At 57.1% G+C, this 50,797-nt stretch overlaps 6 protein-coding genes across 13 annotated transcripts; 5 read left to right on the top strand and 1 right to left on the bottom strand.

Moving 5' to 3' along the window:
- The first annotated feature begins 11,656 nt into the window (after positions 1-11,656).
- On the top strand, positions 11,657-14,148 carry CUTA (cutA divalent cation tolerance homolog). Of its 3 annotated transcripts, none has more exons than XM_087888191.1 (6): positions 11,657-11,739; positions 12,904-13,094; positions 13,190-13,249; positions 13,343-13,388; positions 13,856-13,905; positions 13,997-14,148. In XM_087888191.1, exons 2-6 carry the CDS (start codon positions 12,931-12,933, stop codon positions 14,097-14,099), a joined length of 423 nt encoding a protein of 140 aa, XP_087744317.1. In that variant the 5' UTR covers positions 11,657-11,739; positions 12,904-12,930; the 3' UTR covers positions 14,100-14,148. The 3 variants fall into 3 exon arrangements, with proteins under 3 accessions (XP_087744317.1, XP_060546115.1, XP_060546112.1); XM_060690132.2 differs by lacking the exon at positions 11,657-11,739 and adding an exon at positions 12,467-12,657; XM_060690129.2 differs by lacking the exon at positions 11,657-11,739 and adding an exon at positions 12,666-12,803.
- Positions 14,149-14,294: 146 nt separating this feature from the next.
- PHF1 (PHD finger protein 1) lies at positions 14,295-21,506 on the bottom strand. Of its 4 annotated transcripts, none has more exons than XM_060690098.2 (15): positions 20,935-21,495; positions 20,752-20,833; positions 20,543-20,638; positions 20,373-20,458; positions 19,994-20,142; positions 19,658-19,753; positions 19,504-19,572; positions 18,685-18,808; positions 17,902-17,969; positions 16,677-16,796; positions 16,401-16,545; positions 16,193-16,296; positions 16,033-16,092; positions 15,149-15,223; positions 14,508-14,959 (listed from the first exon to the last, which is right to left on the bottom strand). In XM_060690098.2, exons 1-15 carry the CDS (start codon positions 21,157-21,159, stop codon positions 14,659-14,661), a joined length of 1,800 nt encoding a protein of 599 aa, XP_060546081.2. In that variant the 5' UTR covers positions 21,160-21,495; the 3' UTR covers positions 14,508-14,658. The 4 variants fall into 4 exon arrangements, with proteins under 4 accessions (XP_060546082.2, XP_060546081.2, XP_060546078.2 ...); XM_060690095.2 differs by having other exon boundaries at positions 14,508-14,962; positions 20,935-21,494; XM_060690099.2 differs by lacking the exon at positions 15,149-15,223 and having other exon boundaries at positions 14,295-14,962; positions 20,935-21,506.
- A 183-nt stretch (positions 21,507-21,689) lies between these two features.
- On the top strand, positions 21,690-27,223 carry KIFC1 (kinesin family member C1). 2 transcript variants are annotated; one of them, XM_087888190.1, is made up of 16 exons: positions 21,690-21,971; positions 22,059-22,173; positions 22,286-22,345; positions 22,430-22,471; positions 22,587-22,803; positions 22,894-23,092; positions 24,668-24,814; positions 24,899-25,027; positions 25,243-25,359; positions 25,458-25,631; positions 25,828-25,995; positions 26,153-26,291; positions 26,409-26,548; positions 26,695-26,768; positions 26,867-26,942; positions 27,042-27,223. In XM_087888190.1, the coding sequence occupies exons 1-16, from the start codon at positions 21,843-21,845 to the stop codon at positions 27,084-27,086; spliced, it is 1,971 nt and encodes a 656-aa protein (XP_087744316.1). In that variant the 5' UTR covers positions 21,690-21,842; the 3' UTR covers positions 27,087-27,223. The 2 variants fall into 2 exon arrangements, with proteins under 2 accessions (XP_087744316.1, XP_060546070.1); XM_060690087.2 differs by lacking the exon at positions 22,430-22,471.
- A 572-nt stretch (positions 27,224-27,795) lies between these two features.
- On the top strand, positions 27,796-34,713 carry DAXX (death domain associated protein). 2 transcript variants are annotated; one of them, XM_034430895.3, is made up of 7 exons: positions 27,796-28,277; positions 30,180-30,972; positions 32,043-32,284; positions 33,271-33,460; positions 33,793-34,135; positions 34,224-34,422; positions 34,559-34,713. In XM_034430895.3, the coding sequence occupies exons 1-7, from the start codon at positions 28,035-28,037 to the stop codon at positions 34,616-34,618; spliced, it is 2,070 nt and encodes a 689-aa protein (XP_034286786.3). In that variant the 5' UTR covers positions 27,796-28,034; the 3' UTR covers positions 34,619-34,713. The 2 variants fall into 2 exon arrangements, with proteins under 2 accessions (XP_034286786.3, XP_034286785.3); XM_034430894.3 differs by having other exon boundaries at positions 34,221-34,422.
- A 131-nt stretch (positions 34,714-34,844) lies between these two features.
- ZBTB22 (zinc finger and BTB domain containing 22) lies at positions 34,845-37,136 on the top strand. The gene has a single exon (XM_034430899.3). It carries the CDS (start codon positions 34,882-34,884, stop codon positions 36,412-36,414), a length of 1,533 nt encoding a protein of 510 aa, XP_034286790.2. The 5' UTR covers positions 34,845-34,881; the 3' UTR covers positions 36,415-37,136.
- Positions 37,107-44,110, top strand: TAPBP (TAP binding protein). Its single transcript, XM_087884996.1, has 6 exons — positions 37,107-39,578; positions 39,707-40,012; positions 41,235-41,567; positions 42,220-42,546; positions 43,241-43,330; positions 43,418-44,110. The coding sequence occupies exons 1-6, from the start codon at positions 38,636-38,638 to the stop codon at positions 43,585-43,587; spliced, it is 2,169 nt and encodes a 722-aa protein (XP_087741122.1). The 5' UTR covers positions 37,107-38,635; the 3' UTR covers positions 43,588-44,110.
- The last annotated feature ends 6,687 nt before the right edge of the window (positions 44,111-50,797 follow it).

Genomic DNA, 50,797 nt, shown 5'->3' with positions numbered 1-50,797 from the left:
GGGCACATAACTAAGGCAGAATATCAACAAATAGCCCGAGCCTGTAAAGATGAAGTGAGAAAAGCTAAGGCTTACAAAGGCTTGCGACAAAAAATAACAAAAAAAAGCTTCTTCCAACATGTTAAAAACAAGAAGGAAACAATTGGCCCATTGCTGGGAGAAAGTGGCAAGAAGGTGACAAGCAACAGGGAGAAAGCAGAACTATTTAACTCATTTTTTGCATCTGTCTTTATACAAAGGGAAAAAACAGTTCAACCTATCAAAAACAGCACCACAAAAAACAGTTTACCGTATTTTTCAGAGTATAAAACGCACCTTTTTACCCCCCAAAAGGGAGTGAAAATTTAGGTGCGTCTTATACACTGAATGTAGCCCTGCCCACCCACTGGCCCCCACCCTTTGGTCTGTCCCTCACAGCAGTTACCTCCTTGCAAGCAAACAGCAAGAAAAAACAGCTCCTTTCAGCTTCAGCATAGGTTAATTAGGACAAGTTGATTATATCAGCCTCCCAACTCTCAGCTGATTTGCTCTCAGCTGTTTTGCGCAGGGCTCTGCTGCTTGCTGTAAAGAGTGCTGGAGTAGATTTTTTTTCCCCTAGCTATGCTGAAAAACAAAACTGAAAGTAAAGCAGGCTCTTTGCTGCATCGTGGCAAAATGAGGCAGAGAAAGATTTCTTTTTCCTCACCAAAAAAGGTAGGTGCAAACAATGGGAAATTTAGAGCAAAAGAGGAGAGTTCAAGATTTTAAAACACAAAAGAAAAAAGGCAAAAAGAAAAATGGGAAGGGAGAAAAAGAAAAAGAAATGAAAGAGAAAGATGTTATACATATTTAGAATTGAAATATGAATAGTAGTAAGAAATAAATGGGAAATCATGATTGTAAAAATGAAATTAATAATAATAGAAATATTTTTCTATATGGGCAAAACTTTGGGTTATTGGGAATGTTTAAGATGTGAAAATGAGTAACATAAGGGGAAAGCTCTATTTAACTAGGGAATTGTAATAATTGAGATACTACTGTATATTGTGTTGAAAGCAGAAATGGTTAAGTTGTGGTTTGTAGGAATATATGGGGAAAATTATTTGGTTTATTATTATCGATAAATATAATTAATTGATTTGTAAGGAACTGGATTGCATGGAAATAATTGGAATATTCATGTTCATATTGATTAATATACAAAAAATATAGTTATATAACTAATTGATTTATATAAAAATGTTGAATTTGTATTAAACAACTGTAATATTACATAATTAACCAATGTGAGGATGGATATAAAAATAGATGACAATGGGAAGGGATATAATATAGAAGGGAAAAATTGAATTTGATTAAGATTAGAGGATGAAGGGTAATATTGTTTTTTTTAAAAAAATAGATGAGGAATAAATATGGCAAAAAGGAAATATAGAAATTGTAAATTTAATTGAAATGACTAAACATTGTTTAAATTTGTGAACCAGCCAAATACTCTGTTCAAAGAAAATACATTGTATGTTTGTATGTGTGTTTGTCTAAAAAATAAAAAAAACTTTAAAAAAAAACAACCAAAAAAGTTAGGTGCGTCTTATACTCCGGTGCGTCTTATACTCCGAAAAATACGGTATTATACAAGTTAAAATATGGAGGAAAATGGTAAGTGAACACTTGTCTACCCTAGACAAGTTCAAATCACCAGGACCGGATGGATTACACCCCAAGGTTCTGAAGGAACTGGAAGACGAGATCTCAGAACCACTAAACTATATCTTTCAAAGATCCTGGAGCACCGGGGAAGTGCCAGAGGACTGGAAAAGAGCTGATGCAGTTCCCATCTTCAAAAAAGGAAAAAAGATAGATCCAGGAAACTACAGACCTATCAGCCTGACCTCAATACCAGGGAAGATTCCGGAAAAGATAATCAAGCAATGAATCAGCGAACACCTAGAAGCAAACCAAGTAATAACCAAAAGCCAGCATGGGTTTGTCAAGATTATGCCAGACTAATCTTATTGCATTCTTTGACAAAGTGACAAAATTAGTGGACCAGAGGAATGCTGTTGATATAATTTACTTGGACTTCAGTAAGGCTTTTGATAACCATAACCTACTACTAGATAAAATAGAAAAATGTGGGTTAGACAGCATCACCACCAGATGGATTCGTAACTGGCTGACCAACGTGTAGTCTTCAGTGGGACTGCCTCTACACGGAGGGAAGTATGCAGTGGAGTATCCCAGGGCTCTGTTTTAGGCCCAGGGCTCTTCAACATCTTCATCAATGACTTGGAGAAGGGATAGATGGGGAACTCATCAAATTTGTAGACAATACCTAGTTAGCAGGCAGGCATAGCCAACACTCTGGAAGATAGGTTTAAAGTACAGAAGGATCTTGACAGACTTGAACATTGGGTGCTATCTAATAAAATGAAATTCAACAGTGAAAAAAGTCAGGTTCTACATTTAGGCAAGAAAAACAAAATGCACAGGTACAGTATATGTAGTACCTCACTCAATAGTAGTAACTCAATAGTAGTAATAGTAGTAGTACCACTCAATAGTAGTACTCACTTAATAGTAGTAGTAGTAGATCTTGGAGTCTAGTGGACAACCATTCAAATATGAGCCAGCCGTGTGCAACAGCTGCCAAAAAAGCCAACACAGTTCTAGGCTGCATCAACAGAGGGATAGAATCAAGCTCACGTGAAGTGTTAGTACCACTTTATAATGCCTTGGTAAGGCCACACTTGGAATATGGCATCCAATTTTGGTTGCCACGATGTAAAAAAGATGCGGAGACTCTAGAAAGAGTGCAGAGAAGAGGGGACTCAAGAGTAAAACATATGAAGAATGATTGCAGAAACTGGATATGTCTAGTGTAACTCCAACTCTGTTATTCTGTTCTGTTCGTTGAGTACGATTTGTCAGAAGAAGAGGGGATCAATCTATTTTTCAAAGCACCTGAAGAAAAATCTAGAAGCAATGGATGGGAGAATCAAGAAGAGAACTGACCTAGAGCTAATGAGAAATTTCCTGACAGTGAGAACAATTAATCAGTGGAACAACTTGCCTCCGGGAGTTGTAGGTGCCCCACCCCTGGAGGTTTTCAAAAAAATATTGAATACTCATTTATCTGAAATGAGTTAGGGTCTCCTGCTTAATTAAGCAAGGGGTTGGACTACAAAGACCTCCAAGGTCTCTTTCAAGGTCTCTGTGTTTCTGTTATTTAATTCAAGCTTGGCCCCACCAAGACGGGGTGGCTGTGGGCACAGAAAATCTGCCTCCAGGGACCAGCCACTCTTGGATCTGACTGGGGTGGTGCAGACTTCCTTGTGCAGACTGATTAAAGATTGGTGCCTCCTTTGTGACCCACAATTTTTCCCCCAAAGAGTAGCTGGCTTTTGCAAGGTTCCTCTGGACGAAGAGAGCCTCTTCATTCTCCCTCAGGCCCTTCGTCACTTCCCATTTGGATTGTTGCAGAGGGCCGTGTCAGGGGCTGCCCCTGAAGACTACTTGGGAGTTTCAGTTTCTATAGGTCACATAGCCAGCCAGATGTTTAGACTGGATTTAGCATTTTTGTCTGCCTAGTCACTCCTCCCCAAGGACCTGGGATAGGCAGATGTGAGTGTTTGATGCTGTCACAGATATCATTGCAGGATGGAAGCTGTTCCGAGTTAAACCACCGTTTGCAATTGACTGATGGCGAATTTGTCAATGCCTATAGTGCTGCTCCAGCTGTTTTGGGATTGCACCCAAGGCGCCTATCACTATTGGTCCTGTCTTTGCTTTCTTTTACCAGTCGTTCTATTTCTATTTGCAGGTCTTTGCATGTTGCGATCTTCTCCAGTTCTTTCTCTTCTCTTCTGCTGTCTCCAGGTACTGCCATGACCGCATCCACTATCCAGACTTTTTTGTCCTTCTTATCGGCAACTGTTAAGTCTGGGCTGTTATGTGGCAGGTGCCTGTCTGTTTGACTTCTAAACTCCCAGAGCAATTTAACTTCTTCGTTTTCTATGACTTTCTCTATTTTGTGGCCCCATCAGTTCTTGCTTGTAGGCAAATGATATTTCTTGCAGATCTTCCAATGCACCATTGTTGCTATCACGCTGTTGCTTGCAGTCGATCTGGGTGATCTTATTGCAGCAGTTTACCAGGTGACCCACTGTTTCTTTAGCTTCCTTGCAGAGAAGCTTTACCTTTGCACTTGCTATCTGTTGCTGGCAAAGTTCTGGCTTTGTATGCATTTGTTCTCAAAGTTTGGTCTTGTGCAGCCATAATTAGCCACTCCGTCTCCTTCTTCAACTTTGCTGCACTTAGCCATTGGCAGGTCTCGCTATTATCTGTTTTGCCTCCTATTTTTTGAATATGCTGGCATGCAATGCTCCCCTCCATGGATTACTGCCTTGTCATGGGGAAGGGCTTTGTGTAGCTCAATGAAACTACGAGCTATGCCGTGCATAGCAGAGAGCTCTGACAAAACGTGATCCACTGGAGGAGGAAATGGCAACCCACTCCAGTATCTTTGCCATGAAAATCCCATGGACAGTACCAAAAGGCAAAAAGATATGACGCCGGAATATGAGCCCCTCAGGTCGGAAGGTGTCCAATATGCTACTGGGGAAGAAAGAGCAGAGGGCTAGTACTAGTAGCACCAGAAAGAGTGAAGCGACTGGGCCAAAGCCGAAAGGATGCTCAGCTGTGGATGCATCTGGTGGTGAAAGGAAAGTCCGAAGCTGTAAAGATTTTTTCTCCATAGGAACCTGAAATGTCAGATCCATGAATCAAGGCAAGCTGGACGTGGTCAAAGAAGAGATGACAAGACTGAACATCGACATCTTAAGAATCAGCAAACTAAAATGGACAGGAATGGGTGAATTTAATTCAGATGACCATCAGGTATACTACTCTGTTTTCCCGAAAATAGGACATCCCCTGATAATAAGCCCAATCGGGCTTTTGAGTGCATGCGCTAAAATAAGCCTCCCCCTGAAAATAAGCCCTCCCTGAAAATATTTAAATGCAGAGCTGGAAATCAGGTAAGACGGCAAGAGGAGCCCCATCTTACGTGCCCCAAAATAATAAGACCTCCCCAAAAATAAGGCCAAGCGCTCATTTTGGAGTTCAAAAAAATATTAAGACAGTGTCTTATTTTCGGGGAAACACGGTACTAAGGGCAAAAATCCCTCAGAAGAAATGGAGTAGCCTTTATAATCAATAAAAGAGCAGGAAAAGCAATACTGGGATACAATCCTCAAATTGACAGAATTATCTCAGTTCGAATCCAAGTCTATGCCCCAACCACTGGTGCTGAAGAGGATGAAATTGACCGGTTCTGTGAAGCCCTACAGCACCTTATAGAATTAACACCAAAAAATGACGTCCTTATCATCATGGGGGATTGGAATGCTAAAGTAGGAAGCCAAACAATAACCGGAATAACAGGCAAGTTCGGCCTTGGAGTACAAAATGAAGCAGGGCACAGGCTGATAGAATTTTGTCAAGAGAATACGATGGTCATAGCAAACACTCTTTTCCAACAACCCAAGAGGCGACTCTACACATGGACATCACCAGACGGTCAACACAGAAATCAGACTGACTATGTGCTCTGTAGCCAAAGATGGAGAAGCTCTATACCAGTGATGGCTAACCTTTCTGCCATCACGTGCCAGGAGGGGTGGGTGGGGAGGGATCATGCATGCACATGCACACACCCATAATTCTATGCGCCCCACCCCCATGCATGTGCACGCGACCCCCCCCCCATGCTCCCCACGCTCCTGGCACGCAATGGCCCAGTAGGCCTGCTTTTCTCTCTCATCTGGCTCCAGAGCCTTTCTAGGAGTCTAGGGAGGTCGAAAATGGCCTTCCCCACCCCTCCTGGAGGCCAGAAACACCCCGTTTGCCAACTTCCAGTGGGACCAGAAGGCCTGTTTTTTGCTGTCCGCAGCCTCCAAAAAATCTCTAGGAGTCTGGGGAGGGCGAAAATGACCCATTTGCTATTTGGTGGGACTGGAAGTTGGCAAACGGGCTGTTTTCGGCCTCCGGAGGACCTCCGGGGGTGGTGGGGAAGGCCGTTTTCACCCTCGCCAGACTCCTAGAGAGGCTCCGGAGGCTGGGGACAGCAAAAAACAGCCCTTCCGGTCCCACAGGAAGTTGGCAAATGGGCCATTTCTGGCCTCCGGGGGACCTCTGGGGGACCTCCGGGGGGGTGGAGAAGGGCGTTTTTGCCCTCCCCAGACTCCTAGAGAGGCTCTGGAGGTTGGCGACAGCAAAAAATGGGCCTTCCCCACCACCACCACCCCGAGGCCCTCCGGAGGCAGGAAACAGCCTGTTTCTCTACTTCTGGTGAGTCCAGAAGCCCCAAAAATCAGCTGGCTGGCGCACACATGCACACCAGAGCTGAGCTCGCATACCGACTGATATGGCTACGCATGCCATCTGTGGCACGCATGCCATAGTTCGCCATCACAGCTCTATCCAGTCAGTAAAAACAAGACCAGGATCTGACTGTGGTTCAGATCATGAGTTTCTCCATGCAAAATTTAGGCTTAAATTGAAGAAAGTAGGGAAAAGCACTAGGCCACTCAGGTATGAACTAAATCATATCCCTGATGAATATACAGTAGAGGTGACAAATAGATTTAAGGAATTAGATTTTATAGACAGAGTGCCTGAAGAACTATGGATGGAGGTTCTCAACATTGTACAAAAGGTAGCAGCTAAAACCATCCCAAAGAAAAAGAAAGCTTTGCAAATAGCTGAGGAAAGGAGGGAAGCGAAAGGCAAGGGAGAAAGAGAAAGATACACCCAACTGAATGCAGAATTCCAGAGAATAGCTAGAAGAGATAAGAATGCCTTCTTAAATGAACAGTGCAAAGAAATAGAAGAAAACAATAGAATAGGGAGGACCAGAAATCTCTTCAAGAAAATTGGAGATATGAAGGGAACGTCTCATGCAAAGATGGGCATGATGAAGGACCAAAATGGCAGGGATCTAACAGAGGCAGAAGAGATTAAGAAGAGAGGGCAAAATTATACAGGAAAACTATACAAGCTTAACATCCCTGATAACCACGATGGGGTGGTCACTGACCTCAAGCCAGACATCCTGAAATGTGAACTCAAATGGGCCTTAGGAAATCTGAGCAACAACAAAGCTAGTGGAGGAGACAGTATTCCAGCTGAGCTATTCAAAATCTTAAAAGACGATGCAGTAAAAGTGCTACACTCAATTTGCCAGCAAATTTGGAAAACTCAAGAGTGGCCACAGGATTGGAAAAGCTCAATTTACATTCCAATTCCAAAGAAAGGCAATGCCAAAGAATGTTCAATCTATCGCACCATTGCACTCATTTCACATGCTAGTAAAGTTATGCTTAAAATCCTACAAGCTAGGCTCCAGTAGTATGCAGATCGAGAACTACCAGAAGTATAAGCAGGATTTCCAAGAGGCAGAGGAACTAAAGATCAAATTGCTAACATACACTGGATCATGGAGAAAACTAGGGAGTTCCAGAAAAACATCTACTTCTGCTTCATTGACTATGCTAAAACCTTTGTTTGTGTGGATCACAACAAATTGTGGCAAGTTCTTAAAGAGATGGGAGTACCAGACCATCTTATTTGTCTCTTGAGAAACCTATATGCGGGTCAAGAAGCAACAGTGAGAATTGGACACAGAACCACTGATTGGTTCAAAATTGGAAAAAGAGTCCAGCAAGGCTGTATATTGTCGCCCTGCCTATTTAACTTATATGCAGAGCACATCATGAGAAAGGCGGAGTTAGATGAATCAAAAGTCGGAGTTAAGATTGCCAGGAGAAATATCAACAACCTCAGATATGTAGCTGACACCACTTTAATGGCAGAAAGTGAAGAGGAACCAAAGAGCCTCTTGATGCTGGTGAAGAAGGAGAGTGCAAAAGTTGGCTTGAAACTCAACATTAAGAAAACTAAGATCATGGCATCCAGCCCTCTCAATTCCTGCCAAATAGATGGGGAAAAATGGAGGTAGTAACAGATTTTATTTTCCTGGGCTCCAAGATCACAGTAGATGGGGACTGCAGCCAAGAAATTAAAAGACGCTTGCTCCTGGGGAGGAAAGCTATGGTAAATCTAGATAGCTTACTTAAAAAGCAGTCATCTCCCTGCCCACAAAAGTGCGTATAGTCAAGGCTATGGTTTTCTCAGTTGCCATGTACGGCTGTGAAAGTTGGACCATAAGAAAGGCTGAGCACCAAAGAATTGAGGCCTTTGAACTCTGGTGCTGGAGAAGACTCCTGCAAGTCCCTTGGACTGCAAGGCGATCAAACCAGTCAGTCCTAGAGGAGATCAACCCTGACTGCTCTTTAGAAGGCCAGATCTGATGGTGAAACTCAAATACTTTGACCACCTAATGAGAAGGAAGGACTCCCTGGAGAAGAGCCTAATGCTGGGAACGATTGAGGGCAAAAGACGAAAGGGACGACAGAGAATAAGGTGGCTGGATGGAATCACTGGAGCAGTAGGCATGAGCTTAAATGGACTCCAGAGGATGGTAGAGGACAGGAAGGCCTAGAGGAACGTTGTCCATGGGGTCGCGATGGATCGGACATGACTTTGCAACTAACAACAACAGCAGCAACATGCAATGCTTTCTCTTCCCGTGCCTTTTTTCTGTTCATTTTCTTGTAGGACAGTTTGGTCACTCCAATAGACCTTCCTACCATACTAATTTGATTGCATCTTCTTCACTGTCCTTCAGATATTCTTCCAAAGAATTTTTTTCTTCTTCAACCATCTGATATACTTGCAACATAGATAGAGTCTGTTAGTATCTCTGCAAGGATGAAGGACATGATTTCTTGTCATTATTTTTCGGGTCTTCCTATCCATGGCTTTTAGTTCTGTTTAAGTCCAGTCCACTATTCCAGCTGTGTATCTGATGACCGGAATTGCCCAGGTGTTGTTTGCCTTGATGGTATTTCCTCCGTTGAGTTTGGACTCAATAGGTATCCTTCAAGCTCACAACATCAAGCACACTGAAGTCAGGAAAAAGATGAGAGGTGAATACATCAAAAGACTTCAATCTTTTGAATCTTTTTCTCTAATCTTCTTCCTGACTTCAATGTGCTTGATGTTGTGAGCTTGAAGTATTTGTAGTAATCATCTTCATCCACGAAAATGTTATTTTCATGGGACATCTTGGATTCCTTCCATTTTCAGTATTTTTCCCTGTTTGATGGAGAGTGTGGCACGTTCGCCCCATCCAAACTCCATTGCAATATCTTGGCTGTATATGTGGAGAGTGTTGAGCAGTGATTATATTTCAGGTGGCGTTTTTCCATACATCTTCCCATGTAAAGGAGGCTGGATAGCCTGGTGGATTCTTTTGATGTTGGATAGCCTGAGTTATTCAGTATTGTTGACAGAGGAAACAGTGCAATGACAAACAGTGGCAAAGGGGAGGTGGAGCACAATATAAGGGGTGGGTAGCACAAACGTTCATTCCTTTTGGATGGTCGCTTTTGTTTTGTTTTGTTTTGTTTTTATTAAATTTATATACCGCCCTACTCCCGAAGGACTCAGGGCGGTGAACAGGCACAAAATAAAATACATAGATACAAAAGTTAGAAACATAATTAAAACCAGATTAAATAATTTAGCCTGAGACAATTAAAAATCCCAATAATTTAAAACAGATTAAAATTTCGATTTAAAAGAATTTTAAAACAGGGGAGAAAATTAGGCCAGGCCGGCTTGCTGGAGAATAGGAGGGTCTTAAGAACACGGCGGAAAGTGCGCAGACCCGTTTCCAGATATACAATTCTAACATCAACCTGCATTGCTGGCTTTTCTTACGCAGGACGCCGGAACGTGACAGTAGAGATGATAGAGAATCTCCTTGAAATATTCCTCTCTTGATATTAAACCTCTCCCAGTCTCTCACCATTGACAACAAACCGTGTCTTCCATTGTAACGCTGGTTTTTGCACAAAGCTTCTGATTCTGTTTCTACTGACTCCTGTTATTTCTAGTCACTTGATTATCCAGTCATGTGGCAGGGAGTCGAATGCCTCCTTGTAATCCATCCAAATTGGCCTTCCTTCTCTTGCAGTTTTCCAGAATCATTTTAACAGGATAACAGAACAACAGACTTGGAAGGGAACTTGGAGGTTGTTAAGACATTCAATTTAGTAGCCGGAAGACTAAAGTGTGCAATGAAGCAGAACACGCAGCTGTAGTCGAATGGTTGGAGGGGGCTGTTGGCTCTTGCGTGAGGCAATCTGCGCTCTGGTAAATTGATGTGTTGTAAAAGGGAAGTTTCCCTTTTTCCCCACCTTTTTTCTTCTCCATGCTGTCTGATGTATGTATGTATGTATGTATGTATGTATGTATGTATGTATGTATAAAACAATATATATATGTAACATTCAACATCATCCAGAAAGGAAAAACACAAGAGAATCAGGAGCACAGGAATATCATGAGGTAAATCAGACAGCATACGGAACACCCAGAAGAAAAAAAGGCGGGGAAAAAGGGAAACTCCCCTTTTACACCACAGCAACCAATCATTGTGTGTGTGTGTGTGTGTGTGTGTGTGTGTGTGTGTGTGTGTGTGTGATGAAGCACCTGCAACTTCTGGAAGGAAGCCGTTCCACTGCTTACTTGGCTTCACTGTCAGGAAGTTTCGCCTTGGTTCTAAGTTGCTTCTCTCCTTGATTGGTTTCCATCCATTTGCTTCTCATCTTGCCTTCTGGTGCCTTGGAGAATCGGTTGACACACACACACACAGCCCTTTCTTCTTTGGGGCTGCCCCTCAAATACCCCGGAATACCGCTATCATGTCCCCTCTATTCCTTCTTTTCTCTAGACCAGCCATACCCAGTTCCTGCAATCGTTCTATGTTTTTCTCTCCGGGCCTTTGATCCTCTTAGTTGCTCTTCTCGGCAGTTTTTCCAAACTCTTAGCATCTTTTAGCATCTTAGCACCTGCCACATAACACCCCAGATTTAAAAGTTGTCGATAACAAAGACAAAAAAGTCTGGATAGTGGTTGTGGCAGTGCCTGGAGACAGCAGAAGAGAAGAGAAGAGAAAGAATTGGAGAAGATAACGAAATACAAAGTCCTACAAATAGAAATAGAACAACTGTGGCAAAGGCAAGCAAGGGCAGTACCAATAGTCACAGGCGCCTTGGGTGCAGTCCCAAAACAACTGGAGCACCACTTGGACACCACTGGCATTGACAAATTCTCCATTAGTCAATTGCAGAAGGCGGCTTCCATCCTGCAATGATATCTGTAACACCATCAAACATCATCATCATCATCATCATCATCATCATAATAATAATAATAATAATAATAATAATAATAATAAATTATTATTATTATTAAAATGCATTATAGCCGTTCAACTCCAACAGACTCTGGACAGCATACAACACAAAACAAAATCCTTAAAAACAGATAAAACAGAGCCAGTTGGGTCTAAGTGGTTAAGGTATCAAGTCAACAAACGGCAATACATTAACCTGGGACCCGAGACCCAGTTGGCCCTCAAGGCAACCGCTCTAGGAATGAAGGTGGGGTATCCAGGCCCTCCCAAGAGACCCCCCCCCTCCACAGGGGGAGCTGTCTTACTGTTTTCAATGGTTATTTGAGTTTTTGTTGCTTTGTTTTGCCTGCCCAGAATCACATTCCTGAGATTGGTGGCGGTATATACATTTCCTAGACAGAGAAATAAATAGATAGGCCAAGGAACCCCAGGTACGTTTTGCTCCACGGAGGGAGTGGGGGGGGGGGCACCTGCCTGGCCTCTTCAGGGAGGGGAGAGCCCCAGGGTCAGGGCAGCCTCCGCCAGCCACTCCTGAGCACAGAGGAGAAACAGAAGGTCTGACCAGGACAAGGGTCCCTGGCCCAGAGGTTTGGGGTGGGGTGGGGGTGGCCTTATTGCTCCCAGAAGGTGCTGGGGGCCAAGGAGACGGGGGCAGCCCCAAGGCCAGAAGCCGAAAGGTCGGGGGGAGGGACCTCTCCCCCAGCCCAGCCCCAGAAGCTTCCCCCCAACCCAGAGGAGAGCCTGCAAACGGGGTTAGGGTTAAGGGAAGCTCAGACTCCCAGCTAACAGCCCCATCCAGACTAGCGAGCCCCCCCCCCAACAGCCCCCGAGGCCTTGACCCAAAGGAGCCACGGGCCTGCCGGCTGCATCGGAAGGGCGAGTCTGTTGGGGGAGGGTCTCATTCAGGACCCCCCCTTCAAACGCGGCTCACTTCAGCCTCCAGGGCCGCCGGTTGCCCAGAGGGATGGGCGGCAGGAGGAGATTTGGCACCGGGGAAGCCTTGGGGCAGGGCGGGGGGGCATGGAGCTGATTGGGGGGGGGGGGCGTGGGGGGACTTCGCGACACAAACGTGGTTCTTGCTTTATTTCAATGGTTGCACCGGACGAACAAAGCAGAGGCAGCGACCGGAGTCCGACCCCCACGGGGCCCCCTCGGCGCGGGAGGGAGGGCAGGGAGGGGGGGGCTAAGTAAGGGGGAGGGGGGGTCCGAGGGCAGGTTGGCGCCCCCTGGACCTCCCCCCCCCACAGCCTCCCTCGGGCGCTGCACCGGCCGCACTTCCGCCTGACGGCGCAACCTCGTGGCGGGGGCGGGGCCCCGTCGGGCCGAGCGGCGGACGCGACAGGAAGCAGGTAGCGGAGCCTCCGGAGCAGCCCCGGCGGGGGGAGAGGCGGGCGCGGGGGGGTCTCCGTCGGGGAGGGGTGCGTGGGGGGGCGCATCGATGCCCGGCCAGAGGGGCGCCCCCTCCCGGCTGCCTTTGCCCGTGGGCGCCTGCGGGGTGAGGGCCGCGCTGCGTGGGTGGGTGGGGGGGGCTGTGGGGGGGGGCTGGGGTTGCTGCCGTCGGAAGGCTTAGCGGTTGGGTCTCTTCCTCCCCGCAGGTGGCGGCGCTGCTGCTGGCGCTGCTGATGGTGCCGGCGCTGCAGCGGCTCTCCGGTCGCCTCTTCTCCGCCTCCTCCTCCTCCGCCTCCATGGCGGCCGAGCCCCCTTCTTCTCCGGCGGCGACGGCGGCCCTCCTCTCGGCCGCCTTCGTCACCTGCCCCAACGAGACGGTGGCCAAGGACATCGCCAGGTGGGCGGGGCGGGGCGGGGGCACCGGGGGGGGGGAAGGGCCGAGGGGGGACGGGTCTGCTGGCGGGGGCCGGTCCTGATGGTTGCTGTCCGCAGGGCCCTGGTGGAGCGGCGGCTGGCGGCCTGCGTGAACGTCCTGCCCCACGTCACCTCCATGTGAGTCTCCCGTGGGGGGCTGCTTGGAGGGCGGGTTCGGGGGGGGCGGCGGCGGCGTCCCGGCCTCAGCTCCCCCCTCCGCGTCTCTTGCAGCTACCGGTGGAAGGACGCCGTCGAGGAGGACGCCGAGGTGCTGCTGGTGAGGAGGGGGACAGAGGGCTCCGCCTTCCCCCCCCCATGGGAAGAGCCGCCTTCACCCATCCGGTGAAGGGTGGGCAGCCTTGCACCCCCAGCCCTGTGGGGGTTGCAACACTGAGGCCCCCCCCCCCGGGACCTTCTGCGGGGGTTGTGGAAGGTGCCCCTTTTCACTTGGGCCCTGCACTCCCCCCCCCCCCGTGGCCAGCGACCGAGTTGATCCGTGTCCTGATTCCCTCCCCCCCATCCATTGGACGCCCCGTTGCCCACCCAAGGGGGCTTGAAACCCCAACTCGGTGAGCCCAGTGTGCCAGGGTTTGCATGTGGCACCTGCAGCAGAAGGGAGAGTTTGGCTGAGGAATTGGGGAGGGGGCTCCAAGGGGGGAGCAGGCTTTTCTCCTCCTGCCAGATTCAGAGCCCTGCCTGCAGATTTGGGGCTCCCTCACGGCCGGTCTCTCTATTCCCCCACAGATGATCAAAACACGCAGCTCCAGAGTCTCAGCGCTGGCAGAGTATGTCCGGTAAGGCAGAGTCCCCCCCTCCCCTCTGGCAGATTGGGGGGGGCAACATTCAATGTCTACATCAACCCCCCCTCCCCACTTTGGCTTGCAGGTCGGTGCACCCCTACGAAGTGGCCGAGGTGATCTCCGTCCCCATCCAGCAGGGAAACCCCCCGTACTTGCGATGGGTGGAAGAGGCCGTGGCCCCGGAGTGAGGGGCCCTTACTGTGTCCACAATAAAGCCCCAGGGCGTTTCAGGCTCTCGTTTCTGTCTGCAATTGTCCTGGGGGCCCCTGGGGCCTCCTTGCGTCTTGGGGGTTGTGTGGAGCGGGGGGGGCTGCCCGGATCCCCCTCGGCAGCTGCAGTCCCATGGCTGGGGCCCCACCGTGGAAGAAATTGCGGCAGCCGAGTCTCACTGAAGCTCTTTATTCAGCCTCTGGCTGTGAACGGGAGGGGAGGCGAGGGGAGCGGCAGCAGCATCTTGAACCAAGTCAGCAATGGGGGGGGAGGCAGGCAGCCCCCCGGGAAGCCGTGCCCTGCCCCTCTCGGCCGTCTCCCTAAAAACTTTACTCAGAAACAGTACAAAAATAAACGAACTCGGGCTTCGCTCCACAGGGGGGCTAGGAGGGGTGGGAGAGCGCAGGCGGCAAGGTGGCGGGGCCCTCCAGCCAGGGTCCCTTTCCCAGGTCCCCAGCTGCCCTTCCTTCTGTGGAAATCGGGGGTGGGGGTCCTTGTGGCTCCAGGTGGAGTCTCACTCTTTAGCCAGCAGGCAGCCTAAAACATGCCCCGCCCGTCCCACTCCACCAGGTACTGGACGGTGCCGTCCATGGCGATGCGCCGGGCCAGGATGCGGACGGCCTCCCCCCGCGCCAGCCGGCCCATCGCCCCAAAGTAGCTGCTGCTGGCTGGGGCGCAGAGGGAGGAGGGCATGGCGGGGGGAGGGGGAGGGGGCACGGCTCGGCGTTTGAGGGGAGGCGTCGCGCAGGGCAGGAAGGCAGGGGCAGGGCGCTCCGGACTCTGCTGCTCTGCGGCGGGGGTGGCTGCCACACAAGGGTCAAGGGGGGGCTCACCGCTTCTGCTGCAAGAGAAGAGGGAGTGGTTAGTGCCAGCCCCTCCCACCACCAATGTCCAGTGGTGTCCCGTTCCCCCTCCCGCCCCCCCCCGGACAGAGCCGTCCCAGAGGGCCCCTCTGTGGAGGCTTCCCATCCTGGAAGAGAAGGAAAAGGGGGGTAGGGGTCTGGCTGATCTCTGTCCTGGGGTGTACCTCAGAGCCCCGTCAGCCGTTGGGGTGCATCCTATCCAGAACACGGGCGGCCCAGCTCCACAGACATTCAGTACCCTGCATGGTGGCATTACCAGGACCGGAGCAAGTGGCGGTGGGCACCCCAGCTGCTTTGGGGACCTTCCTGCCCAGGTGTGGGGTGCGGGTCCTGTGACCGGACTTGGGGAAGAAGCCGGTGGAAGGGACCGCCAGCGTGCCGGGACTTCTCTTTGACTTCCGGGACGGCCCCCAACTCCGGGTGGTGCTTCTGCAGAAGCACTGATCCTGGGGAGGGTCTCCTTCGAGGGCCTCTCCAGAGAGGGAGCCAATATTGGGATTGGGCCCCTCGCAAAGGGGGCCTGCAAGGGAAGGGGCCCCAGGCAACCTCGGGCCCTACGCTCACGGGTGCAAAGGAAGGGCTGCTTGCACCCTTGGGGGAAAACCAGTCCTTTTGCACCCCATTTCTGCAGAGGAGGAGCTCCTGCTTTGGGGGCAAAGGTGGCCCCGTGACAAGGGCTTTGCTCTGAAAGCCCCCCACGCACCCCTAGCCCGTTAAGGCTCCTGCCCAGCCTTAGTTTCCGTCAATGGGCAGGTCTTTGCCCTGCAGTGCCCCTTGACAGCAGCCCTTGGGGAGAGAGGCTGACTGCCGGCCGTCTGTCGGAGCAGCCCATGAAGAATCATCGGGGGGGGGGCTGCCAGACCACGTCCTGCCACTGTAGCAGGGGCCCAACGCAGAGCCTCAGCTTGCCTGGAAGCACCAGCCGTGGGAAGCAGGCACACCGGATGCCTATCTAGGCCAGAAGCCCCCCTCCCCATTGGGATCCACCATCCTGGCCCCAGGGGGATGCTGTGGGGACCCACACGGCCCTCTGTGCTGCCCTGCTCACCTCAAGGTCCCTGCGGTGTTGGCCGAGGGATGGAAGGAGGCGAACATCCGGATCGGAGCGCTGTGGGGGGCGGGGAGGAGGGAGAGCAGAGCAGAGCATCAAGAGGGAGCCGGCCTGGTGAACTGGCCCCGCCCTCTGTGCCCCCTGGCCACAGTCTCACCTGTCCTGGCAGCGGGCATCAGTGCGGCGGAAGTTGTATGTGCTGCAGGTGCCGCCGTAGCCGCCGTAGTTCTGGTTAGGGCTGATGGGGCTCTGCACCAGCTCCTGTGTGAAAGGAGCATTGAAGGGCCGCTGGGGGGACCAGCATGGAGCCCCTCCTCCCTGGTGGCTCTCTCCCGCCATCCCCTCCCCCCCCTCCGCCCGCTTACCTGAGTGAGGGCCCTGCCCAGCCGCTCCCTCTCCCTGGTGCTGCGCTGCTCCGTGCTCAAGGCTGCCCCTGGAGCCTTCGGGCGATGGCACCTGTCCCTCCTGGGCTGCGGTCCCGACCCACGCCTGCCCTGCCCTGAAAGCAAGCTGTAAGGGGCCCTCCTTATCTGTGCAGCACGGAGGGGGGGCCGGGGGGAAGGAGCCGGGGGGGGCAGCTTCCTTCTCTCCCCAGGCCCACAGCTGGGGAGGCCAGTGGGGCAGAGAGGGCTCCTTCTCACCTGCTCTCGGAGAGGAGGGGTGGCCCGGGGCACTCTGGGGCTTGGGGGGCGGGGGGTGGGACTCGCAGGTGCAGACCGAAGAGCCCCTTCCGCTTCTTGATTTCCTTCCCGGAAATGAATCTGTGGGGCAGAGGAGAGGAGGGATGGGGGGCTGCGCCAGTACAGCTCCTTCCTGCAACCCAGGCCGCCCATCGGGGCTGCAGCCCCCACACCCATTCAGTCAGTGATACAAGGCCAGCGATGCGCTTTGATTGACAGGACACAGCCCACTGCAGTAACAGGTTTAAACTAGACCTAGGAGCTCCCGTGGGGGAGGGGCACTTTCCACCTGTGGGGTTAGAAACCCACCGGCTGCCCTCGCCCTCCACCTTTCTGACAACCTTCACTGAAACGACCTCGTTTTCTGCGTTCACCCCCACTTGGTTTCTGAATTGGCTCAACCTGAGGCTCCCGCGAGATCCTGAAACCCTAAACTCCCTTAAATTCAGCAAGCAGCTGTTTCTCTTAAGCCCCCTAAATTTAGACCAAATATGACCAGATGCAGAAATGGATTAATTTGCACAGATGAGCTGCCCATTTTGGGGCTCAAACCACAGAACAAAATTTGAATGGAACCAAACGGGCTGAGCTTGTACATCAGGCTGAACCTCCAAAGGGGAGCTGTCTTAGGATGTGGTGCAAACACGGGACCTTCGCCTGACCCAGGAGAGTCGGCCCTGTTGGGGAACAACCTTCCCAGTCGGGGAGTGGGGGGGAGTGTCAAACAGGGAACTAGCCTGGAGTCTACGCAAACACAAGATCAGATTCCCTTCCAGTGCCTTGGAGTCTTATGGGCCTTTCCCAGGTGATTTCACTAATCTGGGAAGATCCCTGTAAACAGGCAGAGAGCAACGAAGTGCAGCAGCTCAATTCTACACTTGTGGGTCTGGTTCAGAGGTGAAATGCTACAGGTTCGGCCGAACCGGTAGCGATGGTGGCAGGTGGTTCAGAGGTAGCGGCAGCAGTACGAGGCTCTGCCCACCCGCCTGTTGTTACTTCCTGGTTTGAACCAGGAAGTAACCTGTTTTTTACCCTCTGCGCATACACAGAAGGGTTTGCGTGTGCACAGAGGGTACGTGGCGCATGTAACGCGCATGGCGCATGCACTTCCGAACTGGTAGGGAAGGTAAGTAGATTTCACCCCTGGTCCGATTGTTTGCGCCTGACAGTCCCGAGCAAGGCCTACCTGTCCTTGTGGCTGGTCAGGGCACTCAGCAGCTGGTTGTACCTTTCTCCTTTGGGTGTCTCGGAGAGCTGCAGGAGGCCAAGGAGGACAAGGACAATGAACAACAGCCAATGCGCAACACAGCCTTTCCCCCCAAAGGGACCCATTGCCAGGCCAAAGAAAAGGGTCCAGTTTAGCTGAGGGGCCCAGAAGACGATGGCCTCCCTTCCTGGGAGGATGGCTAACCTTCCTCCCAGGATCGAGGCCTTGTGGAACCAACTGAAAGAGCACGGCCAGCCAAGGGGGACAACCTCGCCCATAAGGCTACACTCTTCCCAGACCCGGCTGTGGTCCCTAGGGTGGATCTATGCTATACGTGAAATCCCTCCTTCCAAGGCAGTGGCCGCTGGGGTTAAAGGTCACTGGGGATTGAAGGGGGGGTCTATAGGCACCTGTGCTTATGCCACGAACGTCCACTTCCCAGTGGACTCTAGAGGCAGACTGCTGGCTGCCTCTAGAGCTGCACCGAGTTTTCCCACAGGGATTCAGGGATCCAAAGACCCCAGGCCTGGGACCTCATTTGGGGCAGGGGTAGCTAGCAGCACCAACCTGCTCCTCAGTGGCTCCAAGTGCCCCCCCATTTAGCCCTTCACATAATGGCCACGAGCACAGAGGAACGCTCCGGGTTCTTCAAAAGAGGCAGGAGCCCGGGGTGACCTGCTGTGTGTCCACTCCACCACGACGCAAAGCAGGCAGGCAGGAGGGATCCCCCCATGTGCCCCCCCCGCCAGGCCCTGCTCTGACCTCTCCCAGCAGGAGGCTGTCCCAGTTCTCGCTGGCGAAAGGCAGGATTTCTCGCTCAAAATCGAAATATTTCTTCTTGCAACAAATGCTCAGGTGGTACAGGATGAGGTGGGCCACGTCCACCCTAAAAGGCGTCAAAACCTGGGTAAGAGACACCCGCCTGCCCAAGCCCGCACCAGCTCCCTCGGCAAGGGGTTGAAGGGCTTGTGGGGCTGCCCTCTGGGACACCCCACCCCCGGATTTAAAACTCCTTTGCGGAGCAGGAGCCCCACTTGGGTCAGGGCCCAGCCTCAATTTCACACAGAGACTGAGCCAGCTCGGGCTTCGTGGGCTTCCTTCAAAAATGGCAGCCCCAAATTGGCCGCCTCCGTCAGGCTCCAAAGCCAGAACAAGCAGCCCCCCCCCACTCCGGCCACCAGAGGGGAGCGCCCTCTGCTGGCCGGGGAGGAGGACAGCTTCCTGTGGCTCCGGACCCCGAAAAACCGGGCCCTGCACAGGCAGCCTTTGATTACAAAGGAGGCAACCGAGGGCAGCGGAAGGCTCAGCCAGTGAAGCGGCATCTGGGGAGCATCTACACGAATGCAAACCCTGAAGCCCCAGAGCCCCCCAAAGCCCCCTGGGACAAGGCCAGACACACACACACCCCACCTCCAGGCCTCACCTTGGACCGAAGCAGAGCAGCCACCAGTGCCGGAGTTGGGGACCCCCACCTCTTTTGCTGGGGGGCTCCAATGCTGCCGGGGGGGAAGGGCCAGGGGCTTCCCTGACCTCAGCTCAGCCGAGCAGCCCCTCTCCACCAGCTGCCCCACCCAGACTCACCAACGCAGGGCCAGGCGCCGGACGCTCTCAGGGCCCAGAGTGCAGACGCAGCATTCAAAGACGTAGAACCTGCCCAGGGCTCAAGAGGTTAGCGGTGGCTGGTCAGGCCCCCTATTGCCCCCCCCTCCCCGCATCTCCTGGGTCAGGGGCTCACCTGTCCCCGTAGAGGAGGGGCTTGCTGAGACACTGGGTGCAGGCCTCGTGGAACCACTGCCCACAGCGGCAGCACTGCAGCATTTTGAGGTTCCACCTGGGCCGGCAGGAGGGAAAGGAGGAGGGTCGGACTACGGCATGGGGGCCTCAGTCCTCCCCTCCTGGCTTTGCAACCAGCCTCCAGGCCAGGGCACTCCCTCACCGGAGCCCCCCCCATCCCTCTTCCACTGAGCCTTCCTGGATCGACCAGGCCGTCTCCTCCCCCACTTCCAGGCAGGGCAGCCACCCTGCCCCTATGGCCCACCCCACCCCACCCCCCGCCAGGGCACGCACTCACTCGCCGGGGCCTCCGCAGTAGCAGTAGCACTGCTGCCGGTTGGTCAGGTGCTCGGTATCCCAGTCGAGGGACTTCAGCTGGTAGGGCAGCACCAGCTTCATGCCCAGCATGGCCTTGGCGTAGGGCCCCTTCTTCAGGGCCCCCCCGCGCTGCAGGGGGAGAGAGGACAGCGGGAGGTGCCTGGGGGAAGGCCAGGCTAAGGTGGGGGGCAGGGAGGACTGAGATTGAGCCCCCTCCCCGAGAGCAGGGCAGGGGCATGTGGGGCACCAGGCCAGGCCTCCCGTCTCTGCCAGGGAGAAGGGAGACCCCGAGGCCAGCCGGTCCAAGGAGGGCCGTTCCCTGGGGGGGGCACGGGAGCACCCAGTCGACCACCCCTCACCTTGGTGGCCACAGCAAAGACACATTGCCGGCACGTCCAGGCGGCGTCGCTGAGCACGCGGGGCAGGTGGCATTCCTGGTGGTAGGCTGCAGGAGGGCACCGGGGTTAAAGGGGGGCCTGAAGCCTCCCACCCACACCCCCGCTGCTCCCCCGACCCCCGTGGCACTCACCGTGGCTGCACTTGTCGCACCTGACCAGGCGATTCTCGGGGCTGGAGGCCTCGGAGCGGCAGACGCTGCAGGAGGGCTGCTCACCCGGGACGGCAGCTGCGGAGGGAAAGGGGTCACCGGGCGCCTGGTGGGGGGGGGCAGCCCTTCTTCCCCCCCTTTTCCCCCAGCCGGGAGAGGAGCCCCTTTGGGGTGGGGAGAGCAGCACCAACCCGGGTTAATGTCCTTCCACAGGACCAGGAACTGGGAGTCGTCCTCGAACTGCACCAGGCACACCTGCCGGAGGGCGTCCACCTGCGGCGGGGGGGGGGGGGCGGAGGGTCAGGTCAGCGGGGTCCGGCCGGGGCAGTGACCGGTCCGCCTCCCCGCAGGGCCGGAGGGGGGGGGCGGCTGACCTTCTTGATGGTGCCCAGGTAGAGCAGCCCGTCGGTCCAGCGCGCCAGCACGTCCTGCCCTTCCCAGAAGCGGGGCCAGCCGGCGGGGGCGGCGCCGGGGCCGGGCGGGGGGGAGGCGGCGGCGGGCCGGGCCGGGCGCTTCCAGGGGCCGGAGGTCAGGCGGGCGCTGCTGCGGGTGCCGCGGGGGGCGGCGGCGGCGGCGGCGGCGGGGGGCTCGCTCGCCATCACATCGCCTCCTGCGCCCAAGAGCTGCCGGGAGGGCCGCTGGCGGGAGGCCCCCGCGCCAGTGACGCAGCCGTCGGAGCAGCCCCGGAGCCCCGCCGGCGCCCTTACGCGACCTTCGGGCCGGCCGGGCGCGGCCTCCGGAGTCCCCGCGGGGGCGGGAGGGAGAGAGACGGGGGGGGCGGGAGGGGGGCGGAGGGCGCCCGAGTTGCACCGGTGGGGCTGCTGCCTGCGGTGCGAGCAAACGCAGCCGGTCCCGCCCCTTTCGGTCGGGGGAGGGGCGGAGCCCTGGGTGAGCCCTCCGGCCCCGCCCCCGGGCTGGCCCCGCCCCTCCGTCCCGGCCTGCCTGGCGCCCGAGCGGGGTGGGCGGGGCTTCCTTCCAGGCGGGACGGGCGCGCGTGCACGCACAGGAGCCCTCGGGCCCCGCCTTCCAAAGGGGCGGGGGGGGGGAGCGCTGGCCGGCGGCACCCTCACGCGATTGGTCGCCTGCCGGGGCTGGACGAGCGCGCCGCCGGCCGCCCATTGGCTCCGGCGCGCGCGTCCCGACGGGAGCCGGTTCGAATCCCTCAGACGTTGCCCGGGCGGGGAGAGCGGCGAGCGCCGTCTTCCGTGCCTCTGAGCGTGTGCAGAGCGCGGCGTCGATCGGGCCCTCGCGGGATGCGCCAGTGAAGCCGGATCCTCTGGCGATGGACCGGGCGGCTTCCCGGCAGCACCTGGCCGCAAATGCGGCTCCCGGAGACTCCCGGCTGCCCCGCCCGGGCTTGAGGGGGAAGCGCGCCGCCGCGGCGGACGAGAACGCGCCCCCGGAGCCCCAGGTGAGCCTCGCGTGGGGCCGCGCGCGGGGCGGGTGGGAGGGGGTCTCCCGGGGCGCCCTCTGACCCCCCCCCCGCTCTTCCCCGCAGAAACGGGCGCGCACCGGGCCGGCCCCGGGAGCGAAGGTGGCGGCGAGTGCGGCCCCCGGAGGGTCCCGGCCCCGAGCGGCCCCCGCGGCGCCCCGCGGCCTCCTGCGCGTCTCCGGTAAGTCAGCAGCCGCTTCCCCGGGTCCCTCTTCCTCTTCCTCTCCCTCTGGGCGCCTCCGAACGGCTCCTCTCCCTCCTCCTCTCCCTCCTCTCTCTCTTCCCCCCCGCAGGACGACGCCGGTCCTCGGCCAGGGCCACCATCGCCGCCCTCCCGGCCGCCCCTTCCGCAGGTGGGCATGGGCGGGGCTGGGGGGGGGCAGTCGGGGGGCTCCAGCCTGGCGGCTCCCTTCAATCTCTCTCTGCTCTGCTCGCAGGGCTGAACTGCCGGGCGGCTCTTGGGGCGCCTCCCAAGGCAGGTAAGGCAGCCCTGAGCGACCCCTTCCCCCCCCCACCCACCCACCCACACACGCGCCCCCTCGGGCAGCCCTTAAGCCCCCTCCTCACCCGGGCTTTTCCTCCCCTCCCCCCCAGGACCCCCGGCCGCCCCTGTGGGCGGAAGGGAGCGGAAGCGAGCCCCCTGGGACCTGAAGGGGCAGATCAGCGACCTCCAGGCCAAGGTGGGGGCCTACAAGGAGAGGGTCCAGGGGCTGGCGGGGGAGAACGAGGCCCTGAAGAGCCAGCTGGGGGGGCTGCAGCAGGAGCTGACGGAGGCCACCGGCCGGAACGGAGAGCTGAGCGGCCGGGCCAGGTGAGGAAGAGGTGCCTGCGGCCCAGGGCAGCGGCTGGGAGCTGCGGGTGCTCAGGCGCTGGTCTTAACCCTCCCGATGGCCTTCTGCAGTCTGCTGGCTTCGGAACTGCAGGTCTGCCGAGACCAGGCCAGGGAGAGCGGCCAGAAAGTGTCCGAGCTGCTCGAGAAGGAAGAGCGGCTGGAAGAAAGGTGCCAGAGCCAAGCCCAGAGGATCGGGCAGCTGGAGGCCCTCAACCGGGAGGTCACGGAAGGCAGCCGGGAGCAGGCTGTCCGGCTGAAGGCCAGAGAGGTGAGAGGGGGGGCTGGGCCTTCTCGGAGGGTCCTGGCTCGCTTCCTGACCACGGCTTCCCTTGGCCACCCATCGAGGCACGAGAACAGCATCTTGATGTGTGGCAAAGTTAGGGCGTCTCGAGATTGTGTAGGTTAGGGTTAGTTCTCCACCCATCTGTGCCTTTCAGTGAAGTAATAAACAACTGTGTCCGTTTGCAGCTTTATTGACCACAACACAGCCAAATTTTGCACAAGCACTTTCATTCGCACAGCTCACTGAATCCTTCGCTAGTAAGCAGCAATAACTGAGGCAGGGAGGTGGAGGGAAATGGGATGCGGGAGCACATGCTGCATGTGGGTCTGCCCCTTCCCAAACCAGCTCTCAGTCCTCCTCCTTTTGCCGCCCGAGCCTCTTCTGTGGTCGCTGCCTCTCCTGGGCCAAGCAAATCTTGGGGGGGGGGGGGGGGGTTGCACCATTTTCACCCAGAAGGTGGCGACTCCCAGACTGGCCAAGGCTGCTTTCCTCCCTCTGGCCTTCTCAAGTGGCAGCTTTCAGACATTTGTAATGCTGTAAACAGGCTCAGGTTCGTTGAGGTTAGGGTTAGGGTCCGTTACACAGCTGGGTCTTCCTCCCTCTGGCCAAGGCTGGCTATGCAAAGCGCCCCCACCCCAAGGCAAAGCCTCAGAGAAGGCGTCCCCCTTTGTTTCCTCTGCCTTGCCAGGAGGAAGGCGCTCTCTTTGGATCACTCTCTTTAGATACTGAGCTGAATAAACGTATTGGTAAAGCGGCCATCACATAATATAAGAAGCTGACGGAGCATACAAAGATCCAGGCCTATAGAGCCTGCGTCATCAGCACACTCTTGGACTGCAGTGAGTCTTGGACCCTTTACGCACGGCAGGAGAGAAAGTTGAACACCTTTCATATGCGCTGTCTCCGACAAATTCTTGACATCACCCGGCAGGACAAAGTTCCCAATAGCGCAGTCTTGGAACGTGCTGGAATTTCTAGCACGTATAGACTATTGAAACAGCGATGTCTACGCTGGCTGGGGCATGTCGTGAGAATGGCTGATCGTCGGATTCCAAAATCTCCTGTATGGAGAATTAGTGCAGGGAAAGCGCCTCAGAGGGAGACCACAGCTGCGATATAAGGATATCTGCAAGAGGGACCTAAAGGCCCTGGGAATGGACATTAATACTTGGGAAACCTTGACCTCCGATCGTTCAGCTTGGAGGCTAAAGATGCAGCATGGCCCTCTCCAATTCGAAGAGACACTTGTTCGGCAGGCTGAGGCAAAGAGGCAGTCCCGGAACCAGCGAAATCTGGGGGCTGGGCAGGGGACAGAATGTATCTGCCCTTAGTGTGGAAGGGATTGATGGCCACTCTCGAATTGGCCTTTTCAGTCACACCAGATGCTGTTTTAGGACCCCTTTCCAGAGCACGATACCAGTCGTCTCTTGAGACTGAAGGATGCCAATGCAAATGATGCTTGCCAGGAAAGCTTTTGGGGAGAGGGACAGCCTGCTGAATCTGCCTGCGGGGGTGGCAGGCAAACGAGGCTCAATAGACCCTTCCCTCCTTGCTGTACAGGAAGAGCTGCTGCTGGCCAAAGAGAGCCTGGCCGGGCAACGGCAGCTGAACGAGAGGCTGGTGGCCCGGCTGGAGCTGCTGGAGGAGCAGCTGCACCAGGGAGAGATGGAGCGACGCTGCCTGCACAACACGCTGCAGGAGCTGAAGGTGGGAACGCAGCCGGTGGGGGTGGGATGCCCCTGTCCTGAGGGGCTGCCTGACCCCCCCCCAACCTTTGCTCTGGCCTTCCAGGGAAACATCCGCGTCTTCTGCCGAGTGCGGCCCTTGCTGGCCAGCGAGAGGCAGGCTCAGAAGGCCGCCAGCCACCTGCGCTTCCCAGCCGACAACAACAAGGGCCTTGTGCTCTCCAGGGCAGAAGAGGTACCTTCCCTCCCCTCCCCAACACACACGCACAGGGACAGGGGGAAGAGACCTGTGGCCCACCGTGCGGAGAGGAATGGAATGGAGGCAGGAAGGCAGGCATGCATTTGGGGTGAGCCCAGGGGGAGGAATAAGTAGCTTTGCCGGGGGTGGGGGGGCATCTCTCACAAAGTGACCCCTTTTTTCCTCCCTTCCCACCCCCACCCCCCCTGCAGTCCCACGTTGGTCGAGAGCGCAAGGAGGACATCACCTACGACTTCAGCTTTGACCGGGTGTTCCCTCCGTCCAGTTCTCAGGAGAGTGTCTTTGAGGAAATCTCCCTGCTTGTTCAGGTGGGGGCCGGAGGGGCGCCTGGTGGGTGGCAGGGGGCACCGCTCTCACCCTTTGCCAGGCATTCACCTTCCTGGGCGCTCTTCTTTTTCTCTGCCAGTCAGCCTTAGACGGGTATCATGTCTGCATTTTTGCCTATGGGCAAACGGGCAGCGGCAAGACATACACGATGGAGGGCCCTGATGACCCGGGCCCCGAAACGGCAGGCATGATTCCTCGGGCCGTGCAACAGATCTTCGCAGCCTCCCGTGACATGGAGGCCAAGGGGTGGAAGGTGAGGCAGGGGCCCAGGGGGAGTCCCCCTCTGAATTATGCAGGACCCTTGTAAATGGTATTCAAAATCAGAAATGAACCCTGTGTTTTCTGGGCCTGGCTGAGCCCCCCATTCCCTGAAACTGGCCTGCCTCCCCTGGGAGGGCTAACTCTCCCCCACCCCTGCCTTTTCTCCCCTCTCCCCGCCACCCCTCCAGTACCAATTCACAGCCAACTTCCTGGAGATCTACAACGAGTCGCTGCGGGATCTTTTGGTGTTGCGGCCAGAGCAGAACGGGGAGCTGGAGATCCGACGAGTGAGCCAGGTCACAGAGGAACTGCACGTCCCCAACCTCTCCTGCATCCCCGTCTCTTCCGAGGAGGAGGTACTGTGCCGGACCTCCCTCCTCCCCGCTCCCCTCAAAAGGGGGCTCCCTGGGGCTCTGTCTCCTCTTCTCCCCCCCCCCAGCAAGGCTTCTGGGACTGGCCCAGGAGCCTTCCCCTGCCCCCACCCACCTTCCTCCTTTCCCCTGCCCTTGCCAGGTCTGGAGGCTGCTGCTGACGGCCAAAGCCCATCGCTCCGTGGCCAGGACCAACCTGAACGAGCGCTCCTCCCGCAGCCACAGCCTCTTCCAGCTCCGTGTGGAGGGCACGAACACCAAGCGGGGGCTCCACACCTCCTGTGAGTGGGGGCTGAGTGGGGGGGTTAGATGTCAAAAGGGCCCGGGCCTTGTTGAGCCCCATCCCCCTGCCCCGCTTCAGATGGATGGGCCCTGACCTGCTCTCCTTGGTCCTGCAGCTGTGCTAAGCTTAGTGGACCTGGCGGGCAGCGAGCGGCTGGACAAGTCTCTGTCCACGGGGGAGCGGCTGAAGGAGACCCAGGCCATCAACACCAGCCTCTCCACCCTCAGCCTGGTCATCACCGCCCTCAGCAACAAGGTAGCGGGGGCCCCTCTGACACGAAAGGCTGGGGGAGGGGTGTCCTCTCCCTCCTGCCTCCTCCTCCTCCTCCTCTGCCCCGGCTGGGCCAGGAGCATCACGCCTGACCCCCCACCCCCACTCCCGCCCCCCCCCCCTTTCTGCAGGAGGCCCACATCCCTTATCGCAACAGCAAGCTGACCTACCTGCTCCAGAACTCGCTGGGCGGCAGCTCCAAAATGTGAGTGGCTGTGGGGGGTGGTGGGGGGGCTCTGCCTGGGAGGGGGCTGTCCTGGGACCCCCAACTCACAGGGGCCGCTTTGCCCTCTTCTCCCCCAGGCTGATGTTTGTGAACATCTCCCCGCTGGAGGAGAACTTTGCCGAGTCTCTGAACTCCCTTCGCTTCGCTAGAAAAGTAAGCGGGGGGGGGGGGGATCTGGGGGCGGATGCGGGGGGGGGAGGGGGAGGGAGGGGCAAAGCGGCTGACGTCACCCCCACCGCCTTTGCCTTGCAGGTGAACGAGTGCGTCATCGGCACGGCCTCCAGCAACCGGAAGTGAGGGGCGGTCTCCCCCCCCCTCCCCCACGCGTCTTCCTATTTCCTTTTTATTTTTTTTACTCGTTTTACTGCTTTGTGTGTTTGTGTGTCTCTCGTGAGCTTTGTAACTTTTTCTGAATAAAAAAAAGTTTTATTTCAGCTTTCCTCCCTGGGGTCTCCGGTGGGCAGAGGGGGAGGGGCGATGAGCCTGGGGGGGTTGCCAGCTGGCGGAAGGGGAGGGGCGATGGCGGGGAACCCGGAAGCGGCCCAGCGCCAGATTGTCTTGGTTCGCACGGACAGGCAGGAGGAGGCGCATGCGCAGTGGATGGATGCGGTTGACAGGCGGGGGCGTCGTTTCCCGCGTCCTGAATCCTCTTCCTCTCCCACCTACCACGCGGGTGCTTGGAGGGAACCGAGGGCGCAACCGCAATAGGAAAAAAAGCTCGCCCCCCAGGGGGGCGTGGCCTTCGCGCTTCTCATAGCAATATCCGGTCACGTGTCGGGAGACGCCGGCAGCGCTTACCCCGTACGGGAAGATGGCGGCGCCCCAATCGCGGCGGGGACCGAGGGGGAGGAAGGGCCCACGTGCCTGCCGGCGCGGGCGTTCCTCTGCGGGGAGGCGCCCGCGCTGCCGGCGGAGGAAACGCGCAGCGAAAAGGCCGCCACCACCACCTCCTCCTCCTCGGTCCGTACAAGAACATGGCGGCGCCGAGACTTCGCTTCCGGTCCTGCGCAGTGGGTGCGGAGGCCGGACGGCAGTCCGAGGCGAGGCGAGGCGAGGGGAATCGAAACTTGGAAGCCGCCGTCGCGGGAGGAGCGGCCGCCTCGAGAGTGGACGCCGCCGCGCTCGCTGCCCCGGACGAGGCCGGTCGGGGGCTCCGCGCATCCTCCCGCCCAGAGGCCGGTTCCCGCGTGGGGCGCCCCTCCCCCACCCACCGGCGATGCCCGACGCCCCTCCGCCCCGCCGGCCATGAGTTCCCCGCCCGACGACGACGCCGGCGACGCCTCCTCCGACTGCATCATCGTCCTCGACGACGACGACGACGACGACAGCGGCCCGTCCTCCCCGCCGCCGCCGCCGCCGCCGCCTCCCCCTCCGGCCTCCGCCGCCGCCGCCCCCGCCCCCGGGCCCCACGCCCCGACGACGCCCCCGCTGAACGGCAGCCCCGGGGAGAAAGGGCTCCGCGCCGACAACGAGCAGCTGTTCCAGGAGGTGAGCGGTTCCTCCCCCCCCCCCCCACCACCACCACACACCCACCCACCACCTCCCTCTTCCTCCTCCTCCTGCTCCTCCGGCGGCTGGTCGGGAAGCCCCGTCCCGGGAACCGACGGGCCTCCTCAAGGGGAACCCAGCCGGCCTCCCCAGCGGCGGCTCTCCGGGCCGAGTGGGAGGGAAGGCGAAGGGGAGGGCGCCCCCCCCCGTGTAAGCCTCGAAGGGGACCTCAAAGATCATCCATCCCACCTTCCTGCAAAGTGCGAGACTATCGGCTGCCCCTCCCCCCTCCCTCGCTCAGGAGTTTCCCCTTTTCATGGGGGAGGAGGGGGGGCTTCCCTGCGACCTGACCCCCTCCCTTCCCCCCCCCGCCCCCTCCCGTTTTCTCCCCATTTCCCAGAATCCCCTCCATCGGTCGGCTTTGTCCAGGTGGAAGTCAGACACCGAACTTGTAGTTTTACTGTATATAAATATATTTCACGTTTATGTTTACAGCAGAGGAGCTACAGGTAGTCCTCGACTTAACAACAGTTCTTTAGTGACCGTTCAAATTTACAACGGCCCTGGAAAAAGAGAGTTGTGACCGACCGTTTTTCACACTTGCAACCATTCTGTTGTCCCCATTGTCACGTGATACTGAGTAACTGGTTCACATTTATGACGGTCGCTGTGTCCCGACGTCCCGCAATTCCCTTTTGGCAGTCTTCAGACCGCAGAGTCAATGGGGGAGCTGGATTCGCTCAACAACCGTGTTACTAATTTAACAAATGCAAGGATTTGCTTAACAACCATGGCAAGAAGAATCGTAAAGCGGGGCAGAACTCACTTAACAAATGTTTTGCTTAGCAACAGAAATTTTGGGCTCGGTTGTGGTCGTAACTTGAGGACTACCTGTAGGTTCAGAAACATTACGAGGTAAATATAGATAACCCACGGAGGGCAAAGGGGGCGGGGAGAAAGGGAACCTCCCCCTTTTACAGCCAATTGTAGTGTAGATCAGGAGTCCCCAACCCACCCCGGGGTCCACAGGAAAGCTCCTCCCCAGGGAATCAGTCCTTGGTGCCCGAAAGGTGGGGGCGGGGGGGGCACTCAGGCACAGGTTGCCTCTGGCGAAAGGCAGCCCTCACTGACCAAGCGACCACAACGGCGCTTTCTGGCCCATTGTGCCTCTTATGCCCTTCTAGCTACTAAGCAATAAATATTCTTATAAATAAATATAAATAAATATTCCCGTCCTCGGGGGTCTTCTCTGTGGCCAGAATTACGCTCTCCTGCCCCCATCCCCCGCGGCTAGACCGGTCCGCCTCCACCTTCCAGCCTCCTTTCTCTCTTGGCGCCTCTTCCATAGGTCTCCGCATGGGATTTTGACCTGTGGGCCCCCACCCCACCCCACCGGCCACTGTCCTTTCCTAGAAGGGGCTGGAAGGCTCCTGTGCCCATTAACTCTGGTGAGGGAATTGCGCAGCGGTTGTCCGAATGAAGTCGGAGACGCTGACAGGAAGTTGTATTCCATAAATTCATCTATTCTGACATTTACATCGTGAGGTAAATCTGACAGCATTCAGAACGCACAAAGAAAAAGGCGGGAAAATTAGAAACGCCCCCTTTGCACCTGCAGCAACCAATCACAGTGCAGCTTGCCTCACGCAGGAGCCTGCACTCTCCAACCAATCAACTGCAACTCTGCGTTTGGGCCTGTTGCACCCTTTACATTGTACCCAGCTACTCAGTATAGTATCCTGTGAAGGCTTCTCCTCCCGGGCCTTATGGACTACGGGGCCCGCCCCATAGACTTCCAGGGGGAATGTCACCTCCCAGCCCAGCTGCCATTTTCTTCCTGGCAGGCAAGGCCAGCCCAGGTCTTCCTTGAGCAATGCCTATCCTGCCCCTTTTACCCTGCAGTTTGTGGCCTTCTGCTCCAAGCACACCGAGGACCACCCCGAGGTCATTTCCTACCTGTCTGGCCGCCACCAGAAGACCAGTCCGGAGTACCTGGCATCCGTGGAGTTCCGCAACGTCCTGAGCCGCTGCCTGACGCGGGTGCAAGCCAGGAGAAACAAAATCTACGTTTACATTAGTGAACTCTGCACTACCTTCCGGGCCCATTCGCAGAGGAAAAGGGCTGCGGCCCCCGGCCCCACAGACTCCCAGGATGCCCCGGCTGCCGTCACATCCCAGACACCCTCTGAGCCCGCCAAGCCCTGTGTGGGCTCGAAGCGGCAGATCCGCTACCTGGAGAACCTGCTGCGGGTTTACGCTAACGAGATCCAGCGGCTGCAGGAGCAGGAACTGGACTTGGCGGAGCTGGACAGCCAGGATTCAGCCTACCTGCAGGAGAGCCGCCTCAAGCGCCGGCTGATGCACGTCTTCAAGCGCCTCTGCCAGCTGAAGGACTGCAGCAGCCTGACTGGCCGCGTCATAGAGCAGCGCATCCCCTACCGCGGGACCCGCTACCCGGAGGTCAACCGGCGCATCGAGCGGCTGATCAACCAGCCAGAGGCCTTCCCGGACTTCGCCGACATCCTCAAGGTGGTGCAAAAGGCCAGCGCCCGTCACAGCCTGGGGCTGCCCAAGCGCCAGATGGAGGTCATGGCAGCTGACGCCTTCCGTGATGTGGGCGCTCAGCTGCAACAGCGGCGTCGCCTCGACCTGGTGTACAACTTCGGCAGTCATCTCACCGATCAGTATCGGCCTAGTGAGTGCTGTCCAGGGCCCGAGGGGAGACTTTATGGCCCCTGCTTCCACCCGGGGGAGGTGGAGGCTTGGAATGACCCCATTGTCACCCCCAAATTCAACCCAAGAAGATCTGTTTTGGTGCCTGGCTATGCCAGTTCCAGTCTTGCTTAGGGCAATCCTCGGGGCCACCAGCTGGGGGCGCAAAGGAGGCACCCAACTGTTCTTCTTATTTCTAGTTCCTTTGTCTGTCAGGAAGGGGAAAAGGGCTCCCCACCAGGGGCTCCTGCAGGTCCTGCCTAAACCTCTTTTCCGGGCTTACCTGCCCTGCCGAAACGAGGGCATGAGAGGGCTGGACGAGCACCTCAGATTCGTTCAGGTTAAGGCAAGCCAGGCAGGGCAGCCTACCCTCGGCTGACAGTCTTGGGCAAGGGGGCCCACGATCCTTGCCCCACAGAGGTTGGGGCCAGGGAACTCACATACCTGCCTCTCTCTTAGAACCTGCCCCCCCCCCACATTGCCCATCTTGTCCGGGGGGGGAGGGCATATCTTTCAGTGCCCATGTTTTTCTGCTGCTGCCGCCTTCTCTGCTCACGGCTGCCTTGCTGGATGGATTCTTGAACCGAGCAGCCAGCTGGATTAGGGAGGCTCCTGGCAAATATTGTCACCCAGCAGGAAAGGGAGGACTGGGGAGGGGGTACAATGGTGCTGTGCTTCATCATCTCGGGGCTTCTGGCAAGAATCCCAGGTGGGGACTTTGAGGCTGTCTAAAATTGGGGGTGGGGGGAGGTAGCCATCTGTGCCCTACCAAAGTACCCAGGCTATGGGGCGGCTGGGCTGAAGCTGGGATAAACATCAGTGGCAGAGAGCAGGCAGGAGCTCGTCAGCTGAGGGAAGGCCACTCTTCCGGCCTTCCTTTCCTTGGGCACAGCCCCTCCTCGGAAGGAAATGCCAGAGGTGTCTCCAGGGCCAGTCTTCCGGGGGGGGGGGCGTTGACCCCCAATTTTCCATGGAGGGGAGCACATTGCCTCGGGGGGGGGGCAGGGGGGCAGGCAGACTTCCCTCAGCTCGTACCCTTCTCCTGCCTGGCAGATACTGACCCAGCCCTGGGAGATGTGGAGTTAGCCCGGCACCTGCAACGCAACCAGGCGCTGGGTGTGCAGCGCCTGGAGGAGGTGATCACCCAGTTCGCTCAGCTGCAGGACAAGAGCGAGGAGCAGCAGCAGGGGGAGAAGTCCCCCAGGCAGGACGGCGGAGAGACCCAACCCAGCAGAGCCGTGGAGGGGGAGCCGGCCTCCCCGAAGGAGTCCGTCTCGGGCACAGCCGCCAAAGAGGTAAGGGGAGGCCAAGGGCCGTGGAGTCCTCTCCGGCCCCCGTGGGTACCTGGAGGTGGGAGCATCCAGAGGGCCAGGCAGCTCATTGTGGGGGTTGTGGGATGGGTGGGGGAACCTAGCCTCCCGCCTTTGAGCGGCCAGCAGAGCTCACCAGAGGCCTTTCCATCTCTGAAGTTCTGCTGGGGCACGTGGTCAAATCAATGGGGAGCCACGGAGCTGAGGGAGGACAGTTGGGTCCAGCCCAGTATCCCTTCAGCTAAGGGCACACTCACAAAATGGCTGCAAAGGCCACACCCACTCCAACGAGGGCAGAGAGGGTATGTGTTAGACCTGGCCCGGGTAGGTTCCTTCCGAAAGAAAGACCCTCGACTCCCTTTGGCTGAAGTGATTTGGTTTTTTCCCCCTAAAGGATGCCGGCTGCAGCAAAGTCAGGCTAGAACTAGGTTTCCCCCCCAATCCAGCCCTCCTCTCCCCCCCTCTTCCCCTCCCCCATTGACCAGTCGGGCTTCAGCCAGTGAAGATCCTCCTGGGTGTTTTGAAAACGCTGAGATGTTTGGGGCAATCCCCATTCTTTCATGGGCACCAACTCATTTCCCATCACATACCCCAGTGTTTCCCAAACTTGACCCTTTGAAGATGTATGGACTTCCACTCCCAGAATTCCTCAACCAGGCATAATGGTTGGGGAATTCTGGGAATTGAAGTCCATGCATCTTAAAATAGCCAAGTTTGGGCAACACTGACATACCCCTACCGGTTTATTGCCCATTTCTTGCCCCACAAGCCCCCCCTCGCAGCCTTTGATGGCAGGAGGCCAGAGAAGAGGGCGAGGCTGGCTCTTCCCAGACCCCCCTGGCTTCCCGATTCGGCTAACGGATCCAGCCCTTGCCGGGGGGGGAGGGTTCCTCTGGCCACAGTGTGTGTGGGGGGGGGGGTCCAGAGTCAATGGAGCCCCACCCCACCCATACACCCGGCCTTTGCACCAGGACAGCGCAGGCCCCAAGGAGAGCAGTCAAAAAAAGGGATCGTGGGAGGAAGAGGAGGAAGAGGAAGACGAGGAGGAAGAAGAGGAAGACTCGGACTCTGAGTCGGACCTGGAGGCAGAGCTGGCCCACTGCCTGGATGGTGGAGAGGAGGAGGAGGAGGAAGAGGAGGAGGAGGCGGCAGCGGCTGCAGGTACCTTGGGTGGGTGGCTAAAATGGCACAAGGAAGCCCCTCTCCCCTCACAGGCTCCGGCCTTTTCCCCTGAAGGTGCTCATTCTTGTGGTAATGAGTTCTGCAGGGTCAATCTGCATTAACAGCCTTGGGGGGGGGGAGACTCCTGCTGGGCTGTGATCACCCCTCTGCCCACTTCCTGACATCTAGGAATCTTCCCCCCCCCCAAAAAAAATTCTCCTCTCTGTTTTGTTGCCCTTTTTCCCACCCCACTTCCCCACACATTGGGGGGGGGAGGGAAGAGTGCTCATGTCAGGGAGTTGACCTTGGCCGACCTCCCCCCCCCTGCCCAGGCAAGGACCCCCCTGCTCTGGACGCAGACGCTGACCAGCAGATGCACCCGGGGGTGCCCGAGGTGGTCCTGTTCTCCGCAGAGGAGGAGGAGGAAGAGGAGGAAGAGGATGGTCTCCTGGCCTCCAGGGACTCTCCTCCCCAGCAGTTGCTCATGCAGATGGAGGAGGAGGAAGAGGAGGAGGAGGAAGAGGGGGAGCCCAGCCCAGCCCCCTTGCTTCAGCAGGAGCAGGACAGGGGCCCCCTGCTCCCCAAGCGCAGCCACTCCCTGGAGAACGGGGAGCTCAACGGGCAGCCGCCCAGCAAGAGGAGCCGTGCTTGGGGGCAGCCCCCCGTTTCCAGCAGGTAACGGGCTCGAGGGGGTGGGGAGGGGCTGAGGGGAGCTGCCATGCGCCCCCCCCCCCCCTCCGACAATGGCTTCTCTCCCCAGCAGCAGCAGGGACGGCTGCATCAAGGTGCCCAGCTCTGGCGAGGAGGAAGAGGAGGAGTGGCTGCCCCCCCAGAGCCCGGCCCCCATGGCTGACTCCACCCGGCCCGACTCTCCTGGCCTCGGCCTGGTCTCCAGCAGCCAGGGCAGCCCCCGGCCCCGGGCCCCACAGCAGCCGCAGCCGCCGGAGCACCTCCTCACCAGGGTGGGTGCCTGGGGGCAGGTGGACGGGGGGGGGCTGCAGGTGGGGGAGCAGCTTCCCCTCCCTCGGAGGTTGGAAAGGGGAGGGGCGCCTGGGAGGGCCCACTGACCTCTCTCCCCCTCTTCCCCCCCCCCTCCAGACCAGCGTGGCCACCCAGTGCGATCCGGAGGAGATCATCGTCCTCTCCGACTCAGAGTAGCCGCGGCCGGACAGCGGACTTCTCTTCGAGGGGGGAGGGGGGGAGGGGGGAGGGGCGGGGAGGGGATTGAGAATAAAAAGGACTATTTTTCTGCACGGAACCCGCCTGGGCTCTTCTTCCACGCGGCGCTGGGGGGGGGGGGCGGGGGCGAAGGGGGGGAGGAGCGAGGACTCTCTTTTCCCCCTCCCCGTCTGGGCGGGGCGGCGCGTGCGCAGGGCTCGTGGGGCCGGGGCGGGCGGGCGGCGCGGACCCCCGCGGGCGGCATGGCGGAGGCGGCGGCGGCGGCGGCGGTGCAGGTGGCCTTCCCGGAGGCGACGCGCGCCCTGCTGGAGGCGCTGAACCAGCAGCGGGTGGAGGGGCAGCTGTGCGACCTGGCCATCCACGTGCAGGGCCGCGTCTTCCGCGCGCACCGGGCGGTGCTGGCCGCCTGCTCGCCCTACTTCCACGACCAGGTGCTGCTGAAGAACATGAGCTCGGTGGAGCTGCCCAGCGTCATGGACCCGGCCGCCTTCGAGCTGGTGCTGGGCTCGGCCTACACGGGGCGGCTGCGCATGGCCCGCGACGACCTGGTCAACTTCCTGACGGTGGGCAGCGTCCTGCAGATGTGGCACATCGTGGACAAGTGCACGGAGCTGCTCAAGGAGCGCCAGCGCCGCCCCGACCTCGCCCAGGACGCCGCCGCCTCCTCCTCCTCCTCCTCCTCCTCCTCCGGCTGCTGCTCCGGAGGGCACGGCGGCGGCGGCGGCGGCGGCGGGGAGAGCCAGTCGCCCAGCAGCAGCAGCTACTTCAGCCCCCGCCGAGACGGCGCCGGGCCCCGCGTGGGAGGAAGCGGCGGCGGCGATCGGGACGAGGAGGGGCTCCGCCGGGCCGCCCCACGGCGCCTTCGCCCGCCCGACCCCTTCGCCCGCAGGGACGCGCCCGAGCCGGACGACGACGCGGCCAGCGACGGCAGCGGGGAGCCCGGCAGCAGCGAGGCCCGCCGGCCGGCCTACGTGCGGCCCAGCATCGTCCCGCAGCGGCAGTGGATGCCGGTGAAGAAGGAGCGCGGCGGGCGGGGCGGCGCGGGGGAGGAGGAGGAGGAGGAGGAGGAAGGCCTGGTGCTGACCTGCGAGGAGGACGAGGAGCCGGCCGAGCCCGCCGCCCTGAGCATCAGCGACGTCCGGACGCTAAGCGAGGCGGCGCCGCCGGAGGAGCAGGTGAACTTCTGCGAGTCCTCCCAGGACGTGGCCTTCCCCGCGCCGCCCCCGCAGCCGCCGCCCCCGCGGGCCCTCCTGCCGCTGGACCTGCAGGGCAGCCCGCTGCTGCTCTTCCCGGCGGGGGCGGCGGGGCCGTCGGGGCCGCCGTCGGTGGAGCACGGGGCGGTGCAGCTGTCGGGGGGCTCCGGGGAGGGCAACAAGATCTTCCTGTGCCACTGCGGGAAGGCCTTCTCCCACAAGAGCATGCGCGACCGGCACGTCAACATGCACCTCAACCTGCGGCCCTTCGACTGCCCCGTCTGCAACAAGAAGTTCAAGATGAAGCACCACCTGACGGAGCACATGAAGACCCACACGGGCCTCAAGCCCTACCAGTGCCACGTCTGCGCCAAGAAGTTCATGTGGAGGGACAGCTTCATGCGCCACAAGGGCCACTGCGAGAGGCGCCACCGCCTGGGCGGAGGGGGGACCCTCTCGGGCGCACCCGCCATGCCCGCCAAGAGGGAGGCGTCGCCTTCTCGCGTCCCCGGGGAGGCCGAGTGGGCTGCCGGAAGGTCCCCCCGCAGCGAACTGGGCTTTGCGGGCAGCAGCAAGATGTGAGCTGTGGAATTGGCGCCCTCCCTGCGAGGAAGGCCGTTCTGGTGCTCGGATGAGCCCCCTTCCTTCCCCTTCACTGAGACTGCCGTGGGCTGCCCTTCCCTGGATGGGCCCTGCTGCTTCTCCTCCGGGTCTCTTTTCTGCAGGGGGGGCTGCGAAGGGCTCCCATCTCCCCTCTGAGGAAGCCCCCCCGCTTTCGCCTGTCTTCCCATCATGCAATGGGCCCAACCCTGGGAGGGGGTCTTTTGCAGCTCTTGCCTAAAATCATCTTTTGGGAGAAGAAGGTGATGCTAAATGCCCTCCTGGCCCATTTGTAGTGGGGGGGGGTTATTTCTTGGATGTAACAGCCGCCTACTCTTCCCCCCTCTGTGTGCGTGTCTGTCTCGGGGTGCAGACTTTTGGGGAAGAGCCCCTACTTTCCCCATGAAGAGGTCTTGCGAGGGACAGTTCTGAGATGGCTGGATGCCCGACTGTATGTCCAGAGAAGATCACACCAGTCACTCTAGACACATACGCACGCACACACCGAAAAAGCTGGACTCTGCTCTGGTCCCAGCCTGGAAGACAAGAAGCCCCCCCTTCCCCCACAGGTTTCCCCCCTCTCTTCTCCCCCCTCCCCTTGGTTCTTTCTGTCGAGATGATAAACGTCCTTCAATTTGGTTTTGGCCTTTTCTGAATGAAAGCCACAAATTCTCTATAAATATTTATTGCTGTGTAAGCCCCCACCTGGCTTGGATTTTTGCTGGTGCTGTCCTGGGGCTGAGGAGAGGTGGGGGAGCTGGTGTTTGTACGGAGGAACCCCGGGGGAGGGGCCCTTCTTGCCCCATCATTGCTGCCACCCCACCCCCACTCCAAGGACAATCTGCCTTAAATTTAAGCTGGATCCAGGGAATTGCCTGGTTGTGTCTGGCCTTGAAGCAGCTTCCCTTTAGGGACCTGAGCCTGCCTGCCCCCCCTCTTCTCTGCTGTGGGCAATGCAGAGCAGGTGGGGGAAAGGTTCCAGGTCCTGGGGGGTCCTTATATTGGGTGGTACAGCTAGCCCTCAATTAAAGAACCGTTCAAAATTACAAGGGCGGTGAAAAAAGTGACCGGCGACCATTTTTCCCTCTTATGACCATTGCAGCATCCCCATGGCTATGTGGTCAAAATTCAGGCGCTTTGGTAACTGACCCATATTTGTGACGGTTGCCGTATCCTGTGGTCGCAGGATCCCCTTTTTCTACCTTCTGATCAATGGGGAAAGATTCTTTTTAATAATTGTGGTGAGAAAAGTTGTAACATGGGATAAAATTCACTTAACTGTCTCACTTAACGGCAGAAATTTTGGCCTCGGTTCTGGTTGTAAGTCAAAGGCTGTATAGTATCACCTGCCTTGAGCAGGGGTTGGACTAGAAGACCTCCAAGGTCCCTTCCAGCCCTGTGATCCTGTGTGGCTCCTCTTCTCTTCTAGGTCCTGTTCCCGCCAATCCCTGCGATGCCCGGGTGATCTCGAGGCGACTCCAGTCCTAATCCTGCCTCTTGAGCCTCTGGCCAGAGGGAAGGAGGCCCATCTCAAAGAAGGGGAGAGCAAGGGACGGGAAGGATGAATGTGGAAGGGGTACCCCCCCCCCAAATGACTGATAAATAAAAGAGTTCGGCATGTGGTTTGGGACATGGCTTTTCCTGCCGCTTTTGCAAGCTCTGCCCTGGCCCTGCTGGGATCCAGCTGTCGGAAGGGCCCTTTGGCGGCCATTTTATTTGGGCCTCTGCTGGAGACCAAAGGGGCTTGCGGGGAGGGGGGGGAGGGCCCGTCTCTAGCACCCATCTTGCTCCCCCCAAAGAGGCCCATATTTCGGCAGATGCTCCCTTCGCCCTCAGTGGGGTCTTCCTTTGGGCCCACCTCCTCGCCCTCATGGTTGTGCTGAAGATTTCGGGGGAACGGGACCTTATAGCTGGTGTGAAGGTTTATATGCAGACATGGAGCCCAGGATGCCACTGTATCTGTGAGTCCCTTTTTGAACAGGTCTGTTTTCAACACCCCTGGAAACTTTCACAGACACACCCGCCACAACACAAGCTCACTTCCAGGGAAGCGCATTCCCATCGTCCTCGGGCAGCTCGCCCCTGCGCCTTCCAGCGGGCTTGGTTGACTTCCCAATAATTCTCGGGATCTCCTGCTGGTCCCCCATCCCGGGACTCGACTCTGGTGTGGCCTGGCTGCCCTTGTCTTCAGCCCAGCTGCAGCATGAAAGGTCCCACCTGGATGGGCAGAAGCCCCGTGGATGGTTTTCTTCCTTCTGCGGAAGATCCACCAGGCTGGCTGGCGTGGAGCGGCCCCTCGGGAGACCCCCTCGACCTCGGAAAGGCCAGGCCCCCCTCCTGGTGTCCCCGGGTGAGGGGCGTCCCCACCGCTTCCTCCTGGAAAGGAGACTGCCTGGCGTCACTCGCCGCTCAGGTTCGCCTCCCTCCGCCGGGGAAGCACCGACCGAGCCTCTTGGCAGCCGCGTCCCGGGACGGAGAGGGGCGGGGGCGGCGAGGCCATTGGGTCGCCTCCCCTCCTCCCCTTCCTCCTCCGCCGAAAGCGAAAGCGGCTCCCGCCGAACAGATCGCGCAGCGTCGCTCTGCACCTCCCGCTCCTCGCCTGCCCGTCCGCCCCGCTCGCTCGGCATGGCCGCCGCCTCCTTCGCGCCCGCCCGCGGCGAGCGGAGCCCCCTCCTCTTCCTCCTCCTCCTCGGTGAGTGCGGGCGGGGGGCCCGGGGGGAAGCGGGGATCCTGCGCCCCCGAGGGGACCCCAAGCCCGGCGAGCGGCCGGAGCCTCCCGGCGGAACCTTTCAATGGCCCGAAGCCCCGGCGACCCCCGTTGGCCGTCGGGCAGCGAGCCCAGCGAGGCTCCGGCCGCGGGGATTCCCGCTCGGGCGGGGCGTTCCGGCTCAGCGACTTGCTCTGCCCCGCAGGTGCGTCCCTGGGCGCCTCCTCGCCGCCGCCCTCGGCCGCCGCCAAGCTGGGCTGCTGGTTCGTGGAGGAGGCGGGCGGCGGCGGCCGCGGGGCCGGGTCGGTCATGCCCAGCGACCTGAGACACCGCCGCGCTCTGCTCGTCCTGCCACCGCCCGGGCAGCGCCTGGCCGAAGCCGCCCTGGAGCCCGACCTGCCCGCCGAGGTGGAGCCCGGCCTGGCCTTCCAGCTGCTGGGTACGGAGCTGGAGCTGCGGGGGGGGGCGGTTGGGGAGGGGGCGCCTGGCCTCCTCTGTGGGCAGGGAAGGGGCGGGCGGGGCCGCGGAGCTGAAAGCCTCCCTCCCTCCCTCCCTCCCTCTGCACAGACCCCTCCGGGACCCTCTGGAGCGGCAAGGAGGCCGGCGCCCGTCCCCGCTGGGAGGGGGCCGCTCTGTCCGGCCCCGGAGAGGCCGAGGTGGCCTGCGAGATCAACCCCTACCAGCCGCGGGAGGCCCACGTGCCCTGGGCCGCGGGGCTGGTGGGGCAGAAGGGCTGCCCCCGCTCGCTGGAGGGCCGCTGGGTCATCGCCACCATCCAGAACCCCGAGGTGGACTTTGGGGTCAGCAGCATCCTGCACCAGGAGGGGCCGTTGCCCGGGAAACCGGAGGCGAGCAGGGTCGCCGTGGCAACAGGTACACCTCCAGTTGGGGCGGGGGCGGTGTTGATTGGGGGGCGGAAGGGCTCCCTGGGGCGGCCCCTTCTGGGCTTAGCAGGGCCAGGGCTTCGGAGGAGGAGAATCCTGGACTGACTTGCAGTAGCCCCGATATAGAGGGGGGGGGGGAGCGGGAGCAGGATCCCTTCCCCAGCCAGCTGGGGAGGATGGGTGTTGAGTCCAACGTATCCCGTGGATTGTGGTTGGCGGGAAAGATTTCAGTAAGGGGGGGCATCTTAGGTCCCCAATGAAGAGCCCCTTTCCCAGACTCCATTTAGAGGAATAAAGTGCACTTTTCCTTCAAGCAAACTTTCACATTCAGTTTTTGCTGCTGAGAATATGCTAAGGGAAACTCCCTCCCTCCTTCCCCTCCCTTTTCTTCTCTCCTCCCTCCCAGCTTTATTTAAGAGCGCAGGGCATAAAGGCAACAACATAGGTAAAGAAAGAGTGGCCAGTGTGGTTTATTTTATTTATTTATATTTAAATTTATATACCGTCCTTCTCCCGAAGGACTCGGGGCGGTGAACAGCCAAAAATAAAAAACATAGAATACAAAGTTTAAAAACAATTTAAAAATATATTAAACAATTTGGCCCAACAATTAAAATACCCCATTTAAAATTAAAATTAAACAATCAGAGAGTTAGGCCAGCCCGGATTGTTGAAATAAAAAAGTTGAGGGCCCGGCGGAAAGTCCATATCTGGGGGGGTGGGGGAGCTTGTTCCAGAGGGCAGGGGCTCCCACCGAGAAAGTTCTCCCCCTGGGGGCTGCCAGTCGACATTGTTTTCACCACAAAAGGAACGCACCTGTTGTTGCTGTGCTGTAATCTGATACCTTCTGCTGCTCTTTGCAGACATCTTGTCTGTTGCTCTGGTCCTTGCAACTGTCTCGCTTAGCAACAGAAATTTTGGGCTCAGTTGTCATCGTAAGTCGAGGACTACCTGTATTCTTTAAAACAATAAAGGCAGGATACCAATCAATAAATTCAGGAAGACATAAAACTAGCAAACAGTAAAGAATTGTAAAGCCTTAGAAGAAATTAAACGGAGATTTGAGATCAGTTGATGGGAAGTCTTAAGCCCGGGGGGGGAGGGGCTGGCTCTCAGGGGAGGGGCAGAGCTGGGCTACGTGTGGGTGGGGCTCGGCTGACCAGCCGGACTCAGCGCCTCACCCTCCTCCTCCTCCTCCTCTTCCTGCACAGCCGTCCTCTCGGTTTTCACCCGGACACCCCGGCTGGAGTCCCGCCTGGGGCAGGACGTGCTGCTGGACTGTGGCTTCTCAGCTCCGGCCACGGCCTTCTCGGTCGAGTGGCGCCACCAGCATGGCGGGGCCGGACAGGTGATCCTGGCCTACGACGGAGCTACCCAGCACATGGCCGTGTCTGAGGAGGGGGCCCGGCTGTTTCTGGACCCCGGGAGCAGCAACGTCTCGCTGCAGTTGCAAGGCGCTCAGGTGCGCCACGAGGGAACCTACATCTGCTCCGTCTACCTGCCCCACCTGCAAGCCCAGCAGGCCGTGGAGCTCAAGATCGTGCGTGAGTGGCTCCCCTCTCCCCCTCTCCCCGGTTGGGGCTCCACCAACGCCTCCCTCGTTTCCAGCGTCGCTTGTGGGGTAGCCGAGGGGGAATCCCCCCTGATGGTGGTGGGCTAGTCATACCGGAAGGCTTCTGCCACCTTCCCCAGATTCTGCCTGGGAGAAGCGGCCAGGCAGCTTGGCCCAGGCCCCGACTGAAGGTCAGGAACGCTCTTAGGTCAGCCTAAGGGTCTCCCCTCCCCTCCTCTGCCCACGCAGGAGCCCAGGTCCTCCGTGGGTATTTGAAGCACTGAGGCCCCACTGAAGCAAAGGCTTCCCCAGGACAGGGGACCCTTCGGATGTGAAGCTGGCTTGGGTCCCTGGTAGCCGCAGACTGAGAATCCCGGCTGGGTTCAGGGACCGGGGGGTGGGTGGGGGGAGGCTTGAAGGGGCTGGAACAGAGCAGTAACTCTCAGCCTGGGACACTGAGCCTGTCACTCTCTTGAGCCAGCCTACCTCACAGGGTGGTGGTTCTGTGCTACGCCATGCTTAGAAATCGTCTAGCTGCTCTTTCTGAGTTACTTGGTGTTTCTCAGTTGTTTCTTCCTGGGAGGAAAAGTGGGGCCTTGAGCCTTGCATCCCCCCCCCCATCTGACACCTCTCTCTGCCCTCAGAGCCGCCCAAGGTCACCCTCCGCCCGGTCCCCTTCCCGGTGCCCCTCAACACCCACACGGACCTGGCTTGCGAGATCACCGGCTATTACCCCCAGAGCGTCTCCGTGGTCTGGAAGTGGCACAGTCCCGGCACCCCACAAAAGGTCCTCCTGGAAACGTGGGAATCAGGGCACCGGCAGGCGCCGGACGGCACCTACAGCTTCACCAGCTTTGCCCGCCTGCCAGCTGTCCAGCCAGGGGACCAGGGCGGCTCGTACAGCTGCCACGTGAGTCACGTGGGGCTGAGCCAGGCGGGGCTCCAGAAGAGCCTGAAGCTGAATGTGGCAGGTAGGCACAGAGGAGGCTCCCGGCTGCATGTGGGGAGGAAGGGGAGGGGGGCTATCCAGGGCTGTGTGGAGGTGGAGGGCATCCCCTCTTGGGAGAAGAACGGAAGGGAAAACTGAAACTGTTGCAAGGAATCTGGAGGGGGTGCATGCCCCTACCCAGAGTGAGGGGGGACCCAGGAACAGACACACAGCTCTGGGGCCCACCGCCCCCAATCAGGAGGGACTCTTTGGAGCCACAGGTAGGAAATGTTGGTGTCCCCGCTCCCTCTTGCCACCAGAGGCAGGCCATGGATCTTGGGCACCCCCCCCAAACAATAGGGGTGCTACCATCGGTCTAGAGCCTGTAGGACGCAAAAAGAGCAGCGTTTGTGTGACCCCTGCTCTGCGGGGGGCCTTCTTTGTGGGGGGTGGTCAGTTCCTGCAGGCCCAACACTGGACTTCCAGGGGGGCTTAGGGTGCGGTCAGGCTGGGTGTGCAGGCAAGCCCCTTTGCACCCACGGCACAGCCCCCCCTCCCACGGGTCGTGGCCCGCCCGGAGAGCTGCTTCCCTTAAGAGAACATCTGGGCTGGCTGAAATGGGAGCCCCCTTTGTCTGGGAAGCATTGGTGGAAGGGGCGTCTAGGGAGCCCCCTAAAGGGCTGGGGGGGGGGTCTTGATGTCCATTTCCGGGACTCCCCACCTGCCTTCCTTTCCAGGCTCCTCGGTCCCCTCCGTGGAGGACGTGATTGGCCTCTTCCTGGTCACCTTTGCGCTCCTGGGCTTCCTGCAGGTGCTTTCCCAGCGAGGTGAGTGAGCGGCTGCCTCCCGCCACCCCGGCCCCTTTGAAAGGCAGCCCCACATCGCCCCTCACCCATCGGCTTTCTCCCCGGCAGCCTCTGCAGAGAAGAAGGAGACGACCATGACGACGTCGGAGCCGAGCGACCAGAGTCCTCCGCCTGACCCCTCGCAGCCTGCTGCTCCTCCCCCTGAGAAGAACCAGGGGGGCAGCAAGAGGCGGCTCTCTGGACTCGGGTCCTCGTCGCCGGGCCCCACTCCGAAGTGAAAGGCCTCCTGCGTGGTGGAGCCTCACTCTGGATCCTGCAGGAAGGAAGGGCTGCGGAGGGTGGGGGGCGTTGGGAGACCCCCTCCCCCCCCATGGATCGTAGTTGGCAATTTGGGGAGGGGGTCCTGAACCTGCTTAGTGTGTGTGTCTGTCCTCCCCTCATGCAGGAAGCAGGGATCCCTGCTCCGTCTCTACCTCCCTACCTGTCCCCGGGGCCCCTCAGAGGCCCAGGCCCCGGCCCTCGCTTCTTCCCCCAGGCTCTCCCCAGACGCTGCATTGTGGGGAAGCAGCCAGGCAGCCTGGCCTACTCTGGGGCCCCCAGGTGGGTGGGAGGCCGAGGGACCCCCGTGTGTTCTCACCCACCCCGCAGTGTCAGTTGTTTCGCTTTCCAAGTCCTCTGCTGAAGAGGCTCCCTCAGTGGGGGTGGGGGTGGCTTGTCTGCCTGCCCCCCTCCCACAACTGCAGGGCGGAAGGAAAGGGGTTTTCTTTGCTCTCTATCAGCTTATAAAGATTTCCCTTTCTACATCTCGTGTGACTGGAGGTCTTTGGACTGCGGGAAGAAAACTGCAGGGGGGGCTTCCTGCAGGGAAAGGGGAGGGGGTGCCAAGGGGTCCTCACTCCACCGCCCCACCCTCAGATCGAGCCTTGGGGTTCAATCCTTGCCAGTCGGCTGGGGGGACCTGGAACCTCTCATCGCTTGCAGAGGAAGATGGACAGCGACCTGAGAGCAAAGCTTTTGCGTTGGTGGTGAGCTGCAAGGTGGCCGAGGATGTGCCACCATGGTAGCCGGCTCACCGTGGCCTCTCCCTGCCTGACGTTTCTCAGGACGGGGAGCTCCTCCCTCCTGGGGGTGCCCCCATCTTCCCCAGCACCTGTGAGAAGCAGCTGCCGGTTTCACTGATGGTGGGGGAGACCCCCGTTGTCTGAATCACCAGTTTGGTCAAGAGAGGCTGTGCTGAGTCCTGCAAAACACGGTGGCTCCTTGGAAGCCCCGTCTTGGTCTCTGGGTGGGGCTGTGCCCGCTCGGATGGAGCCAGCCCACCCTCGGGGTCTTCCCCTGGGCTCCGGCCAGGGGCAGCCATGGCCAGGAGGTCCTGAAGCTGGGTGGGCTGCGTACCAGCAGCGTCCCCCATAGGAGCAGGTGGGCTGCTGGCTGTGCCACCTCACTCATGTGCCGGCTTCTGCCCTTCGCTCACGCTAGCAGTTGCTAGAAGGTGAGTCCCGATGCCAGGGGGTGCCAAAGGCAGCAGGTCATTGCCAGCAGGCAGGCGCCCAACGGCTGCTTCAGTTCCCACGTCCAAGGGACCTCGGCCAGCAGCTTTTGGCGGGGGGGGGATGAAATCGAGGGAGGGAGCCCACAAGAGGGTGACCAGACTCCGGTCTTAATCCCTGGAGATGCCATTTAGATTAACATGCCTTATCTGGGTGTTGCTGCTTCAGTTCTGAAACTTTAGGGAGGTGACCAAGATTTAATTTTTTTTTTCAAAAAGTTAGTTTTGCCTGATTTTACGACCTTTTTTTGCCACAGTCATAAAGTGAATCATTACAGTGGATGCTAGTAACACGGTTGTTAAACGAATCTGGCTTTCCCAGTGACACGGCTGGTCAGAAGGCCACAAAAGAGGATCACGTGACCCCGGGACACTGCAACGGTCCCAAGTACGAGTCAGTTGCCAAGCGTCCGAATTTTGATCCCCTGATCACGGGGACGCTGCGAAGGTCGTCACTCTGAAAAACAGGTCACTTTTTTCAGTGGCATCGTAACTTTGAACGGTCACTAAATGGACTTTATTATTTCGCTGCTTGCTTCCCACATTACTAAGAACAAAGAGAGAGACTTATTCCGGTTCTGACTGGCAAGTGGGGGCTCGGGTTTCTTGCGGGCTCTGTGCCCTTGGAAGGCGACCCAGGCGTGCCCTTCCTGGCTGAGCATTCTGGGCATTGTAGGATGTGGACGGAGGGGGCCTCGGCAGTCTCCTAGCGCAACCCCCTGCTTGAGGCAGGAAGCCTTATAAGCGTAGAAGGTCCTGGGTTGAAAGCGGCTGCAACGGGGCCAGGGAGCCTTGGGGAAGAGCTGAGGCCTGTGGCTGGAGCCACGGAGGCAGAGCGGTGTACCCGAGGACACTCCGTGGCCAGCGGTCCAAAACGATCCCGATGAACCTGGCCGCCCTTTCACGCACTGGGGGGGGGTTCCATGGGGGTCTCCCAAAGTTATCCAACACCCCCTTCCCCCGGCCAGCATTATTTTCCTTGGCTTCCTCCCACTGGTCTCCCAAGGCCTTTTCTGAGCCAAGAAACCCCCCACCCCTGAGGAGCCTCCCTAGCCCCCAAAACAGGTGTGATGGGTATGTTTGCTGCCTCGAGCTATTTGTAAAAACAATAAAGACAGGCTACAAATAAATAATAAGACGGCAACAGACAGCAAGTGCCGCCTATGCAAAGAAGCTGGAGAAACAGTGGACCACCTGGTAAGCTTCTGCAAGAAGATTGCCCAGACTGACCACAAGCAGCAGCATGGCAAAGTAGCAACAATGGTGCATTGGAAGATCTGCAAGAAATATCATGTGCCTGCAAGCAAGAACTGGTGGGACCATAGAATAAAGTCATAGAAAATGAAGAAGCTAAATTGCTCTGGGACTTCAGAATTCTGACAGACAGGCACCTGCCACATAACACCCCGGATTTAATAGTTGTCGATAAGGAAAACAAAAAAGTCGGGGTAGTGGATGTGGCAGGGGCTGGAGGCAGCAGGACAGAAGAAAATGAACCGGAGAAGATAACAAAATAAAAAGACCTGCAAATAGACAGTAAAAGAAAATAAGGGCAGTCCTAATAGTCCTAGGCGCCTTGGGTGCAATCCAGGGCTGGGTTCTACTTGCCTTTACTACCGGTTCGCAGGAGGGCCACATGCGCAGAAGCGTTTTGATGACATCGGGGTCAGTGGGCGGAGCCTCCCGCCGGTTTTACTACTGGTTCTACAGAACCAGTGCGAACCGGGGGCAACCCACCACTGGTGCAATCCCAAAAAAACCGAAGCACCACTTGAACACCCTCATTGGCATTGACAAAACCACCATCCGTCAATTGCAAAAGGCAGCTTCCCTCGGAACAGCTTCCATCCTACAACGATATCCGTGACACTGTCAAACACCCACATCTGCCTATCCCAGGTCCTTGGGAAGGATTCAATAGGCAGACAAAAATGCCAAATCCAGACTGAACATCTGGCTGACTATGCAACGAATCATAATACCTTCAATGAGTGATAGAGAGAACATGCTAAGCAAAGTATGGGATGGAACATGTGATTGCACCAGCAGTAAGTAAACCCAGGAAGTGGCAAGTTACCAATGAGTGAAATTGTAACTTTGTGCAAACATTATCAAAGTAATGAAGTATTTGGGCTGGTTCTTTGTGCTGGAACGTCCAGCTGAGGTTCCCCTGGGCTTCAGCACAGAGATAAACTGTTTGAATTCCCCTTTTCTTGATTCAGGCATGAATAGCAATTTCCCCGTCATGCAAAGTTGAATTCAAATCTTTATTGTCAGTGCACAACATATGCACAATGAGATTGGTTGAGATTGGTGAACAAACTCCTTAGGCTTGGCCTTGGCCACCGCCAGTGGGATATGCACAGGGAGTCAGAATACAGCTGGAAGGGACCCTGGAGATCTTCTAGTCCAACCCCCTGCTCAAGGCAGGAGACCTTTTTTCTAGCTAGACCACAACCTACATCTTGGTAAGTTAGAAAAAAATGGGATAGATAGCATCACCACCAGTTGGATTCATAACTGGCTGATAAACCATACTCAACGAGTTCTCATTAATGGGTCTAAGTCTACATGGAGGGAAGTAAACAGTGGGGTACCACAAGGTTCTGTCTTAGGCCCAGGACTCTTCAATAGCTTCCTAAACAACTTAGATGAGGGAATAGAAGGGGAACTCACGAAATTTGCAGATGATAATAAGCTGGCAGGAATAGGGTTTTTTTTTTAAGTTTTTTTCATTAGTAGTTCAAAATTAAAAATATTGGTCATAGATATGACATCACTGGTCCCAAGCATCTTCCAACACTTCAAATTAATACATAATATACTAATGATAATAATATATTCCTTACACCTTATACGTTATTTAAACATAGTATAATAGCAATTTATACCTGATTCCTATACAATTGTACATATCTATACCTACATATACCTATCTATACAATTCACATACATTTATCTATAATAATATATATAATTCTAGTCTAACACTACACATTTGTCTCGGTTATTCTCCTTTTATCTAACCATTCATAGAATTTTGCCCAGATTTTATAGTCCAATGTTTCACTTTTATCCTTGAGTTCCAAGGTGAGTCTATCCATTTCTGAGCAGTTGAAAATTTTTAGTAGTATTTCCTCTTCAGTTGGGGTATCTTTCTCTTTCCACTTCTGCGCAAAGGCTATCCGTGCCACTGTAAGTATATGCAGTAGTAGATAATATATGTTTTTCTTGTATTTGCCCTCTGTCATTCCCAAAAGGAAAAATTCCGGTTTGACTTCTGTGTTTATTAAAAAATTTCTTCCAACCAACTCTTTTATCAGATTCCAATATTTTTTTGCCTTTGGGCATTCCCACCACATATGATAGAAGTTCCCTAGAGCCACCTCGCACTTCCAACATGCTGAAGAATTTCCCTTATTGATTTGTGCTAATCTTGGGGGGGGGGTGCCACCTATAAAGCATTTTATATAAAATTTCCTTATAGATTTTATTTTATTTTTATTTGTAAAGTATATTTTTTTAAAAAAATTCCTTATATGAAGTTGCTAATGTAATTTTTAATTTTTTTCCCAGAGAGTCTGCCAATTGTCCAAATCAATACTGTGCCCAAAATATTTACTCCAAATTATCGTTTCTTTGATTTGTTCCTCAATCATGTCTTGTTCCAATAAATAGCAATATAATTTAGTTAGTTAGTTAGTTAGTTAGTTAGTTAGTTAGTTAGTTTATTATATTTGTATACCGCCCTTCTCCTGAGGGACTCAGGGCGGTGAACAGCCATGGTAAAAACAATGTACAACAAAAATTAAAAGCTTATTAAAATAATTCAATCATTCGGCCAAATTTAAAACATCCAACTAAGATCATTTTAAAATCCCTATCAAAACCCAATTTAAAAAACCTTTATCCTGTCAATCCAGCTTGCTGGAATAATAGGGTCTTCAGAGCGTGACGGAAGGCACGGAGGTCGGGGATCCTTCGTATGTTCGGGGGCAGCTCATTCCATAGGGCCGGGGCCCCCACAGAGAAGGCTCTCCCCCTGCGGGTCGCCAGCCTACACTGTTTGGCTGACGGCACCCTGAGGAGGCCCTGTCTGTGGGAGCGTATTGGTCGGTGGGAGGCAATCGGTGGCAGAATGCGGTCCTGTAGATAACCAGGTCCTAAGCCATGGAGCGCTTTAAAGGTGGTAACCAACACCTTGAAGCGCACCCAGAAGACCACCGGGAGCCAGTGCAGCTCGCGCAAGATGGGTGTTACATGGGAGCGACGAGTCGCCCCCATTATTACTCGCGCGGCTGCATTCTGGATCAGCTGGAGCCTCCGGGTGCTCCTCAAGGGGAGCACCCGGAGGTCTTATGGTCTTACTCTCCCTGCTTAATAAAATCTAATTGTGATAATTCTTACAGACCTATTGATGGCAGGAATAGTTAACACTCCAGAAGATAGGCTCAAGATCCAGATGGATCTTGACAGATGAACACTGGGCCTATCTAACAAAATGAAATTCAATGTAGAGAAAAGTAAAGTCTTACACTTAGGCAAGAAAAAACAAAAGTACAAATATAGACTGGGTGAAACCAGGCGGAAAAGACGCCTGGAGAGCGATTGGAGGACAAGCCGATCTGAATCTGACCGAACACAGGTGAGATCTTATATTAAGACCTACCTAGTGGCGATAAGAGCGGCGAAGTCTAGCTACTTCTCCGCTCTTATTGCATCTGCAGAGAACCGCCCAGCTGCGCTGTTTAGGGTGACCCGCTTCCTACTTCAGGTGGGGGCACGGGAAGATCCCTTAAAGGGTCGAGCTGAGGATTTTGTACAATTCCTGCATGATAAAGTCGCTCAGATTCGGGAAGGCCTGGACTCCGATTGGGTAGATCCAGGGGAGGAGACGGGGGCAGGTCTTGAGAGCGTTATCTGGGAAGAGTTTGACTCTGTGGCTCCTGAGGACGTGGACAGGATTCTGGGCAAGCTTAACGCTGCCACATGTTTATTGGACCCGTGTCCCTCCTGGTTGGTACTGGCCTCCCAGGAGGTTACACGAGGCTGGCTCCAGGGGATTATAAATGCTTCTCTGAGTGAGGGTGTCTTTCCCGCCGCCTTGAAAGAGGCGGTTGTGAAGCCCCTCCTCAAGAAGCCTTCCCTGGACCCGGCTATATTATCAAATTATCGTCCAGTCTCCAATCTTCGCTTTGTTGCGAAGGTTGTTGAGAATGTGGTGGCGCGACAACTACCCCGATACCTGGATGAAGTTGTCTATCTGGATCCGTTCCAGTCGGGCTTCAGGTCACGATACAGCACAGAAATGGCATTGGTGGATGATCTCTGGAGGGCTCGGGACAGAGGTTGCTCCTCTATCCTGGTCCTATTAGATCTCTCAGCGGCTTTTGATACCATCGACCATGGTATCTTACTGCACTGGCTGGAGGGGTTAGGAATAGGGGGCACCGTGCTTCGGTGTTTCTCCTCCTTCCTCTCTGACCGTTCGCAATTTGTGTTGGCAGGGGGGCAGAGGTCGACCTTGAGGCACCTTATTTGTGGGGTGCCGCAAGGGTCAGTCCTCTCACTCCTTCTGTTCAACATTTATGTAAAACCGCTAGGCGAGATCATCCGTGGTTTTGGGGTGAATGTTCATCAGTATGCTGATGACACACAGCTATACATCTCCACCCCAGACCACCCCAATGATGCCCTTGCTGTGATGTCCCGTTGTCTGGAGGCCGTGCGGATCTGGATGGGGAGAAACAAGCTCAGACTCAACCCCTCCAAGACCGAGTGCTGTGGCTTCCGGCGTCCCGGTATAGTCAGCTAGTACCATCACTGACAATAGGGGATGAGATCTTGCTCCCCACAGAGAGGGCCCGCAACTTGGGTGTCCTCCTGGATTCACGGCTATCTTTAGAAGATCATTTGACGGCCGTGGCCAGGGGTGCCTT

This window comes from Pantherophis guttatus, chromosome 2, assembly GCF_059756535.1.
Source record: "Pantherophis guttatus breed Tessera chromosome 2, ASM5975653v1, whole genome shotgun sequence".
Lineage (NCBI taxonomy): Eukaryota > Metazoa > Chordata > Lepidosauria > Squamata > Colubridae > Pantherophis > Pantherophis guttatus.
This window is presented reverse-complemented; position numbering and strand designations above follow the sequence as displayed.

Coding starts and splice junctions, on each gene's coding strand:
- CUTA (XM_060690129.2), top strand. CDS start 12,747: ATGCCCGGCCAGAGGGGCGCCCCCTCCCGGCTGCCTTTGCCCGTGGGC. Junction 13,250..13,342: donor CTGCCCCACGTCACCTCCAT/GTGAGTCTCCCG, acceptor CGTCTCTTGCAG/CTACCGGTGGAAGGACGCCG. Junction 13,389..13,855: donor AGGACGCCGAGGTGCTGCTG/GTGAGGAGGGGG, acceptor ATTCCCCCACAG/ATGATCAAAACACGCAGCTC.
- KIFC1 (XM_087888190.1), top strand. CDS start 21,843: ATGGACCGGGCGGCTTCCCGGCAGCACCTGGCCGCAAATGCGGCTCCC. Junction 22,346..22,429: donor CCCGGCCGCCCCTTCCGCAG/GTGGGCATGGGC, acceptor CTCTGCTCGCAG/GGCTGAACTGCCGGGCGGCT. Junction 22,804..22,893: donor GAGCTGAGCGGCCGGGCCAG/GTGAGGAAGAGG, acceptor GGCCTTCTGCAG/TCTGCTGGCTTCGGAACTGC.
- TAPBP (XM_087884996.1), top strand. CDS start 38,636: ATGAAAGGTCCCACCTGGATGGGCAGAAGCCCCGTGGATGGTTTTCTT. Junction 42,547..43,240: donor CCTGAAGCTGAATGTGGCAG/GTAGGCACAGAG, acceptor CTTCCTTTCCAG/GCTCCTCGGTCCCCTCCGTG. Junction 43,331..43,417: donor GCAGGTGCTTTCCCAGCGAG/GTGAGTGAGCGG, acceptor TCTCCCCGGCAG/CCTCTGCAGAGAAGAAGGAG.
- ZBTB22 (XM_034430899.3), top strand. CDS start 34,882: ATGGCGGAGGCGGCGGCGGCGGCGGCGGTGCAGGTGGCCTTCCCGGAG.
- PHF1 (XM_060690095.2), bottom strand. CDS start 21,159: ATGGCGAGCGAGCCCCCCGCCGCCGCCGCCGCCGCCGCCCCCCGCGGC. Junction 16,797..17,901: donor CTGACCAGCCACAAGGACAG/GTAGGCCTTGCT, acceptor TCTGCCCCACAG/ATTCATTTCCGGGAAGGAAA. Junction 16,546..16,676: donor CCCCTCCTCTCCGAGAGCAG/GTGAGAAGGAGC, acceptor GGCCCCTTACAG/CTTGCTTTCAGGGCAGGGCA.
- DAXX (XM_034430894.3), top strand. CDS start 28,035: ATGAGTTCCCCGCCCGACGACGACGCCGGCGACGCCTCCTCCGACTGC. Junction 30,973..32,042: donor CACCGATCAGTATCGGCCTA/GTGAGTGCTGTC, acceptor CCTGCCTGGCAG/ATACTGACCCAGCCCTGGGA. Junction 34,423..34,558: donor CGGAGCACCTCCTCACCAGG/GTGGGTGCCTGG, acceptor CCCCCCCTCCAG/ACCAGCGTGGCCACCCAGTG.